Source organism: Schistocerca cancellata, chromosome 2 (assembly GCF_023864275.1).
Source record: "Schistocerca cancellata isolate TAMUIC-IGC-003103 chromosome 2, iqSchCanc2.1, whole genome shotgun sequence".
NCBI classification, from domain to species: Eukaryota; Metazoa; Arthropoda; class Insecta; order Orthoptera; family Acrididae; genus Schistocerca; species Schistocerca cancellata.
This window is the reverse complement of record NC_064627.1, coordinates 757073471-757145559: the sequence shown is the minus strand read 5'-3', so window position 1 is coordinate 757145559 and position 72089 is coordinate 757073471.

The window sequence follows — 72089 nt, the reverse complement described above, 5'->3', positions numbered from 1 at the left end:
AGTAACACGTAACTTCTCTTGTACCATGTGTAAACACAGCAGAGTTTATAAATACTCAACTCACTACCATTCTAATGGGGTTGAAGTTGTGGCAGAATCCTAAAACAGTGTGTTATTAAACTAACAACTGAGGGCAAGACAGGTCAGTCGGTAAGAGAAAGCCAATTCTCAGCATTAAAATAAACTTGTAATTTCATCACTTATATCGGTGCAAAACCCACAGCAAATCTCGTTTCACCAGCTATTGATAGACCTTAAATGTTACATTATTTCATCAAAAACACTATTTGCTTGAATATCGCGTTAGATATGGAAGTTTCGCATATCACTCAATGGCAAAATACTACCCTCTTTGCGCGGTATCATTTGACAAAAACTTATTTCAGTATATCAGACCGTTTATGAGATATGAGGGATGTATTAATATTTTATTCTGACATTTTTATTACCGCGCGTGTTCGTGACGGAACACTTTACGTACATTCCATTTTCTCAACATTGGAGACAGATAGCGCTATCCTTCCAAGCTTAAAGAATAATGCACTCTGTTATCTAACTTTCATAAGCAACCATATATGATCTAACACGCAGAAAAACCCATATGTTTCATTAGAAACTCTAAGAATTTAGCTCAGTAGTTTCCCTGATATCAAAACGTCACATTAACTATATCCATTAACCATATGATAGGCAGTTCATCATGAAGCTGACGAATGGAGCTATAAGATGTGCGAACATCAGAGTTTATTACCAAATAGATTCTTTAAAATGGTTTGAGAAAGTTTGCAGATAGGCCGGCTAGCACGGCTTGCTGTTCAGGAAGCTAAACGAGTTTGACAGGTTCCGCATTCAGCACACGCTGGCAACTACGCTACCCACCATTCACTGCATACAGAACTGGCAAAAAGTCGCAACTTATTTTAAACGCACTACAGTTGTGGACTGCAAGCGTGGGATGTGCTGCGGCGTCGTCAGAGTGATGGATCAGCCGCCCGGAACAGTAATTCGCCCGTCTGTGAGCGACGCCAGTCGCGTGCAGGTTCATTCTATAAATTGAACTGTTTTCGGTTAGCAAGTCTCGGGAGCATTTATTCCTATTTACTGTGGTGCACATCACATTGGATGTGGCGCCGAAGAGCGAGTTGGGCTTATCATTGGCTGTAGTGTCACGAAATTGTACCCCAACAGTGTTCTGAAAATTTCCATGTATGTGTGCCTAATCGTATGCCTTTCTGATGTAGACTTTCCCGAGGTCGTACATCATGTTAAACTGTTTGCGTGATGTTCTAGAGAAGTGATGTCAGATTCAGGGCTCTTCGTGATTGTGGATACATGTTATCAGGTTCCACTGGCCGATATTTGCATTAAGAGAGTCAGTTAATTTCTGTGATTAAAAAGCTACCAATCAGTTCCATCAAGGTTTAACTGTATTGCTCCAAATGGTCTCATGTTCAACAGGCAGGGAGAACCTAAAGTTGGTTAGGACTGATAGCGATAATTTGGCGTTTGCAGTGTTTGTCCTTAGCCATGTACTGATGTATCTGACGCTACGAAAGGTTGATATAATGTGACCGCATTAGCGCGTGTTAGTCTTTAGTGAATTGTAATTAAATTTTGTTATTGGTTCTTCTGTAATTACCGTAACGTTGGTTTTCTCACAACGGAAGCGGCTGAACTGGCGTTAAGTCATTTATATGTCAGTATTCATATGGCCAGTTACTAACGTGAAAGAGTTTCTGAACTTAAGCTTATTTGGTTTAGAAATAATACCTTGGATGATACTAAAATTTTTAAGGTTATTGGTTTTAATGTTTAAAGAAAAAGGAAACTTGGGCAGTCTACAACTTCATTATTTAAAATACCTTGGACCACTGCAATTTTTTAAAATGCTATTGGTTCTAATGTTAAAGGGAAAGAGAATTTTGTGTAATTTAAAATTTAAGTAATTACCTTCAAAAATTCGGAAAGATTTTTAGGTTCTAATAAATTTGAATCATATTGATGTTTTAAAGACGAGTGGTCTTAATATTTTGAGAAAAAGGAAGTATGAACTTTCTGTAGACCTTTTTATCCTTGTGTAAACTAAGTAAACGAATAAATGTTCAGTTACTGTGCTCGGCCGCTTACCACCCCAGAACCATTGTGTTCTAGCTTGACCAGCTCCAAAGATTACCTTTCCCTTTCCAGTCCCTAAGAAAAGTTATTAGCAACATCAAGTCTCTATACCGTCTTAACACCGAATCTTCCCTCAATCCCACTTCGACAAGAAGTGTTCCCTATATTACATCTTGACACTAAGTGTCTCCAGACTCCACATCTCCCACCTACCTCCCAACAGTCACTCAGCGAATCAGAAGGGCCGAGCACCATGCCACTCGCACTAACCACAAACATTCGCTCCTCCACAAAATAGCACGATTTACTAAAATATATAAAATGGACCAGTATTTTCTTGACAATACATTTGCAGATTAGATATAGGACTTAAATATACAGGATCTTTCAAAAACGATGGCCAATATTCATAGATGTGACAAGAATGATCATTCGAAACAAAAAAGTCAAGTAAACGTGGGTTTTAAAAACGAGTACCTTGCGAAGCAAGACCAATTTTTGATCTATGATTCTGTGAAACAGAGCTCTTCTACTGCAAGCTCTTTGCTTTCCATGTGTTTTGAAGTGGTAGTACGCACCGAAACAAGAAAAAAATATTCAGTAAACATGTACTCTAAAATACATACCTTAAGAGCTACGAGCACTTGTTCATCTTCACTACTTTGAAACACAACTCTTCTATTAAACAAGCTAAAAACTACTCTGCCAGGTCGACGAATTGGCTAACACTAAAGGGCATAGTTTAATCAGCATTCCTCAATATCATGCTCATTTAAATCGACTGAGAATATAGGATCCTAGGTGAAAAGTAATGTGGCTGCGCCCATATATGGGCGGGAGTACACCCCGCCATTTTCAAGGCACAAACTGCAACGGACAGGCGGTGTACAAGCAAATTTAAAACCTCGGTTCTTGGAGTAATTCAGGAAGGGTAACACACACACACACACACAATGAATACTAGTGCCACTAAGGATGACCAAAGTCAGAGGTATCGATAGTGAAAGTCTACGAACTAGCAGGTGAGGTAAAATTGACTCTGTCTCTGTTTTTTGACGAGAGAGAGCAGGATTCCAAGCAGAGTTTAAACATAAATCTCCATCCCTGTTTAAAAGGTTGCTCGCTAGTTTAACCTCAAACCTCATCAGCTTCCTTAATAACACCGTCGCAGTAGCTGGACGTGCATGCCAATATCTCGGTATTGTTATATAACATAGGGTGACCAGTATCCAAACAATGTTCGGCAATAGCAGATGTACTTGGCTGTAGTATTCGTGTGTGCCGTTTATGCTCAGTACATCGGTCCTCTACGGTCCTGATACTCTGACCAAAGGATGCCACACCACAGCTACAAGCAATGCGATATACACCCGCCTTACGCAAATCAAGATCATCCTGAACAGAACCCAAAAGCACTCTAATTTTCGATGGACGTCGGAAAACACATTTCACATCGTATTTCCGTAAAATACGACCGATCTTGTTGGAAGCGCTTCCCGCGTAAAGCAAAAAGGCAGTAGACTTAGGTGTCGACTCAGTATTATCATCAGTCACCAGATCCACAGTTGGTTGATAGGGCAACGCACGTCCAATCAGTCTTCCACTATAAACATTCTGGCGAAATGTAGCTTCAAGATGGGCCTGCTCAGCTGGCGAAGTCTCAGTGTCGGAAATGACATGTGTCCTGTGTGTCAAGTAAGGAAGTACCCCTTCGCACTGAGCCGGATGGTGACAACGATCAGCCTGTAAATAAAAGTCAGTGTGCACCATGTTTTTGGGAATGCAGTTTACCAGAAACGTACTTACGATCTTATATACATACTTGTATCACTCAATCACTACAACGCCATTCTTATACAATTCAATTTTAAACTAACACATGTTGTGTGCGGTTCGCCTAATACAGCCACCGTCCTTATTGGAGCGGTCTTCAAATGACTTGACGACAATGGACGACAATGGATACCGCGGTGTAATAAAAGTACAAAGAGTCTTTGACCTCTTTCACACAGTTTGTCGAAGAAATGAACGCCCCAACATATATTAAAATATAGTGGGATGCGTTGGGACAAATTCACAATGCTCCCAACTCGTGACACAATTTGATACAAATTCTTGAATCCAAAGAGTAATCAAACTGAACAGTTTAACTGACTCAGTTTTCATTACTTGGCTCCTCCAAAAAATGTTTAAAAACTAAAATTAGTAAATATGAGTTTATTCTAATTTAAGGAGGCCCGAGAACCGGGCTTTTGACGTCTGGTCGGGCGTGCTAGCAGACACCACACTTTTTATCTAAAAACTGGACTCTCCGTCTACAGCCTGGCAGTTGGCAACCCTGAAATCACTTGACGAAGCAGCATCGTCATTCTTAAAAAAGGCTACCGCGAACTGTTATAATGTGGAAGATTAATACGTAAAAGCAAAACAACGGCAAACTTCGGTGTGGAAAAGGGACGCATTTAAAACTTACTACGAAAGTGCTTATGTTTAAACATTATTAGGAACCGTGTTACGTGCTGAAGTCAGTAAACGAAGTAAAATTATTTATACTGCTGTTCTTTCTAAGAAACATTTTTCCTCCCATATTTGAGGAACATTAATTTCCATTAACTAGACACCTCATCTCCGTATTCGACGACACGGTCAAATTTATTTTGCAAGGAAACGGGTTCTCCCTATGCATGATTTCATTCCCGTTCCCGACAACCGCAGATATAGAATATAAGAGAAAAGAAGGGAGAGGTTGCAATTAGCCTGCTATGAAAGGACGATTTTCGACGAAAAATGTGAAAACAGTGAACTTTAGAACACAACAATGAGAAATATAGCTACAGTTACATACAACAGAGTGGTGAATCTGAATCCACGTGGGGAGAGAGTAAAAAAGCATGCCATCGCCAATAAAATCATGTGTGAGAGGGTAATTGACAGCAATTTGAATTAAAATTGTTCGAGACGATCAGCACGACAATACGCAGAGAGCGGAGCAGTTTCGGCACAGTACTGCAATCAACAGTCGCAGAAAGAAATGTGCCACAAGAATGCCAATTCCGCATTGTTTGACCTTGCTGCTGTAGGCAAAACTTACGAACCAATTAGTTCGCGAGAAATCTGTGTGGAGGAAAACAGTTAAGCTTGTGTTTCATACTTTTGATTTTCAGGCATAATAACGTCGGCGGTAAAAGAGCAAATATTACTAAATAATGTTGTGGGAGCTGAATTTGGTAACGAGAGAAAATACAATGGTATAAGATTCATAGATTCCGATACTGAGGCCGTGACTATAGTGCTACTCAACACGGTAAAGGATTATAAGGAAGGTAACGAGAAAAGACACACGCGACCATATCTAATAAAACGCAAAACAGGCTTTTCCGTTTTTGTTTCTGTACTAATGGTAGGGTAGCTGAGACCAACAGCAGGCTCCGGTTTCTTAAAATACCTAGTTACAACTTCAGCTTGTCATACAGAATACGTGCTACTGCGATATCAGGTGCCAAGATGAGTAGCATCTGCACAAATAGTGATGGTACCGAAATGGATGCTAACGTTTTGAGTACGGATTCAGATATATTGAAAGGGTCCTGTAGTCCCCTTTCATTATCATTTTATTTGATTTCCAGTGATACAGAGCTCTCTGGCATTCATGAGTGAATGAATGTGGGTGTGTTCCATTTTGCTATACGATGGTTTAGTCTGCTGCAGAGAATCAGCGGTAGTCGTACGGAATGGCCAATCCTTGTAGTATTCAGGAAGGCAAAGAGATTTGCTCCCCTTGTAAGAAAGTTACTGGTGTTAGGTTGGTGGCGGAAGCCTCATCTCTGGGTTTTCCTGGCCACGGGGTGGCGTGGGAGACGCTGGAGTGTGTGAGACGGTCAGTCTGGTTCCAGCTCGCCGACGGTCTGCAGCCGAGGTCTCTTCGAAGAAGGGTGAGTTGATTTAACCGCGTGGCGCGTTGTCTCCTAGCGAGAGGGGAGCTTTTAGCTTTTGGTCTTGCGTTTCGTCTTATAAAGATTGTTTCACTGGGTCGCAGCAAGGAATGCAACGCTTTTACAGACTTTCAGTTTGATTCCTAATACAGACTTTGGTACGTAAGAAGAACGTAGCATAAAGGAATTGCATATGTTGAAGCGATCTCACGTAGGAAGTGGGCCCTCGGTTCAGTGTGAAGGTTTGTGTGCCTGCGACTGCCTGTGTCTACATTCTATTATCTTCCGAACCTTGGTAATTTTTGCCTCTTCGTGAATCTTCCTTGTGTCATAAGTTGGTGTCCGTTGGAAACCATCCACGTCGGTTAATACTAGAGTTTGTTGGCTTTCTGCCGTTACCCTTTCTCTATTCAAATGTGTCGTCCGTAAAACATTACTCGTTCACGGCTGCGTGGTTTAATGTTACTAAAATTTGGCCACGCTACGTAGAAATTGTGTCTCCGCGAAACACCTGGGCACACGAGTCTGTTGTGAATCGTATAGCGTTTCACAAGCAGTTGTACTTAGTTACCAGGCAACAGCAGTTATGTAGATGCCTTACATCAATATTTTAAGGAATAAATAATTTTACCTCCAATCTTACCCAGTGTACCGACGTTACGTCTCCGTTACCTACGCCATTTACCTTGTAGTTTCCCTTGTTAGCCCATCCACGTTGTTTCCATGCGCTCATGTTCAATAATTAGCGTTCCCTTTTGATTTTAAACTAATGATTTAGAATAGATCTTGTTTTCAGGAATGTTGCTGCAAGCTGCTCTTATGCAAATGTCCACGCACTCTTTGCTTTATTTTAATATTTGATTCATGTGAACAATGTCGGGATCATATTAATAATTACATTCCATTATTTAAGAGTGACTTAATAATGAATGTTCTTTAAGGAGTTTATCTCATGAATAAATTAAGTAATTTTCCGACTCAGCCCAACCTCTTATTTGTTGTGTGGCTAGAGTTTGTGGCGACCCAATCTTTTACGTTTACTTCAACGTCAGATAGTATTTTCTTATTCAAAGTGCGCTTCACACTACTTACAATATTATTGTCAGTACGCAAAGAACGTATTTTCAGATCGAAGATTCAAGCAAAGCTTGCGAAGAAACACAGAAAAGCTGAAGCATACTGTTAAAAACTTATAACAAAAGAAGTCTCACAGTTCGTTAGGTAGTAAGAAAAAACTTGAGGATGCGTTACCTTTGAAGGAAGAAAAACGATGCCTGGCGTACGCGGAGTTTAAGACGATATTCCTGGAAAAATAGTGATCTAAAAGCGCTCAAGATGAGAGTTTAAATTCTATTTGCCATCGTTCACACCACCAGAGACGCAAGGGAACGACGTGGAATGACACGACAGAACGCGGCATAGACTAAGCGTGCGCTTTTATGCCGGCGCGGAAGAGAACAGGCGGAGCCGAAGGTGGGCGTTCCAAGGAGGAGGAGGTTAGTGTTTAACGTCCCGTCGACAACGAGGTCATTAGAGACGGAGCATAAGTTCGTATTAGGGAAGGATGGGGAAAGAAATCGGCCGTGCCCTTTCAAGGGAAACATCCCGGCATTTGCCTGAAGTGATCTAGGGAAACCACGGAAAACCTAAATCAGAATGGCCGGAAACGGGACTGAACCTTCGTCCTCCTGAATGCGAGTCCAGTGTGCTAACCACTACGCCACTTTGCTCGGTGTGGGCGTTCCGACTGAACGTTTACTCAGACGTAAACATTATACCGGGTGGTTACAATAAAAGTGCAGCTGTTCACATAAGTCCAGTGTGGGCTGTAATTATGGTATGGCAGCGAAACTTGGTAGATATACTAATGCGCTAATGCGGAGCCAATTTACTCTGGAAAAAATTTTTCGCCACCACATGCAAATATGGCGCTGTGAATGCAAGAAAAACGTGTAGGAATGTCTCCATATGTAATTGATGAGAAACGGGACGTGGACAGAAGAAAGGTCAAACAAGTCAGAAAGGCATTTTGTTCTTAACCACCTCTCACTCAATTTGATTCAGTATGAGCGCCGGAGACGTCGATGAGATGCTGCATCGGTAAAACAACGTGTTCAACAGATGCTCGCAGCAGTTCCGCTGGAATCTGAGCGACGTGTTCCTGTATACTGGCCTTCAGATCAGGTAAAGACTGAATCTGTGCTTGGTAAAGGCATTCTTTTAGATATCCCCAAAACCAAAAGTCACATGGATTAAGACCATGTGATTGCAGGCCATGCATCTGGAAAGCCTCGGGAGATATATGTTCGAGGAAGATTGCATTAAGCAGACCTTTAACTGGGCGTGCGACAAAAGGTGTTCCCTCATCTTGCAAGAGAGCTGGTTGAGTTTGATTCTTTAAAGCTAGCATTGAGTAATGCTCCTGCATTGGATATTCCTGACATTAATTCTCCTTTTATCCTACAGGCTGTTGTGTCTAATTCATGTGGTACAGGAATTCTTCTTCAGGGATGTGATGGAGAGTTGTGACCTTTGGCTTGTTCATCTCAAGCATTGTCTCCTGCTGAAGCGAAATACCCAGTGGAGCTGGAAACACTGGCCGTTCTTTTAGCAATGGAACAGAGCAGATGTCAGTTGGAGAGTAATAACCAGGTGATGAACTGAAAACTGGTCCAGGCCCATAGTACTAGCTGTATTGCACGCTAGGCCATGTGGATATCAGTATTCCAGTTTGACGTGGATCCCATTGGTAGGGGGGGGGGGGGGGGGGACAGTACCAGCTGGCTGGACCACTGTGTCAGATTTTCTGGAGCCTAAGGGTGATGCCATACAGAACAAGCATCACATTTCAGATTTTAACTTCAAGTAGCAAATGTGGATACTACGAAGTTTAATTGATGATCGACACTAGTATTACGTAAAAAGGGGATGTAACAAATGATACTTCTGCATGTGCATTTTCAACTTCTCGCGGCGTAATGAATACTCCATTAAATTTCGGGCATGCGAGTCTTGTGACTCGCTCTGAAGATGGCCGGACGATACGCGGCCGAAATATCAGTAGAAGAAATTTTATTTGCGCGGCTGCATGCCCGAAATTTAATGGAGATACTTCTGCAGTTCTGAGTGAAGCCTTATGCGCTCTTATGTGGCATCACATCCGTTCCTTACCTTGTCTGTGGTTAGGCAGCATCAGGGGCGGCTGGCGGCGCAGCTCCACACACCTCGCCGTCTCTGTAGCAACTCTCTCAAATTTATCCTTACTACTGTTTACCGATGTTGGTTTAAGAAAAAGGTATCTGGCAGTGTTTTCAACTGACCAATCAGCGTCTCAGTGTTAATCTTAAGCTCCGACTACAAAAATTCTGTCTATCCAATGAGAAACGTTATACTTTTCGTGGTGGGGCAATGTTTTTAATGTTTGCTACATAACAGAGACGCGTATAGTCTCACGCTAAAACCTGCAGCTGTTGTGGCCCTTTTAGTGTTATCGTAAGATCTATACTGTTCTTCTGGAGGGCTCTGTCTTTTAATATGGCCAGGGGGATGGACCTCTTGGCGGTCGGCCGGGAGCTGGGTGTCCCATTGTCCCGCTCTTATCGCAGGGCCTCCTAGCCTACACGGCTCTGCTCTCGGCTTCTGTTCTCGTTTCTCCCCTCGGAACTGCATCTTTTTCACGGTGGGAAGGTATGACATGCATTTTTCTTCTGTCAGTCTGTTATATTCCATTTGCTCACTCGTTGATCGTATTACTTTGGTTAATTTAATGCCAGGATTTATTCGGAGCTATGTGACATATTGCCGGATTTACTAACATGTCACGGTTTTCATGGAAGGTGTTGGATTTGCCTGACACCTTACAAAGACTGTGCTGGGACGGATGATGAAATAGCTGAGCAGATGGTTGCGGGAGCGCCGACGGACTGCCTGAAGAAACTGTGGAAAAGCTGGTCGCTGTTCAGTACATGGCAGTGGGTGATAAGAGGTTCATGCAAGGGACGACACATATCGTGGTTCGTCCTCCTTTGCCTACAAGCTGTGCTAATGAGACTGCCTGTGCACCTCTTGTTGCTTGTCAGCTTCCCAGCTACTTTCCTATTGACACAGTTCAAAATGGTGAACCTCTTTGTGCCATTTTGTGTTTGAGATCTTTTGGACACTGTAACCTCAGATTGTGTGTTACTGATGACGCTGACTTCTCATACTAGGTCTTCGTCTCATTTAGTTCTTGTCTGAATTCAATTTTTGTGTTGGCAAGTGTTAAGTAAGCACCATGCCTGAAATGTTTTCCCATGCCATAGGAGTTACGACATCCGTTGATTTCTGCTTGTGGCCATTCAGAAACTTTATAGCACAACCCCTCTCACCTGACCCCGAATAACTTGTCAGAAAATTTTCTTGTAATCAATGGCTCTTGTTTTATTAAGAGATAAATGTTTCAGTAAAGTGTTTTTAGTGGTATCTTGCAGTCTTTTAATAATACCACAGGGTCAAGGCTAGTGATTCTTCTTCTGCTTTAGGAAAGTATATTGGCTGTTGTTATGCACCCTGTGCTGGAGCACGTTTGGATGTGTGTATAGCGAACACCTAGTGGAAGTTTAAATTAGAGGGGGCCCACTGTGTCCAGATTGAGTGTATCCGTTTGTGGCTCAGTACATATAAAGTATTCTCTTTTTGGTTAAGGAAAGGTATTTATTTAGTTAGTCATCCTTTACATGCCTTGATTACTGATTATGTACTGCTTGTTTGACATTATAATGGTGTGGTTTTTCATGAAGGCATTCAAAAGAAAATGTAAAAGGTGGATGATATCTTGTGTTTCTTAAATTATTTAAGGTTTTAAAGATTTTTCTTGGTCTTATTTGGACCATTTTACTTTAAAAAATTTCCGATTATTGGCTGTAGTTAATTTCCTATTTGTTTCTTAAGGTTTCCTAATATATTTTTTTAAATTTTGCATTGTCTTAAAATTCTTTGGAGTTTTCTTCACTGGCCCATTTGAGTAAATTGTGGTTATTGGGTTGGTTAAAGATAATAAAGAAGACTGTTTAGGAAACCGCTAAATATGGATTTATAAAATAATCATTGTAGATCATAAATTTAAAGCGCTTTTTGACTGCCAAGTCTACTTAGCAGAGGTACAGTTGTTTCAAGTGAAAGCAGAAGCAGGATACCCTGGCGCCAGATCCTTACTTCCATAGGGCTCACATGCAATGGATTTTCTTTATGTACAAATCCAAAATGGTTATAGTGAATTTCTACAGCAGGTGTGTGTGGCCTAAGGGGATGATGAGACTAGAACTGCAAGGTAATGGTTTCCTGTTTGATAGAAGAATTTGCGGCATCTCAGGAGGAGCTCTTCGTCACCCATGCACTATCACTGAGACATTTTTGCACTGGTCACATAAAGGAAGTATTTCCAACCAGAACCAAACTTACCTAAACCGTACTTGGACTCCGACCTTCTCCATGCACTGGGTGATCTGGTAACAACCCGAAAAAGACGCACTAGCGTGGAGCACATGCTCCAGTATCTACAGCAATGGCATGACGAAAGACATAGTAAAATCATGACGATAAGGGACTCGGTCCCTACTACCACTGTAACTATGAATGTGAGGAAAACTGACCGACCACCTGAACATCCAGTGTATCAGTTGCCAACAGAATGGGTTAATATTAGAAAACAGTAAATTTAATGAGAAGCCAGTGGATACAATGGTTCACGCACAAGTAAGGAGAACTAAAAAAATATTTCAAATGGCTCTGAGCACTATGGGACTTAACATCTGAGGTCATCAGTCCCTTAGAACATAGAACTACTTAAACCTAACTAACATAAGGACATCACACACACCCATGCCCGAGGCAGGATTCGAACCTGCGACCATAGCAGTCACGCGGTTCCGGACGGAAGCGCTTAGAACCGCTCGGTCACAGCGGCCGGCTTGGAGAATTTCAATACACTCTGCTGTCACGCAGGATACACATTATCGTACTTTAGCTTATACCATCTTGGCAGGTCACTTGCCTGGAACTTGTACTAGGGTTCGTCCCAATATCCTAAAGAACACAGTCCCCCAAATCCGGTGCACGCAGAGTCCACCGCCTCGCTGCACGTTCGTCTGTGTGAAAGAACCAATGATCACAAATTCCCCAAAAAGGGCTTAAATGTAATGTGATGTGGTTGATGTCTGTGAACGTACTTGTTTTGGTAGAGCTGTGCCGCGTTTCGACAATTTCCATCCGCTTGGCTGTTCACAAACACCACCTCGGTTTGTTACCGCATGAATATCGAACCATTCTGCTGCTTACAGTACGTTGCGTCAATTACACTTCCTGCAACACACAACGAACACAGGGCATGTGGTCAGAGAAACTTTTATTCGTCAGCGCCACCTACCGTGGCAACGATGCATTTCTGGACACCTTTTCATAGGACCTTTTTTTTCTCAATTTCCTGTCAGGAATCCATACCTGCAGTTTAATTTTTATCCTGTAAATGTATGTCAAACCAAGAAACGTGTTATGAGATTTTTTAAGAAATGTAAGTGATCGACAAGCCGAAGGAACAGATTTCTCAAAGAGGGAGAAGAGTATTGGATTCCATGGTTGCGCCTTGCGAAGCAAACTGCTCTTTCGACGATTTAGCAAAACGGTATCATTATGGGGGCATTGCAGGTCACTTCAGTAGTTAGGCAACCTGCCGGAAGAAAACGCTTTCAGTATGCAACAGTCAATATTCAGCAAGATGACGCTGAGGAAGTCGCCGGTCAGGGCTTCTGAAAGGAGAACTAGTGACGTCTTTACAGTATCGCCCGTTATTTACCACTTTGCGCACAATGGTAAAGAGAGGTGGGCTACGGAGTGGAGCAGAAACTGTCGTCATAGAAAAGCTGGACGGGAGTATAAATGATTAGCGAACAAGGTAACACAGTATACAGAAGGTTTACTTGTGTTTCTCCAAACGTATAAAGACTTATTACAAATTTTGCAGCAAGAAACAGAGTCCATCTATCACAGTGTCAACAAAGATGAGGCTCTCTGAACTAAGCACGATCGACAGAGTTACAGCAGTGACTAGGCAGCATCTACGTAATGAAGAGACTCCAAACACGAGTGGGCTAAGTGGTTGCTGCCGGCTGTCCTATATCGCGGTGGCAGAGCATGCCCGTGCTACAGAGCAGCTGGAGGCATGGCTAACAGGTGGGAACCATTGAGTCCGCTAGATCCCACGCAATGGCTATTGGCGTCTGGCGGTGACTTGCAATTCTGTTGCCAACTTAAAGAAGCCACTGGAGTGATATCGGTACGTGATACCACACTGTCAGGGCTGTAAAATTGGTAATACACCGAAAGACCTGGAGCAAGATGTCATTGAAATCTGGTAGTCAAGGAAGACAGGATTCGGTTACGATTGTGGACGGGGCCGTAACCAGTTATTGTTGGTTCCCTTTTGCAATTAAACACATTTATTTTAAAACGGTAATTCCAGACTCAGTATTAAATGAAGATATCACACGTTATTAATGAAGGAATAAATAACTTTATAATTAATAGTGCTTTGAGTGCGTTTGAATTTACCAAATGAGCATAAAATACAGACGCTGCGAATAATGTTTTAAAAACAAGCCAATGTGATCAGAATTAGAATTTTAAGGCAAGTAACCACAGCCACGGCTGAAGGCCTTTAACGACAAGAACGGAAAGTAGTAAAAATTTAACAAACATACTGTAAAACAGCACTGCAATAGCAAAGTTAATTTGAAAAGACAGGCAACTTATCAACAAACGGATGAGACGAAATGATGGTAAACTTGGTAGCACAACCATTTAAACCTGCTGTAACGCCAAAAATGGCAATTATATAAAAAAATTAAAAAACATACAGTACAACAGCAAATACAACAGCAAAGTTTAATTTAAAAGGACAAGCAACTGATCACCAAACTGGTGAGACAAAATGATGGTGAACTTGGTAGCACAATCATTTAAGCTTGCTGCAACGCCAAGAATGGAAATTATATTAAAAAATTAGAAACATGCAATAAAGCAGCAAATACAATAATAAAACACAAGGGCCAGTCACAGACGGTGCTCTAGGAATCGACCTCTGAGTAGGTCCGGCCAAAAAAACTCTTTCGTGAGCGATGAGACAGGCAGCCAACAGTTGCATTCACTCCACAAGATGGTAACTCAGACTAGTGGCAGTCTAACGAATGACTAATGATCGTCTTGCGGAGGCTACCTGACGCCCAATAAATCAAATGGAAAAATGTAAAAATACGCCAAAGCCGGAACCGGCGGTCTGGACTCTGCCCGCAGAATATTGTGCTTAGAGCGAATGGAACAAGAAAGTAATCACTACCATCAGAGCAGAAAAATCGCCAAGCAACCTACAATCAAGAAAGCTGTCAAACTACACATCTCACTGGACAGCAGCGGCAAGGTGAGGAAACGTACACTGCCCTTACCTACAATAACCCCCCCCCCCCCACAGGGCAGGTAACTGGGGCATTAGCGGCCACGAGGCAGGAAAAATACCGTTGGTTGAACTTAACAAATAATAACAAACTGAACGCAATAAATAGTAATTAGAAGTCCAGGATAGCTAATCAGACCCGCCTTCCCCAAGCACTCCGCTCGCTGCTCTTCACCTTGGCAACACTACGAGCAGCAACACGAAACCAAGTCACTGGAGAATCGCAAGATCTCACAATGGTGGAGGTTCCTCTACTTGAATCCAAATGCAATCAACTTAAAAATTGCAGAATCCAGTTTACGAAGAGGTTGTGCACCCTTGTGACCACAGGCCTTCGATCAGGCAGTCCATGCGCGCCGCCTGCGGTCCCGGCTTGTTTTCGCACTGCGCGGACCTGGCTCCTCCTGAGACCCAAACTAAAGTGCCCACTGACACGACCTGGAAGAACCACGACGTCGCCCCAAAGGTAGGGCCACAGTTACTACATATCGATAACCGGCGCTGCTGCCACTAGCAGACAGGCAACGCTTGCGAAACCAAGTGGCGCCAGTCAACACGAGAAGAAGACAAACATCTGCAACCGTGTCAACGGTCTGGCCTCCAACAGAGGACAGAAACCTATAAACAGCACCAACGCGAGCCGCAACACGGCCCAGTCATCGCTTCTCGATGGCACACTCTCGCACTAAGGCTTATAAAACGAAACCGCTACTGTTGCAAAAACAACAGCGGACCTGGCTAGCACAAATAATCCCAGATTAAAGCACTCACTCTGTCATCAATAGCCACTAGTCATATAGATCTGCGCATCAAGATGAACCAACCATCTACCGTTGCTAGACTCCACCATCAATAGCTGCAGGTCACCGCCTGTGCTGAGCCTAAATGCTGTCAACATGCTGTCTACTGGGTGACAGTCTCCTGGCACGGTCACCTTCCTGCCAACCTGGACCATCCAGCTGCCGAGTCATCGTTGACTTGTGCGGACGAACACAGTGATCTCCATCACCCAGTAGAGGCACACGCCATCATCATCAGCAATGCCGGAGGCTGAGATCTAATGCTGTCTGTCTTTGTGTACTATCTGCCGAGCTGCAAAAGCAGGGCAGCAACCATGGCCCCTCTCTACTGCCCACCACTACCCGCCACAACGGCATTCCCACAGAAGAACCCCTGCTGCTGTGCTGAATACAGGACCTCGCCATCTGCCGCCATTGTCCAGGGAACACGCAAAAGCCACTTTTGTCAAACTCCTGTTGACTCCGCACGCTGTGCCAGTCGTAGCCACCTACATCACGTAGGCCACTGACTACCTCTCTAACAGCTCCTTCTCTACTATTGTAGTTGTTATGGATGCAAGACTACTTCAGCTAGTACTGTTTCCTATAAGGGTCCTTGATGGGACGTATCAAGCAGCACCTTCTTTTAGTCAGCTTGTCACAAATTACCCTATTTATAATTAATTCAGTAACTCCTCATTAGTTATTCGATCCAGCTATGATCTAGCTATCTAATCTTCAACATTCAGCTGTCAGCAGGTATTGGATGTCACGCTATAAAAGTTATATGGGCATAGAGCTGCCACGTTCGGCTAACAATAGCAATGCAAACAGTTTTGTATCCAGTGGCCAAAATGCATCTAACTGGATCCGAATCACGTATGGTTTACCTTTCAGTAACATTATAGAGCAGCGGTCGGCAACTGGCGGACCGCGGAAGGTCAAAAACTGGTCCACAAAAAATATTTTGAAAGTATAAATTGTGTAATCAAATTGATTAAAAAATGTTTCTCTACAGATAACAACTCGTTTGAATGCCACCTTTACAATATTTGGTCTATTTTTTAGTACAAATAAGCCTATCTACAGTATTTCATCGGTCTCGTAAACTGTCATACGGCTAGGAGAGCGGTGTGCTGACCACATGTCCCTCCATATCAGCGTGCAGTGACGCCTGTGAATTGAGAATGACACGGCGGTCGGTCGGTACCGTTGGGCCTTCAAAGCCTGTTCGGGTGGAGTTCAGTTTTTATTGTATTTCACATTAATATGTGAGTGAAAATTAAAATAAAAAATTGTAAGACATATGAAATTTTTCTTCTGAAAATTTACAAAAATATCCAGACCTCATCTAAAATTATTTGCCGACACGTAGTGTAGAGCAAAAAATAATAAGAAATATGCTAAAATTAATTGCATGTAGCGATTAGTTCTTATTCATATTGCTACTTCATTTATGAGGGAACGCATTTCAATTTCAGATATCTACAATCAGTTAATTATATGTTGGTGCATGTACAAGTGACTTTCGGAACATTTATTCACATAATACTATAATGTTACTCTTTTCATTTAAAGCTACACTCTTTTACCAGCTGGCAACAGTGTTCTTCGAAACAAAAGCGATCAATAGGCTTATAATAAATGCAGTTTTGCTGCAGTGATATTAATAAAAATATACATAACACTGTCTGTTTTATGATAATCAAATTAAAAAGGCACTACGTCACTTAGAATGTTTACAAAAAATAATGATAGTTTCAGTATGAAATTGGAATAATATTTTGGTTACCTTCAAGAATTAACAATATCGAAAACTCTTAAAATTTCGCTGTCCACTTGACCATCTACGTATTATAATTCAAAAACTAAATAAATGAAATTCTACTGTACAATATACAAGTACGTGCATATTTGCTCAAAACTCCTAAAAAACTACATATTTAATCAAATAACTGTACCAAAACAAATCCGTTTAAGTAGAGAAAGTACAATACTCCAAATGGTTCAAGTTGCTCTGCGCACTATGAGACTTAATATCTGAGGTCATCAGTCCCCTAGAACTTAGAACTAGTTAAACCTAACTAACCTAGGAGTATCACACACATCCATGCCCGAGGCAGGATTCGAACCTGCAACCGTAGCGATCGCGCGGTTCCAGACTGTAGCTCCTAGAACCGCTCGGCCACATCGGCCGCCCTTGCGGGACTCCAACTGAAAAGTATACACACTTACGCTGGTCTACTGTTCAGAATAAATTGTGTGAAGCACTGCATGCATACTTGATGTTCTTAACAATAAATGGCCTTTTTACTTCTATGTGGTCCAGTTATATGAAAATCGCTTTTGTTTTAAAGAGGTAAACAGTCGAGCAGTTCGTGTTCTACAGAGACGGTATTCCCATCAACTCCCAAACAGCTGGGAAACATGTAACTAGTTGAACAAAACATTTCGTAAAGAGTAAGCTTTCAACAAGCACTCAGTTATGGTCAGCCACACACTTTACAACCCTTCTCAGAAAAATGAGAACTGATTTCAAACACTGAAAGGTGGCTACACTGAGCCACAGCGCCAGAAATCGCGACAGAGAGTATTGTTCCGCCGCCTCCACTGGCAGTGATTATTGAGACGTAGCGGCAAGCAGTGCTTGCCGAGAAGTTGTGGTGGACACTGCTTGTCGTGAAGTCAGTGTGAGATGTGGTAGTGGAGAGTGTTGTTCCATGTTTTGTGCATTGGTTTGATGGGAGAGATAGCAGATGTTGTTCTAATGGAGATATTGTAATGGTCAGAGTGCATTTCGTCAATATATATGGAGGTATTTTCTTTTATTCTTTTATTATTTGTGTGTCCTGAATAATGTGCCATTACAGGTTCAGTCAACAAAGCATCTGGCTTGTGTTCTTGTATTAGAGTGTAATTCTGATTTCCTTACGCAATTATAGTATTTCTAATTTTCTTTTATCACGTCAGTATAATTGGTATTTAAAAATTCTTGTTTTGTTGAAGAAGAACCGTGCCAGATGTGCGTTGAGTCACACTACCACACACAGAACAGCTACACTTGTGTTTGTTGTTTCGTAGGTTTTATAGTTGCTGGGGACTTAATTAATTAATTGTATTAACTGAAATTTTATTTCATTCTTTGTGGTTGTTACATGCAGTCAGATTGCGTACAAAAACTAGTCAGGGCCAGCCGTTTACGAAACAGCGTAATCGGACATACAGCAACTAAAAATATTTGCATTTTTTTTATTTAACTAAGCCCCCATGCACGTGGCGACCGCTGCCTCGGATCGTCCCTTGGAATCTTCTGATTGTAAAAATAGTAGACAGTAGTATTGTTGTAGTAATTTGTAGTTTAGTAATTGTAGTCTATTTTGCATGTGTAGATTTGGTAATTGGCATTCTTCTAATGGTATTTTTCAAAATTTAATTTTTATTGCCTTGTATACGCGTTTGACACTTTAGCGCAATTATTTCAATTGTTCGATTAAACGTGTTTGAGGGAAATATTTCGTGTGAATGGTATTGTTGGAGATAAAGTGTCATTGTGTGCAATTTTCATATAGTGACGAGTTTTGTATATTTTGTAAATGATTACGCGATCAATGAAAAAGGCAAAAATGATGAATAGTGAGAATGACGAAATTGTTAACATGGTGAACTCGCCAACACAGGAGAACAGTGTGACGGATAATGAAGTGGAAAACAATATAATAAGTCGGGAAAATAGTCCGGAACCATTTCAAAATTTTTCTCAATCAGAAAATTCGCAGAATACGAGATTAACGATAGAAGATTCTGAAATAGTATCGAACACAGATAGCTTTATGGCTATGCAGAAGGAAGTTAGTTTTGTGGGAAATGTTAGGGGCGAAAAGAATTTCGAACAACTTAACACGGAGCAGTTGATGAGTGCAATATTAAATTTGGGATCTGAATTAAAAACAGTGGCAACACGGTTAGACTCACAAATAGGAACAATTAAAACTGAGATGGGAACAATGGGATCACAGTTACGATCTGAATTAAAAACAGATAGGGGAACAATGGAGCAGTTTCGATCTGAATTAAAAACAGAGATAGGAACAATTAAAACTGAGATGGGAACTTTGGGATCTGAATTAAAAAATGATATGGGAACAATGGAAACACAGTTTAGATCTGAATTAAAAACACAGATGGGAACAATGGAAACACGGTTAGACTCACGAATAGGGACATGTTTCAAAAATATGAAAGATGAATTAAAGAAAGAAATCAGAGAAGAAGTACAACCGATTTTGAATTCTCACAATAATAGATTAAGTGCAGTAGAGATTAGACAAAGGGAACAGGATAGAGAACAGGAAGAAAGAGATCGCGTGATAGTACAGAAATTTTCAGAGTTAAATTTACAACGTGCAAAAGATAAGGAAGAAATATTTGAGAGAATCGAGGAATCCGTACCAAATGACAGATTAAATAACCTAACACAACAGTATGAACAGTTAACTACTAAATGCGTTAATACTGAAACGCGAGTCGCGACACTTACGGAAGACGTAAATAAACAGAAAGAACAAATTGGTGACTTATCGGAAAGAGTGGAGGAGATTTCAGATAAATTGACAAATCTTAGTTTAAATGGGGACAGAGATTCAGATGACACAGCTCCATTGCCATTTTCAGAAACCGAAGAGTACCAGAGCATAAGTAAACATGTTGAAAATCAGGGAAAATTTAATGAATGCGTGAAAAGGGAATTTGAGGCATTAAAAAAGCAAGTCAAACAAATTGAAGGCGAAATCGTAGGAAAAGACGGCAAAAGAAATTTAGAATCACAGATACCAGAGGGGTTTGAAGGAAATAATTTGTTTCATTTACGGGATGCAACAAGAGAGCGCCAGGCGCGCGAACTTGACAATAATCGGCATTGGGACTGGGACAGACGCGGTAGGTCTTTGTCGCCACGAGGCGAAAACTTTGACTATAAACACTTTTTGACTGTTCGGAAATTTAAGATCTTCCGCAATTCTAAGAATGACATACATCCATGTTCATGGTTAGATCAACTTATGTACGCACTTCCACCAAATTGGCCACTAAGTCACAAACTGCAATTTATGTGTGGATATTTAGAAAACGAACCGGCGACGCGGATGCGCGCACTCATTAGAGATTGTAATAATCTGAATGATTTTTATCATGCATTTCTATCGGCATATTGGTCCGAAAACACGCAAGACAGAGTCAAACATAGTCTTATCATGCAGCGTAATTTCAAACAGTCTGAATTCCGCACGCCAGCGGAATATTTTGAAGACATGATTCGAAAGAATCAGTTCCTTTCCAACCCTTATAGCCCGACTGAATTAATTCGCATTTGTTTTACTAAGCTGCCACAATCCATAAGACAAATTGCTTTAGCTGGAAGATGTAAAGACGACATCGAGACTTTTAAGACTTTGTTGCAAGAACTTGAGTACGACAACGACGACGGGACTTCTTGTAACTTTTTCAGTAACAGTAATTACAATAGATTTTCAGAGAAAAGGGATAGTGATCGGAACGGGCGTTATATGGGTAACTTTGAGAATGACAGACGTAACAGACAGGACAATAGATACCAGCCTTATGACAATAACAGACGTTATAACAGAAATTACACAGACAATTATAATTACGGTAATTCGTACCGGAATGATCAATCATACGGAAACAGTAATCGGTATTATCAAGACAGAAATTATTCAAACAGTAATAGAAATTCTTACTACAGAAATAATCCGGGTAGTAGATACAACAATAATTTCAGAAGTGACAGTCGAAATTACACAAGAAGTAGCTATGCAGACAGACAGGAAAACAGAAATTTTAATAACAGACACAACCAAGAATTTGTATCTAACAGACAGGAGGGACCTAATTGGCATCCTCCACGTGACAGAACTTCAGAGAGACAAGTGCAAATCGTAGAAATTGATCCGCGAAATGACGCGAATAATCAAAGACGTGACGCAAACAATCGACAATGACTAGCAGCTTCGGCTTCTGGCAGCAATATAGACGGTTCAGAAAGTAATGACACTACGGCTTTACACTACGTACGCCTGGAAGACATGAGAGACATTTTGTTAGACGAAAAGGAAAATAATGTAGACGCATTTTTACATCCTGTTATTGAAGTATGTGTGGGTAAGAATAAGTTCACTGCAGTTTTAGATTCTGGGAGCCCATTGAAGTGAATCAGTTTTTCGTATATGTGAAAGGACTATTGCCTGTCCTGTGTTACCTATTTCTAAAACTACAATTCGAGGAGCGATTTCTGGAAAAGGTGTAGAAGTTAAACAACAGACCAACCTAAATTTCAATTGTCAAGGATACGAATTTTCTGCTAATTTTATTATTGTTCCATTACTCAGTACACAAATTATATTAGGTATGGAGTTTCTTAACGCACATAAGGCAATTTTGAACTTTAAAGAAGGAAGTGTGAATTTGACTATTGCCGGAATGCCGAAATGTTTGAAATTTTTCGAGTGTTTAACAAGATCTGAGTCAGATACAAAATGTTTAAGGTTTCTTACTTCTGATGTTTTCGTTGAGCATTATGACGACAATGTGTTTATTCATGACAATGACAATAGATACAGAGACGCGATGGATGATATAATTAATAGCGAAGAATTAATTAATGAAAAGGTTAAGAAAGCTGAAGTGCCAGATGACGTTGCAAGAGAAGAGCTGCACCACATTTTGACTTCACATGCTACAGTATTTAGTCATCACACGGGAACTATACAAGGCTTACAATATTTATTTAAAGTAAAAGAACACACACCATTTCGCGGGAAAACGTACGCTATTCCTTTGGCTTACAGAGACAAGGTTAAGAATGAACTTCAGTACATGATAGATCAGGGCATTATTGAGCTTGCAGTCAGTCCTTATACTAGCCCATTACACGTTGTTCTTAAAAAGGATGGGTCAATTCGTTTGGTTCTGGATTCCAGACAGATAAATAATATCATCATTCCTGAAACTGACCGTCCACAAAATTTAGATGAACTTCTTCAACATTTTCATGGAATTAAAGTTTTATCCACGATTGATATGCGCGCAAGTTTTTGGCAAATAGAACTCCACCCTGATTGTAGAAAATACACTGCCTTTTTAGCCTTTGGTAACTGTTACCAGTTTCGGAAATTACCGTTTGGACTTACTGTATCTTCAGCAGCATTTATTCGTAGCCTAAATGAAATTTTACCTGTTTATCTTCGTGACAATATTACTTCATATGTTGACGACATTCTTATTGCTAAACGTTCTTGGAGTGAGCACAACAAAATTTTGGATTCATTGTTATGTATCTTTGCAAGAGTTGGCATTACTGTGAACTTGGAGAAATCTGAATTTGGTCGTTCACAGGTGAAATTTCTCGGTCACATTATTTCTACAGAAGGTATTCTTCCTGATCCAGAAAAACTTGACGCTATTCGTAATTATGCTGTTCCTACCACAAAATGTGATGTTCGTAGTTTCCTTGGTGTCTGTAATTTTCTTAGACGCTTTGTTAGATTGGACAATTTGGCCACACCTCGTTTATGTGAACTATCCGGAAAGAAATCTAATTGGTGTTGGGATGAGGAAGCTCAGTCAGAATTTGAACAACTTCGTGATGCTTTAGTTGCTGCCCCACTTCTTCACACCCGGATTTATCTAAAGATTTTTGTTTGGCGACGGACTCATCATACAAAGGCCTAAGTGCACATTTATTTCAAGAGATAGAAGAAAACGGCGTTGTAGTCCAGAAAACTATTGCATTTGGAAGTCGTGTTCTCTCTAAATCAGAAAAGAATTATTCGATTACGGAACTTGAAGCTTTGGCGGTTGTTTGGGCTTTTACAAAATTTCGGACATTCTTGTTTGGCAGACATACTAAGGTTTACACCGATCATCGAGCTCTGGAATTTCTTATGTCAACAAAATTAACTCACGGCAGATTGTCACGATGGGCGTTGTACCTACAGGAGTTTGATTTTAGTATTGTTTACATACAGGGTTCTTCAAATATTGTTGCTGATGCTTTATCACGTGCACCTATGGGTTTGAAACAAAGTGCTGAAGAGGACTGCAAGGAAAACAATTATTGTTTGATGTATATTCAAGGTGTTGCGTTTGAGAACTTTATTTCGTCTTCGCTCCAGGACATTGCTAAGGAGCAAAATAAGGATCCAATCTGGAAGGACATTAAGGAGAAGTGGAAGAGAAAGGAAAGCGTAGCGATTAGACAGCATTATTTAGTTCGGAATGACATTCTTTTTAAACGAAAATCGGTCGACAACTCTGTTTGGTTAGTTTGTATTCCTGATGAGTGGGTTAATAAGCTGATTTGGTATACGCATTTCAGTTATGCACACTTTGGTCCCAGAAAATGCTTTCATAAATTACGAGAAAATTGCTACTTCAATAATATGGAAAAACGTATTCGATTTGTTCTTGCCAAATGCAAATTATGTCAAAAGGCTAAGCCACCGACAGTTTCTCACAGAGCACCGTTGTTTCCTATCATTCCAGCAAAATTAAAGGACATGGCTGCAGTTGATTTGTTCGGTCCAGTGGTTCGATCTACTAATGGTTTTGCGTACATTTTCGTAGCAGTGGAGTTGACATCAAAATATGTGTGTTTTACACCGTTACGCAAAGCAACAGCTCGTTCAGTATCTAATGCTTTCATTAACCATTTTCTTAAAGAAGTGGGTCATGTTGATAAGGTTATATCAGATAATGGATCACAGTTTCGTTCTAAAATTTGGCTTCGTACTCTACGGCGTCGTAAAATTAAACCAATTTTCATTTCACTTTTTCACCCTCAATCTAACGCTTCAGAGAGATGGATGAAGGAAATCAATAAATTGTGTCATCTCTATTGTCATCAGAATCACAGAACTTGGGATCAGTATCTTCATATTTTTCAAAACATTCTGAATGAACTTCCTAACGACTCAACTTCCTTACCACCTATACTGATATTAAAAAACAAAGCACCGACAAATCGCATTTCTGAAATCGTTCCTTTTCCGCCTACACGGAAACTGCGGCATTCTGAAGTTGTGAATCTGGCTCTACAAAATATTGCATCTGCGGCTGCTAGAAGAGAGAAATCAGCTAAGCGTCCTGGTCGTTTAAAAATCTTGTCAGTTGGTCAGAAGGTGTTAATTAAGGCTCATCGTTTGTCTCACAAAGGAAAAGGCTTGCGTCGGAAATTTTTTCTGCTTTCTGACGGTCCATATAGAATTCGCAAAATTATTCATGATAACACTGTCGAAGTAGAAACTCTTAAATCACGACGCTCTAAGGGAATACATCATATATCTAACGTTAAAATTTTTGTGGAATGATATACTTTTGAAAAATTTTTGTAGAATGACATACTTTTGAGAAACTAACAGTTGTATGTAAACACACGGAGAGTACAAGGATACCGCGCTGTGTTTTGGCGGCGGCATATACTCAAAGCAACAGTCAAGTCTGCGCGCCGCACAAGGCAGTCGTTGACCGCAAACAATCACTTCCTACGTCACGCGCCTACAGCTGATCGAGCGCTCAGTGCGAATGCACTGACAGCCGTAAATAAATACACAGTCTAATTTCTCCGACTAAATTCAGTATAAAGCTATAGTGACTTGATGAATTCTGTTATTAACATTCAGTATTTTTCAGGATACGGTTCTATAAAATATTTAAGAACTTCAGGTAAATTCTGTGCGTGTCCGACGTTAAGACGACTTGCTATCGAGAAAATTTCAGGAAAAATGACATTTCGAAGAAGAAAGTAATAAACTAAAAAGGTAATTATTAATTGAGTTTATTTTTCAGGTAACATATTTCCACTTAGGTACGTACTTTAGACGTAATTTGCTGCTCGCGATTACGTGATTCATACTTTGTGCTAATTACATGTTCAATGAAATTACTTGTGAAGCGACGTGCTTGCATACGTTAACTGATTTTGACAATGATTATTAATGAACTGGATTGTTACTTGTGTATATTATGCATCGCTTGGCTGCACTGCTTTTTCACTGATGTCATATTTTTAATTATGTGCCTGCTGTGCCTATTTATTTAAATTATAATTGTCACCTGATTAATTGTGCTGATGTGGTTAGGTATGTAAGTTATACTTTGTGATTTATCTGCTTGCGCCTTCAGGTTTACTTATTTGCTTGCGCCTTCATGTTTATTTATTAAGATTACATATGAACATTTATTTGCTTACGATGCTAATTACCTGTTTGCTGCTATGCGTATGGATTGTATACTTATACATCTCTGTTTGTTGTCATAACTACTCTTTAATTTGGTATATAGCAATGCTGATGTACAGTGTACGAACATAGAGTTTAGGTTACACTATGGTATTAGTTACAGATTGTTTGCTTGGCAGAGCCTCGTTGTAAGAATTGTGCTGCATCCACTTGTTGACATTCTGTTCACTACTGGTATATTTACTCGCTATTGCTTGCTTTGCTTACGCTCAGTGCCTTATATTTTTAAGATAAGAAAATGAACTGCTATAATTCGACGAACGACATTAGTACAAGAAACATCATAGAAGTCACATGAGCTGGAGGTTTTATGAAAGCTGTATAAATGTATGCCAATAGGAAGGAAGCTAACGACATGACATACCAACACAGTTATTACACTGCATTTTTCGTGAGCAATTGAAATAGAAAGTGACACTTGACACAAGAAATACTCCACATGTTTGCTTCTGTTTGCCATAATTCTTGAAGTGGTGTACACACTGTGAAATATTAGGATCGTTCACACTCCGTAATCGTACTTAATTACTGAGAGTTATTCGAACTAAGTCTGTTAGAGGTCATGTATGCATTCTTTGTTTATGATTCATAATGAGTAGAATATTTTGGTCAGATGGATTACACAGAGGTTGTGTGTTGACAGTGTGTCTTCGGATTGTATGGGATGTGGAGGTTTGCATTAGGATTTTATCTGTACTCGATCGAGGAGACTGACTAGAGGAAAGAGTTGTTATGGAAGTGAAATGATACTGGCAATAAGGTTTATATGTATCGACGTATTGAAGAGGTATTGTGGAGGTATTGAGATTATATGAAGTTGATTGGAGTTATGGTGTATAAGAGGTAAAATAAGTGAGGTGCATATTTTTTTTTGTTGTTGTTGGTCTATATGGAACAAGGAGGATGAAGATAGCAGACTAGAACACTAAAATGGAAGGAAGATTGTCTACACACACTTTGTTAAATCACTAAGCAGTATGTACTTTTTTTTTTTTTTGGAGAGAGGAAGTTGCATATCTTGGCACACTGACAGTTGTTCAGCAACCGTACATTTTGATTTGGCTTGGCAAACATTGGTCTTGACATGATGACTATGACGTTGACTTAACTATTATTGACTGTTATACATTGCTGTCACTACTACTTGATACACATGATGAACATGAAATTTTGACAGAAGTGGATTCACACAGTTAACACTATTCAATTACACAGTAGTACTTAATGTGGAAGAAAGATGAGTGAGTGTGTTTTGTGTGTTTTCCTTTCCTAATCCTACCCACCTATCTCCTAAATATTATTTTATTTGTTTGTAGTGGCTTGCACTGACACCCATAAATATTATAGGTTTACTGATGTTTGTGTATTTGTAATAGTTAATATGACAATTATCTGACATCATTTGTGTGTTTGTTATGATTTGTATGTTTAGTGTAAAAGCATTTGTATGTGTATTCAAACTATTGTTCACGCTTGAACTGTCTGATCAGTGATAGTAAAAATTATGGACTGTTACTTGTACTTTTTCTACGTGATTGGTGCCACTAGGACATGTTTAATTTCTGCTGAGGAACAGTCTGATCAGTGATAGTAAATATTATGGACTGTTACTTGTACTTTTTCTACATGATTGGTGCCACTAGGACATGTTTAATTTCTGCTGAGGAACAGTCTGATCAGTGATAGTAAATATTATGGACTGTTACTTGTACTTTTTCTACATGATTGGTGCCACTAGGACATGTTTAATTTCTGCTTATAAACTCGGATGAACAGTGTGATCAGTGATAGTGAATATGATGGACTGCTCTCTGCACCTGCTCATCATTGCTGGGTGCAACTGATGGAACTGCCTTTATTGAAATGATGTCACTTGTTGCTCTCTGCACCTACTCAACATTGCTAGGTGCCACTGATAGACTGCTTCTACTGAAATGATGTTACTTCTTGCTGTCTGCACCTACTCAACAATGCTGGGTGCCATTGATGAACTGCTTCTACTGAGAAATGATGTTACTTCTTGCTGTCTGTACCTCTTCAACATTGCTGGGTACCACAAATGGAACTGCTTCTACTGAAATGATGTCACCTGATGGTGTCTGCACCTACTCAACATTGCTGGGTGCCACTGATGGACTGCTTCTACTGAAATGATGCCACCTGTTGGAGTCTGCACCTACTCCACATTGCTGGGTGCCACTGATGAACTGCTTCTACTGAAATGATGTCACCTGTTGGAGTCTGAACCTACTCCACATTGCTGGGTGCCACTGATGGACTGCTTCTACTGAAATGATGTCACCTGATGGTGTCTGCACCTACTCGACATTGCTGGGTGCCACTGATGGACTGCTTCTACTGAAATGATGTCACCTGATGGTGTCTGCACCTACTCGACATTGCTGGGTGCCACTGATGGACTGCTTCTACTGAAATGATGTCACCTGTTGGAGTCTGCACCTGTTCCACAATGCTGGGTGCCACTGATGGACTGCTTCTACTGAAATGATGTCACCTGTTGGAGTCTGCACCTGTTCCACAATGCTGGTTGTCACTGATGGACTGCTTCTACTGGAATGATGTCACCTGTTGGAGTCTGCACCTACTCGACATTGCTGGGTGCCACTGATGAACTGCTTCCACTGAGATGATGTCACTTGTTGCTGCAGCACCTATTCAACAGTGCTGGGTGCTACTGCTGGAACTGTCAACTACTTGTTGTGAATATTTGTATAAACTGATTTTTTGTGTATTACTGTTGGTGAAAAGTTATGAGACTCTTACCTGTACATATTCGTCATTGCTGACGCTATTGATTGAACTGTTTAACCACATGATATTTCTGTAAACTATTATGTAAAGTCATATGTATGAAAGAATTTGTATTCCTTACTGTATTTTATATATTAGGCTATTGTAAGGTCAGTGCAAAGCCAAAATTTTATCTAGTTATATGATACTTACGTATTAATATTATCTTTTATTTTTGTCTGTAATTTTTTTGACGAATTTGGTGGTATTTTCACCACCAATGCTGGCAAAAATACCATCAAATTCTAGCCCGTGGAGGAAGGGCATATGAAAGGTGGCTACACTGAGCCACAGCGCCAGAAATCGCGCCAGAGAGTATTGTTCCGCCGCCTCCACTGGCAGTGATTATTGAGACGTAGCGGCAAGCAGTGCTTGCCGAGAAGTTGTGGTGGACACTGCTTGTCGTGAAGTCAGTGTGAGATGTGGTAGTGGAGAGTGTTGTTCCATGTTTTGTGCATTGGTTTGATGGGAGAGATAGCAGTTGTTGTTCTAATGGAGATATTGTAATGGTCAGAGTGCATTTCGTCAATATACACTCCTGGAAATGGAAAAAAGAACACATTGACACCGGTGTGTCAGACCCACCATACTTGCTCCGGACACTGCGAGAGGGCTGTACAAGCAATGATCACACGCACGGCACAGCGGACACACCAGGAACCGCGGTGTTGGCCGTCGAATGGCGCTAGCTGCGCAGCATTTGTGCACCGCCGCCGTCAGTGTCAGCCAGTTTGCCGTGGCATACGGAGCTCCATCGCAGTCTTTAACACTGGTAGCATGCCGCGACAGCATGGACGTGAACCGTATGTGCAGTTGACGGACTTTGATCGAGGGCGTATAGTGGGCATGCGGGAGGCCAAATGGACGTACCGCCGAATTGCTCAACACGTGGGGCGTGAGGTCTCCACAGTACGTCGATGTTGTCGCCAGTGGTCGGCGGAAGGTGCACGTGCCCGTCGACCTGGGACCGGACCGCAGCGACGCACGGATGCACGCCAAGACCGTAGGATCCTACGCAGTGCCGTAGGGGACCGCACCGCCACTTCCCAGCAAATTAGGGACACTGTTGCTCCTGGGGTATCGGCGAGGACCATTCGCAACCGTCTCCATGAAGCTGGGCTACGGTCCCGCACACCGTTAGGCCGTCTTCCGCTCACGCCCCAACATCGTGCAGCCCACCTCCAGTGGTGTCGCGACAGGCGTGAATGGAGGGACGAATGGAGACGTGTCGTCTTCAGCGATGAGAGTCGCTTCTGCCTTGGTGCCAATGATGGTCGTATGCGTGTTTGGCGCCGTGCAGGTGAGCGCCACAATCAAGACTGCATACGACCGAGGCACACAGGGCCAACACCCGGCATCATGGTGTGGGGAGCGATCTCCTACACTGGCGGTACACCACTGGTGATCGTCGAGGGGACACTGAATAGTGCACGGTACATCCAAACCGTCATCGAACCCATCGTTCTACCATTCCTAGACCGGCAAGGGAACTTGCTGTTCCAACAGGACAATGCACGTCCGCATGTATCCCGTGCCACCCAACGTGCTCTAGAAGGTGTAAGTCAACTACCCTGGCCAGCAAGATCTCCGGATCTGTCTCCCATTGAGCATGTTTGGGACTGGATGAAGCATCGTCTCACGCGGTCTGCACGTCCAGCACGAACGCTGGTCCAACTGAGGCGCCAGGTGGAAATGGCATGGCAAGCCGTTCCACAGGACTACATCCAGCATCTCTACGATCGTCTCCATGGGAGAATAGCAGCCTGCATTGCTGCGAAAGGTGGATATACACTGTACTAGTGCCGACATTGTGCATGCTGTGTTGCCTGTGTCTATGTGCCTGTGGTTCTGTAAGTGTGATCATGTGATGTATCTGACCCCAGGAATGTGTCAATAAAGTTTCCCCTTCCTGGGACAATGAATTCACGGTGTTCTTATTTCAATTTCCAGGAGTGTATATGGAGGTATTTTCTTTTATTCTTTTATTATTTGTGTGTCCTGAATAATGTGCCATTACAGGTTCAGTCAACAAAGCATCTGGCTTGTGTTCTTGTATTAGAGTGTAATTCTGATTTCCTTACGCAATTATAGTATTTCTAATTTTCTTTTATCACGTCAGTATAATTGGTATTTAAAAATTCTTGTTTTGTTGAAGAAGAACCGTGCCAGATGTGCGTTGAGTCACACTACCACACACAGAACAGCTACACTTGTGTTTGTTGTTTCGTAGGTTTTATAGTTGCTGGGGACTTAATTAATTGTATTAACTGAAATTTTATTTCATTCTTTGTGGTTGTTACATGCAGTCAGATTGCGTACAAAAACTAGTCAGGGCCAGCCGTTTACGAAACAGCGTAATCGGACATACAGCAACTAAAAATATTTGCATTTTTTTTATTTAACTAAGCCCCCATGCAACACTTCTCATATTTTCAGCAGCAGTTCCACTATTACATTGCCTTTAACAGTTACAGTAAACTTAATTTCCGTAATCAATCAAAATCCTATTTCCATTACTGTCACCAATAATGAAATAAGATAATAGTTCCAAATATAGTTATCATCTACTGTGAACCGTCACACATTAACCACAGTGACAGAGAATTGATTTTACAGGTCAAATGACGTAAAAGACTCCATTGTGGAGACAAGCTATGAATTATCTGAGCACTGTCGTCGTGTTGTTTAAAATAATTCACAATATAGGTTTACAGAAATAACTGCAAACAGTGGCGTTTTGTGGTGCTTCAGTTTTTGTCTACGGTTACTGGTTTCGAATCGCTTACCGATTCATCATCAGATGGCACATATTTTTAATGAATGTTTGGAACATTGCTCAGACGCTAGGTGACTCGAAACCGGTCATGGTAAACAAAAGTTGAAGCATGACAAAAAGAGACCGAATGCAGTTACTTTCTGAAACTTTTATTCATCACAGGCCCAGTTTTCCATGTCCATAATGTATCAAAGTTTTAATTAGCAATATTTTATATGCGATCTGTTGCACACTGGGCGTATATCTGACTTGTAGCGTTGTTAGGTGATCGCTCGGGCCACATCGTAAGTTTTCCACGATATTTCGGTAAACAGACTAGCTGCCGTCTTCAGGTGGTTCCTGATGATCGATTCTCCGCTACCGTCAGCGTTCGTATGTACGTTGGCCGTTACTCCCTCCACCACTTCGCTCCTGTCGCTTTTCGTGCCGCCGCTACCGTCGTCATTGTACCTTTATGTTGCTTTTAAAATAATTAATCCAGTGTCTCACTGCTCATTGTTCGACTGGTTTTGTCTATAGCGGATTACGATAGAACTGCTGGCTCTTTCTTTCTATCAGCCTTCTCTGAGCTTAATAGTGGAATTCCATTTGCACTCTGAATGTTGATACCTATGATCTTAAATTATTCGAAAGTTGTTTTGACTTTTCTATGTGCTGATTTCTGTTCCTCTGACAACCAATTACTTTTCTGTTGCTTCCCTTGTTTTCTTACAATTATTTCGCTTTAGTTCCCTCACATTTCGTATCGATTTTATTTCTAAGAGACAATACTGCTATAATCCTTGCTTTATCTGACCAGTATTGTATTTCCTCCTATCTCCATGAAATGTAGTATTTGGTAGTTTGCCAATAGTTTGTACGCACTTACGTTTCTTATACAAGTATGTGTCTGTAAAACATATGTTGTGACTCTTCTTAGTGATGTCCATTCTTCCTCAACCGAGATAACTACTGCACTATTCATCACTACGATATCTACAGGGTCAGAGAAGTTCAAACGTTCATCATAATACTTCAGTACTTCGTATTCCAGTTAATTGTACGTTGATGCTTTTGATGACCTGATGTTCACCATTACTAAACTGTGATCTGGGAGAATGTTTGCTCCTGGTTATTATAAGAAATCGTTATGACTCAACGTCAAAGACTTAAATATACAGTATAAAGCTTATCTCTTGTGCATATTCAATTATCTGTGGTATTTTTGTCTTTGTGTTGTTTTAAAATGCGAAAAGCGTTGCTGATCTAACTCTTATGTTTCTCCCTTACAGCTTCCAGATAAGAAGATTCTGTACATATTTTCTGATCATAATTACCAATAATATAATCACTTAATGCTTAAAAATGCATTATGTGTTTTTTATAACTGTATAATCGACGTACTGCTACACTCATCAAAAACTTTTATGCGTTTTCAGTCTGTTAATTTGTTTGAAGTGATTGGTTTGGTGACGCAACGATCACTCATATAAGCGCCAACGTTTCCAAATTTCAACGTAAATCATTCAAGCATGCAGTTTATAATGTCCGATCGTTATTACTGTTATCATGCAAATAATTTTTTTCCATTGGAACCTAACATAAAACGCTGTTTTGTCTCACCAAATTTTTCCCCCCTCCAACGATGACCTTTTTCCCTGGTGATTTCGTTTAATAAAGAAACAAGCATTAATCAGTACAAGATATTAGATGATGCACGAGAATTTTAGTTTAACTCATTAATTCTAAAGCCTACATTTTCATGTTTTCATTATTTTCTAGCTGTTGTCAGCGTGATGCAACCTTATTTTATGACCATTACATTATTATAAATTTTCTGTGTTTGTTTCGTGTACCATCCAAATTAACAAGTAGTTGGTGAACAGATGAAGAGCAGTTTAATTATAAAAAAGGAAATTAAAACCAGCAATTGTTATTCAAAAGAAATTATCAACACAAACAAATTTTTCAAAAAATTGTGGGCAGCAGCTAGTTAGGACGTGCAACATAGTTATGCTCATTTGCCTACGCATAGAGTAGATTCTGCTGGGCAGGTATAATAACTCAATGACCAGTTTCATTTGATATTTGAATATTTTAAAAGTTAGTTTTAGCAGCAGTAAAAATTCGGTTTGTAGACGTTGGCTAACTTCGCGTCTCGCGAACCCGAAATAGCACAGCGCTTCTTTAGTGTGTCAAAAAATTAACGTCGTCTTTCCAGATTGTTCGTGTTTAGCAGTATTATTATTTGTGTGCTGATATTAAATTGGGAAACATCATTTTACACACTATTTATGTTATAATAAAGTAGGTAAACCCACTAAAAATGGAAACTGAGACACGAGACCAGATAGAATCGAATACCGGTGACAGCGATTTAGCTGATGCGTCCTTGTTTCATGAACATTTTGCTTCTGATTCTAAAACATTTAAAAATACTCACACCAGTTGGAGCAGGGTAGCAGTACAGTAGTCTACGCCTTACAATGGAACGTCTGATTTCGAAATCTGTCACATCCTGATGGCCCCAATGAGGTGGCTTCCATCGTGTCCCAGCTTTGTATTTCTTGAACAGTATATTTGCTATTACTAACTTACGTTTATTGTCGGCCTCCTATTGCGGATCCACTATTCCCCCATAATTCTTTCACCTGTTTTTCCCATACAATGGCGTACCAGTCCCCCATAATTATTAGATTTATATCTCTCTTTACTTACTGATATTTCGGTTTAATCCTTTCGTTATCATCTCGTCATGCTCTGCTTGTGAAGTTCGCAGGTATACCTGATCTATGGTTTACGGCTTTGGCAATCGTATATTTTAGATAAAAGCGGAAGCCTTACATCTGTTACGACTAGAACTTATTGACTACAACTACCTGGTACAGCACACTGACTGAATAATGTGGGGGTCCTTCCCACCAGATGGAGGTAGCTTGTTTTTACGGCGCATGTAAACTAGTGTGTGACTGAACTGAAAACGTCTTGTAAAGTAGAAGTAGGACTTCACTATTGGAGAGTCATCCAATGACACAGAAATGATATCAGTTGATACCCTGGGAACTGTAACCCAGACAGTATTTTTTTTAAATATATGAACGGTTTATAGGATAATATATATCACAACCTCAAATTTTTGCACTTATTTCGGTCATCTAAGTGGAATCTACCTAAAATCTGAAGAATCGGATTATTGTTCAACCCCCCCACCCCCCACATATAAGCACACACAGGGATATGTCAGCAACCATCTTGTCACTATCCGTCCAAATCGGAAGAAACGCTGTTGTATGGTACACTAAAAAGTATCGCCTACATGAAATTTGAAGCAGTCCACTGAGTGCAGATTCAGATGGAGATGTACAGTACTGGGCGTTAATATTGCTACACCCTGAAGATGACGTGCTACAGATGCGAAATTTAACCGACAGGAAGAAGATGCTGTGATATGCAAATGATTAGCTTTACAGAGCATTCACACAAGGTTGGCGCCGGTGGTGACACCTACAACGTGCTGACATGAGGAAACATTCCAACCGATTTCTCATAGACAAACAGCAATTGACCGGCGTCGTCTGGTAAAACGTTGTTGTGATGCCTCGCGTAAGGAGGAGAAATGCGTACCATCACATTTCCGACTTTGATAAAGGTCGGATTGTAGCCTATCGCGATTGCGGTTTATCGTATCGCGACATTGCTGCTTGCGTTGGTCGAGATCCAATGACTGTTAGTAGAATATGGAATCGGTGGGTTCAGGAGGGTAATACGGAACGCCGTGCTGGATCCCAACGGCCTCGTATCACTAGCAGTCGAGATGACTGGCATCTTATCCACATGGCTGTAACGGATCATGCAGCCACGTCTCGATCGCTGAGTCAACAGATCGGGACGTTTACAAGACAAGAAACATCTGCACGAACAGTTCGACGTCGTTTGCAGCAGCATGGACTATCAGCTCGGAGACCATGGCTGCGGTTACCCTTGACGCTGCACCACAGCCAGGAGCGCCCGCGATGGTGTACTCAACGACGAACCTGGGTGCACGAATGACAAAACGTCATTTTCTCGGATGAATCCAGGTTCTGTGTACAGCATCATAATGGTCGCATCAGTGTTTGGCGACATCGCGGTGAACGCACATTGGACGCGTGTATTCGTCATCGCCATACTGGCGTATCACCCGGCATGATGGTATGGGGTGCCATTGATTACACGTCTCTGTCACCTCTGGTTCGCATTGACGGCACTTTGAACAGTGGACGTTACAGTTCACATGTGTTACGACCCGTGGTTCTACCCTTCATTCGATCCCTGCGAAACCCTACATTTCAGCAGGATAATGCACGACCGCATGTTGCAGGTCTTGTAGGAGCCTTTCTAGATACAGAAAATGTTCGACTGCTGCCCTGGAAAGCACATTCTCCAGATCTCTCACCAATTGAAAACGTCTGGTCAATGGTGGCCGAACAGCTGGCTCGTCACAATACGCCAGTCACTTCTCTTGACTGTGGTATCGTGTTGAAGCTGCATGGGCATCTGTACCTGTACACGCCATCCAAGCTCTGTTTCCCTCAATACCCAGGCGTATCAAGGACGTTATTACGGCCAGAGGTTGCTGTTCTGGGTCCTGATTTCTCAGGATCTATGCACCCAGATTTCGTGAAAATGTAATCACATGTCAGTTCTAGTATATCTGTCCAATGAATATCCGTTTATCTTCTGCATTTCTTCTTGGTGTAGCAATTTTAACGGCTAGTAGTTTAGTAATTGGGGCAGTTTACTCGCATTCGGCAGGTGGTTGGTTTAAAACGGTGGTTTGCTATTCTCATTACTACTACAACCAAATTAATGCACCATCTGTTCGACTTTAAACTCTCCCTCATAGTCTTCGTAGTCCCATTTGATTAAATTTGTAGCATACCAATTAATGTAAGACATCCGTCAAAGCAGTAACCTGGCTACTGTGAGAATGTGTTTATCCGAAGGGCTGCTACTGCAGGCAGAGCAAAAATGGTTCAAATGGCTCTGAGCACTATGGGACTTAACATCTGTGGTCATCAGTCCCCTAGAACTTAGAACTACTTAAACCTATCTAACCTAAGGACATCACACACATCCATGCCCGAGGCAGGATTCGAACCTGCGACCGTAGCAGTCGCGCGATTCCGGACTGAGCGCCTTAACCGCGAGACCACCGCGGCCGGCCGCAGGCAGAGCAGTATCTCTGTTTCTGGGAGGGGGAAACATCCCGCAACGAAAGGCAGCGTTCTCAGTAATCCACTGATTGCCATGCACATGCGCGCAGCAGTTCGTACTCGCGTGTCATCCTGAATCGTGTCTTCTCTACAAGGGGAGAGTGTGAGGTGAGGTAGGTGACATCTGTTTACCTCTCCTATCCATTAGCAAATGAACTACCGGCACTCACAGTAAATGCTAAAGGCTGTCTACGTCTGCAGCGGGGGCTGAGAAACATGTAACCGTTGAGTACAGACCTGCAGGAAATGTTGAGACATGTTTAAAACACACAAGACCACAATGTCACTTTTTATTGACTTAGAAACAGAATGGAAGGAAAAATTATAGCTAATCCATTTTAATAGACATTGTATTTATCTGACTGCTTTAGCTGCTGTACCTGAATCAAAACGGACTCGTGCGATTAGGACTCGAGGTCTGGGTGTATCGTACAATTTTAATTATGTATGTAAACGGTTCATTTATAAGTTTTGATGAGTCAGTTTGAGAGTATCAAAATATGTGAAATAAATTTCCGTATTTTTTGATTGCGTTGACTCAAAAGCCTAAATTTTTTGTTATTCTTTGACGTTGTCAATGTGGAGGTACGTGATCTGTTGCTATAAAACATATGTATATAAAAATCCTACATCAGGACTGAAAATTTTCTTTATTGATTAACGGCTTCGTCTCACTGAGGAGTTATCTTCGTATCTAAAATACAGAAAATTACGTAGCTACATCGCTCTGGTCGTATAGCCATTCAGTTGGCTGACAACCGTAACATACATATTTCCTTGTCCTATTACGAACATAGAAGTGACATCTTTTTTACATTCACTTATGGGTAATGCAGCTATCAGTGCTGTCGATAGTTCGAACACATCTGTGACAAAATGGGCGCTGTAACAATAATCTATTAGTGATTAATGTTGTTAATTTACGAAACCAACATAGTTTTCATTTTAGATAAGGTATTTCATATCATTCAGCATATAATTTTGCATATTTTTATTGTGTCACGTTTTAATATTTCTCCCGTAATGCCTATATGATTTTTTTATCTAACCAGGGTGGCTTAGCTCTGTTGTTCACTTTTTATATACAGTTGCCTGTATTTTGGATCTGTGGAAGGCTCGTCCATGAGCCGAAACCGGTAATCAGTAAGGAAAACTTGCGGTTTTGAAGTAGAATTTTTACCGACACATGTTTTAAATTGTTCACGCCACCAAGGGATCTTAGACCTTAGTGTTTTACGTAAGTTTTAACTCGATACCTCTACCCGTTTCTAAGGAAGGGGTTCTTAACAGATGGACGGATAGACAAAATATGAATGGCAAAAAAATGTTTTTAGGTGATATAATTACTGATTAACAGTTTTCGGATTTTTTCTTTGTACTGCGACATTTTGCTTCTTGCGAAACATTATGATTATATGTCAACGGAAAGTTCTCTATGGATTTTGATGAGCAATTTCACAAGTTTCACAATAAATGGAATCTTTTGGTATCAATCACTAAGAAGCTTCAGTGGTTCACACCGCCAAGAGAACTTAGACCTTAGTATCTGACATAACTTTCAACTTGATAGCTCTACCCGATCTTGAGAAAATTGGTTCTTAACGAACGGACAAACAGTTGGACAACAAAGTTTTCCTATAACAGTTGCGTGTTTACCGTTTCATTCATAAGAAAGAAAATAAATGAAAATGTTTTTGGAAGTGTTGTGTTTTGGTACTATTTCAACGTGCATGTGGAACATATCTTCAACCACTTTTTCTCCAGAACAGATATCCATGCAATTTTCGAATCTCGGTAAAAGTTTTTCTCGCCCATTATTGTAGAAGCGGTTAACATATATCTCTAAACCACGTTATTATCATGGTCGCCAGAAACTCTTTACACCCAAAAAATTATTCAATAGGGAAACGAATGCAAGTCACGGTACTCTATCACGGATGTTGCAAACGCTTCCACTCCAATGACGCCAACATTTCCAGTCCGCGAAGCGTATTCATGTGCAGTCTTGCATAACTCTTCTTCCAGTAATGTCACGTACACTCTACAGACGATGTGTACCAGGGAAAATAATAAAATTTAGAGCCAAGAACTCCTTGGAGACTACAAGCTTAGCTGTGATTGTGGACTAGCGTGTACTGGAGACCCATGATGCCGCATCAACGCACGTATTGCAGAGCATGGGCAGAGTGTACGGTTTGGTTGCCATAGGAAATCGGTCTTGGCGCCACATATAACTGAGGTGACAAGTCATGGGATAGCGGGATATGCACGTATACAGATTGCGGTAGTACCGTGAACACAGGACATAAAAGGGCAGTGTTTTGCCGGAGTAGTCATTCGTACTCACGTAATTCTCGTGAAAAGGTTTCCGACGTGATATTGGCCACACGACGAGAATCAACAGGCTTTGAATGCGGAGTGGCAGTTGGAGCTAGAAACATGGGATACTCCATTCAGAAATCGTTAAGGAATTCAATATTTGGAGATTCACAATGTGAAGAGTGCGCCGAGAATACCAAATTTCAGGCAATACCTTTCACCACGGACAACGCACTGACCGACAGGCTTCACTTTACGACCGAGAGCAGCCTCGTTTGCATAGAGTTGTCAGCGCTAACAGAAAAGCAACACTGCGTGAAATAACCGGAAAACTAATGTAGGACGTACCACGAATGTAACCGATAGGACAGTTTGCGAAATGCGGCGTTAATTGGCTGTGGCAGCAGACGATCGACGCTAGTATATTTACTATCAGCATGGCACCGCCTGCAGCGCCACTCCTCGGCTGGTGAACATACCGGTTGGACTCTAGACGACTGGAAAACCGCAGCGTGGTCAGATGAACCCCGATTTCAGTTGGTATGAGGTGATAGCAGGGTTCTAGCGTACCGCAGATCCCACGAAGCCGTGGACCCAAGTTGTCAACGAGGCACTGCTCAAGCTGGTGGTGGTTCCTTAATGGTGTGGGCTGTGTTTACGTGGAAAGGACAGGGGTCCTCTGGTCCAACCGAATCGATCACTGACTGGAAATGGCTATGTCCGGCTACATTTTGCTGCCATTCATAGACTTTATGTTACCAAACAACTATACTGTTTAAGCGGCCCACAATTGTTCGCGATTGGTTTGAAGAACGTTCTGGACAATTCAAGCGAACGGTATGGCCGTCGAGATCGCCGGACATGAATCTCATTATGGAACATAATCGGGAGGTCACTTAGTGCACAACATCATGCTTTGGCAACGCTTTCGTAATTATGGACGGCTGTAGAGGCAGTATGGCTCAATATTTCTGCAGGGGACTTCCAGTGAATTGTTGAGTCTATGCCACGTCAAGCTGGTGCACTACGCCGGGAGAAAGGAGGTTTGACAAATTATCAAGAGGTATTCCATGACCTGTCACTTCAGTGTGTACAATGTGGTAGTTCCATATCAGTTAAAACAAACACGCATATTAGACAAGCAGCTACTACAGTAAAAATCAGAGTGAACATCGAGATAGCAACGTGGGCGACCAACAACAACCACCAGATGGGATACAGGCTGTCTCCATATTGGCTCCCAGTTGGGCAGGCTATCGCGCATATCATATTTGTGGAACTGCTGCACCGCACGCCGAAAGTACTACTCTGTAGTCAACAGGAAGCACTGACGGGCCTCAGGAGGCACCGGCTAACACATTCACAGCACGGATTAACTGAAGCCTTCGATGCAGTTTCGCCAACTCACAGTAAACTGTAACCTTTCAACCCAACCTAGACCTCGGGTTATGCTACAAGTCTGTATGTCACCTTATCTAAGATTTCATATTCACATTCGTTGGCTTCGTCAACTCGTAACCAAACTGATACCTTTTTGATCACTGTGTCACCACAACCTACATTCCATAAAATAACGTAGATGCAAAGAAACAAAAATATTGCCAGTGTGCAGTGGTTAATAAAAAAGAAAAAGAGAAGAAAAGAAAAGAAAATGATGAAAATGTGGGAAGAAATGGTGAATAAAAAGTTGGTTTTAAAAATCGTTCATGACCGTGAAAAAGGGAAGAATGAAATGCAAGACGGACTTCGTATTACAGAAAAGTTATCGGACTTCGTGAATCGGAAAAGCTATTGTTGGGGTGGTCCTTGCGGCGTTTCTGAGCAAAAGTCAAACCAATTTCCACTACAAAAATTATTTGAAAAAGAACAGAGGATAACAAAATGTAACTGACAGGGGGAAACGTCGTAGATAAGAGTTCATCCTTTACCATGTTAACATGTCTTCTTTCGTGCGGCGTCCAGGTCTTCAAAAATCTCCTACTTCATTTCTGCGTGAAAAGTCTGCTCTGAAATCTTGCAATCGTCCAGGAATCACTAATTTATACAAATCAAAATCATCTTGACACTGAATGCAGTTTATTTTACGTTGCTACTTCCATCCTCCGAATTTCATAACAACTTCCACAATATGTCTACACATTAATAAGTTTTATCGTCTTAATCAGATCAAGACTAGCTAATAAGTTTTTACGTCTGAATTAAGCTTCGGCTCTCAAGAGACAATAGACGGATAGAAAACAAAAAAAAGAGTTACAATTTTTTGTATCTTGATTTTCTGCCGTCGAGCGCTCATACAGATCCGACGGTATACTTTATATCTGAGGGTACGAGTGTAGCGCGGCGAAATTCAAAGTCCCGCTACAAGTGTCTTGTTGTATTCCTGTTCGCGCATATATGACGTCGCACGCCACTGCATCGTGGCGGTACGGGCAGGTCAGCTAACAACGTAACGATGGCAGTTTCCACCAGATCCGCCAATGACAACCAACAGAAATTAACCTCAAACACTCTCAGCTATAGCACTTGAAATCCCTCACTTTTGATCCTACCATATAGTGTACCAGGGACGCCAACTCACCTTCATCTGGAAGGAGATGTACAATATACTACACATAAAGCAACAACCATAAAGCACCCAGTAGTGACCCAGATGATTTCTACTGCAATGGAAGCTAAAAATTCGGTAGTTTTATCGTATCATGATATTTCTGAGGAAAAAGCTATTGTCATTATTTACATAGTTGTACTAAAATTACTTGAAAGGTTAAGAAGTAGATGTTTGGAGGCTCCCTCAGCAGTAGGCTGAAAAATTAGTATTTTAGATTTATATCCAGGTACGATTACGCAAGAAAGAGAAACGCATGCTGTAAGTAGAACAGAAAGAACATATCTAGTGCTTAGAACTATAGATTTACTCATGATATTTAAATCTTTGTGGCAACAAAATGAGTCACCTGAAGAAGTTAACTATTGTAGATGACTAACGCTAGAAATTTTTTCTATCAAGGAGCAACTGAAACTTTTTATACCATTTAACAGTGTAAACTGCCCTCCCGTCTATTCAGGCCCTGAAATATACCTCAGATAGTGAGTGATGATGATGATGATGAGCGTTTGGCGTCAGTGGCCGGGAGGCCCCTCGCGGGGCAGGTCCGGCCGCCTTGGCGCAGGTCTTATTGCATTCGGCGCCACATTGGGCGACCTGCACGCCGGATGGGGATGAAATGATGATGAACACAACACAACACCCAGTCCCTGAGCGGAGAAAATCTCCGACCCAGCCGGGAATCGAACCCGGGCCCGGAGGACGGCAATCCGTCACGCTGACCACTCAGCTACTGGGGCGGACAGATAGTGAGTGTGAGCCAACGATAACGCGATCTGCTGACGTTTTGGCTAATGTCCTAGGGTACCTTATTTAAACAAGAATCAAAACATTCTGGGTCCAGGGTTCGAACCTCGCCTCTGCTTAAATATTGAGCAACAATCATCAGCAATGGCGGCAGAAGACTTCCGGCGTACGAATTCACCCTTTTTCTGCCAACGGCGTTGTCAAAGAGGGCGCGGGAAAGACCAGAGGTTCAGGGTACACTCTAGCTCTTGGGATGGGAAACTGCCCCTAAAAAGCAGTAGAATCAGCAATAATCTAAGGTATGAGGAGGCAGAAGGCAATGGAAACCACTGCATTAAAGACACATAATGCATATCCACAGTGCACGTGGCCTGTAACTGGAAAATTGTCATGGTGATCTCTCCATTGGCAAGAGATTCCGGACTAGCCGCCATTTCGGTCCTCCAGAAGAGGAGTGTCAAGGGCGAAAATTGGGGCGTGGAATGTCAGGCTTTTGAACGTGGTAGGGAAGCCATAAAATCTAAAAATGGAAATGCTAAGGCTCAGTCTAGATATAGTGGGGATCAGTGAAGTGAAATGGAAGGAAGATAAGGATTTTTGCTCAGACGAGTGTATGTAATGTCAAAAGCAGCAGAAAATGGTATACCGAGAGTAGGAATAGTTGTGAATAAGAAAGTAGGACAGAGAGTGAGTTACTGTTGAACAGTCCCGTGATAGGGTTGTTCTCATCATAATATTTAGCAAACCAACACCAACAAAAATAGTTCAGGTTTACATGCCGATGGCTCAGACAGAAGATGAACAGACAGAGAAAGCATGTGAGGATACTGAATGGGGAATTCGGTACGTAAAGCGAGATGAAAATCTAATGGCATTGGAGATTGGAATGCCGTTGTAGTGGAAGAAAGGGGGTCAGGAGACTATTGTCTCGGTGGTGGAATGAGAGAGGAGAAAGACTGAGTTCTGCAATAAATTTCAACTAGTAATAGCGAATACTTTGTTTGAGAACCACACGTGGATACTTGGAAAAGACCGGGAGGTACAAGAGTATTTCAATTAAATTACGTCATATCAGGCAGGGGTTCCGAAAGTGGATTATAAGGCGTACCCAGGAGCAGATATGGATTCAGATCATAATTTAGTAATGATGAAGAGTAGGCTGAAATTCAGGAAGAATCAACGCGCAAGAAAGAGGGATACGGAAGTAATAAGGAATGAAGGCATACGCTTAAAGTTCTCTGAGGTTACAGATGCTGTGATAATGAATAGCTCGTTGGGTAGTTCAGCTGAAGAGGAATTGCTACCTCTAAAAAGGGTAATCACAGACTTTGGAAAGAGAAACGTAGGTACAAGGAAGGTAACTGCGGAGAAACCATACGTAACAGGAGAAATAATTCAGTTGATTGATAAAAGAAAGGAGTACAAAAATGTTCCGGGAAATTCAAGAATACAGAAATACAAGTCGTTTAGGAATTAAATGAAGGGGAAATGTAGGGATGCTAAGTCGAAAAGGTTGAAAGACAAATGTGCAGAAATCGAAAGAGAAATTACTGTCGGCAGGATTGACTCCGCATACAGAGAAGCCACAACAGGTTTTTGTGAAATAGAAGCTAGGGCGGTAACATTAAGAGATCAACGCGAATTCCACTGTTAAATGCAGAGGAGAGAGCGGATAAGAGTACACTGAAGGTCTCTATGACCGAGAGCACTTGTCTGATGACGTCATCGACGAGGAAACAAGAGTCTACGGGGAAGAGATGAGGACCCATTGTCAGAATTAGAATTTAAAAGAGCTTTGAAAGACTTAACATGAAACAAAGCAGAAGGATTATATAACATTCCATCAGAATTCCTAAAATCATTGGGGTAAGTGGTTGCAAATTGACTATTCACGTTGGTGCGTAGATTGTGTGGGACGGGCGATATATCATCAGACTTTCGGAAGAACATCACCCACATAATTCCGAAGATTACAAGAGCTAACAAGCGCGAGAATTATGGTACAATCTGCATAACAGCTCATGCATTCAAGTTGCTGACAGGAATATACACATAGGAATGGAAAAGAAAATTGAAGATCTGTTAGATAGAGGCAGCTCTGACTTTGCCTTTGATATAGAAGCAAGATTGTGAAAAATCAACAAACGTTCAGAAGATTTGTTGACCTGGAAAAAACGTTCGACAAAAACGGTGCAAGATGTTCGAAATTCTGAGGAAATTAAGAGTAAGACTTACGTAAGGACGGGTAATGTGCAGTACCTACATGATCCAAGAAGAACAGTAAGACTGGAAGACCAAGAACGAAGCTCACGGCTTAAAAAGGAATTAAGGCATGATGTAGTGTTTCGCCACTACTGTTCAATCTGTACATTGAAGAAGCAATGTCGGAAATAAAAGATAGGTTCAAGAGTAGGTTTAAAACCCAAGGTAGAAGGATAGCAATGATAAGATTCATGATAGCATTGCTATCCTCAGTGAAAGTGTAGAGCAATTACAGCACCTCCGAACTGAATGAAGAGCCTAATAAGCACAAAATATTGAATGAGGGTAAACTGAAGAAAGACAAAAGGGAATGAGAGGTAACATAAATGAGAACAGCGAGAAATTTAACATGAAGATTGGTGATCGTAATATTGACTAAGTAAGGGAGTTCTGGTACTTTGAAAGCAAAATAATCGACGACTGACGAACAACAAGGACATAAAAAGCAGACTAGCAAAAACAAAGAGGGCAGTCCTGACCACTGATATCAAATCGTAGGCCTTAATTTGAGGGAGAAATTTCTGAGAATGTAATTTTGGAGAGCAGCATTGTATGGTAGTGAAACATGGATTGTGGGGAAACCCGAACAGGAGAAAATCGAAGCATTTGAAATGTGGTTCAGAAGGCGATTGTTGAAAATCATGTGGAATGATAAGGTTCTCCGTAGAATCGGCGAGGAAAGGAATGTATGGAAAACACTGCCAAGAAAAAGGGACAGGATGATAGGACCTTTGTTTGGACATCAGGGAATGACTTGCATGGTGCTAGAGAGAACTGTAGAGGGTAAAAAACTGTAGAGAAAGGCAGAGATTGGTATATATCCAGCAAATAATTGAAGACGTGGGTTGCAATTGCTACTGTGAGATGGAAAGGTTGGCAGGGGAAAGAAATTCGCTGCAGGCCGCATCAAACGAGTCGGAAGACCGACGGCTAAAAAACAGAAGATGGCAAGGTCACATACAGTTCATCAAGAAAGAAAAGTTACTCAGTACTGAAAATTCAACAAGTGCGTGAAACTGTTTACCATATACTACACCGTTTCCAAGTCTTAACACACTACATAAACTAACTTATGCTAAGAACAACACACACAACCCTGCCCGAGGGAGGACTCGAACCTCCGGCAGGAGGGGCCGCGAAATCTGTGACGTGGCGCCTCAGACAGCGCGGCCACTCCGAGGGGCCCCAAGTCTAATAAGTCGCACCTTTTAGATCCGATTTGTGCAAGGACAAATATATCAGTGTTCTGTTAGCAACTTTGCCAGATAACGTTTCAACATTTAGCAAGTGTGGTGACAGAAGTGATTTGCGTTTATGTAGTCTCAGAAACATCAAATTTTAGAGGATCTGCATCAGCGCCAACTTGCATATTTTACTGAAAATATTTGACAAAACAAATTCTAATACGGAACGCTTTTGGAATGTAACCCTGAATTGAGTGCAATAAAGATGCAAGATGCAAACCACTTCCTGAGAGTACCTGAGAATTCTGACGGGGGATGGGCGCATCAGATGCAGTTAGAAAGCCAATTTGTATTAGTGCACATAGTAACATATGACACAAAGTACAGATACGTTGTCGCAGCTTTCACAAAGCTCTGGCCACGGAGGTGCAAGAGATTCTGCAGTCGCCACCGAACGGTGATCGCTACACAACTGTCAAGAACGCCCTGATTACTCACCTCTTGCAATCCGAGGTGAAGGGATTAGAGAAGGTACTCCGCACCGATGAGCTAGGGAAGTGGTTCCCAATATCTCTTAGACCGTTACCCCAGAGTGCAATTGGACATTAGGTAGTAGTCTCCCCCCCCCCACTTTTATCTCCAACTTTAGCACCTGACTAAACTGCAGAATGGTAGACATTTCTTGCAACATTTTTATTTTTTAAATGATGAAAGATGTGAAAGATGAATGATATTTTGTGCCTGTGTGTGTGTGTGTGTGTGTGTGTGTGTGTGTATGTTAGAATCAATGATGAAGCAATATGTGGCGCATCGCAAGTGCTACCCACAACTCGTTCTCAGATAAGAAGGCTAAATGTCCACAGTGAGGGAAGACGTTTGCTACAAAAGATACTCCTCTCCATTGCGGCACTTGCTGAAGCTGCACACTGCAACCCCATTTAAAATAAAACAAGTTCACATGTGTCCACTGTACTTACTGTTTGTGAATCACTTCAATGCTGGATGTCTTACTTCTGAATGGCACAAACTGGATGACTTCAGGCTGTTAATGTTTTGTAACTAACCAGTGCAATAATAATACGAGGGCTGTCCAGAAAGTAAGTTCCGATCGGTCGCTAAATGGAAACCACAGTGAAAATCAGGAACATTTTATTTGCAAGGGTTAGCTACACTTTCCAGATACTTCTCTACATAGTCGCCACTCCGAATTAGACATTTGTCGGAGCGTTATACCAAGTTTCCAACACTAGCGTCATAGAAAGCAGCGGCCTGTAATGTCCGATAATTGTCTACACTGATCTATAGCGCGTAGCCTGCGCCCAAGTGTTGTCTTCGTATCCAGCATTTCATGTGAACAGAGATGATACTCAGGACAAGCCTATTAGGGCTGTGTTGTGGGTGATCGAACACTTCCGGTCGAAAAGGCTTCAGGAGCGTCTTCACTGCCCCTACAGAGTGCGGCTGAGAATTGCCATGAAGAATGAAGTGCGTGGCAGTTGTGTTAGGTGGGCTGCATTCATTAAGGCGAAGCCTCTCAGCAGGATCTTCTAATTGGCGGGAGACATTGTTGTTTTAGGCACCTTTACTCGCTCACAGTGCGCTCACAACTAAAAAGAGCGTCTTGATGCGATCGACAGTCGTATTAGAGACACTACCCAACACATCTGTGCAGAGCTTCATCGGGTTTTCACTGTGGTGTCCATTTCGCGACTGATCGGAACTTACTTTCTGGAAAACCCTCGTTGTAATAAGAATAATAATAATAATTACTGTGTACAGCCTTACATATTTACTGCTGTATTGTGCTTTCAATTAATTCATTTATCTATTTCAAAGCTAGTAATGAAGTAATTTTTTGGACGCCTGCAGATACTATCTACAACTTGGTGAAGACATTTACTTGAGATATTTAGCATTTGTTACGTGTATGTCTCACTTTTGTCATCAGCAACGACGGGACAAAGCACAAAAGTATGTAGTTGGCGGATCATGTGAGGAACCTGTATCCTCCACTGGATTAATGCCATCAATTAAGAAAAAGTAATTATTGATAGCTTATATAATCAATATTACAGTCTTGCAAAATTATGACAATAGAAATCATATTTTGAAAATAATTTAGTTTCGTGACTGAAACACTATCGAATTGCTTGGTTTTAAACCCCCAGAAAATTTCATTATATCCCTCAGGATGTAATTACAACCTGGTTGTGAACCACTGAGAAAGGGAATCGCACTCCGTAGCAGCTATTACGCCGCCTGCTTACTTTGGCAAACAAAACTTTTAATGTAACGAAGACGTCCTACGGAATATTTGGTTACCGCATCTTCCCCCTGGTGCGCAGGAGATATTAACAGTGCTGATGACCTTGATGCACTCGCGTAAACCGCGGATGACACAACGGCGATGTATCCTCCCGCATGAGAAGCCACAGTTTGCCCACAGCCTCAGGCGGAGAACCCCTCGCCGCATTACAAGCGCAGATTGCTGAACCCACCGCGCAGTTTGCTTCCTTGTGAACTCAAGAGTACCAGTCGGCAAGCCCGTCGCCACTCTCCACGAGGAAAGCGCAGCCGCTCACCCTCGTTAGCAACAGTCTGCTGGTACCACCGTTAATTTGGCTCAATCCAGTCCACCTTGCGAGAAGGGAAATTCGAGAGAAAGTCAATGATGACGGGCACTGCTTCTCCACACGGCAGCCAGCGACAATGCGTGACATAAGGCTACTGTTCCTATTAGAAACAGGAGCTAACGTGTCAATTTATCTACGTGCCTGTCTGCTGTAATGACTACAACCTTTTGGCTCTCAATGGCTCAAATGGTTCAAATGGCTCTGAGCACTATGGGACTAAACTGCTGTGGTCATAAGTCCCCTAGAACTTAGAACTACTTAAACCTAACTAACCTAAGGACAGCACACAACACCCAGCCATCACGAGGCAGAGAAAATCCCTGACCCCGCCGGGAATCGAACCCGGGAACCCGGGCGTGGGAAGCGAGAACGCTACCGCACGACCACGAGATGCGGGCGGCTCTCAATGGTTTCACTATCTCAACATGTGGTCGAGTAATGTTAACGGTAAACTTAGGCCTTTGACGCAAATTCGCGTGGTAATTCGTCGTAACGGACATAACACATCCTATACTTGGAGCGTTCGTTCTATCGTTTCGTGGACTCATGTCTGACATCCATCATCGGCGCCTCCTTGATACCACTACCAACCTGATAAACCAAGGCCGAGTACATTGTGTAGATGACACTGTAGTACAGATGATAACCAGTTACAACTGGCAACTCAAACGTTTCCCGGAAATCACACACTAGACATCCACACTGGCACGAGTTCAGAATTTGACAGTTTAGCATATGTTAACCAAACCAGGACCACCACTTCATGCTCGACCACACCAGCTGACCCCGGAGAAACTGAAGGAAGCAAAGGAGGCATTCTCGTTCATGATCGTACAGGGAATCTGCTGCCCATCGAACAATTGTTGGGCATCTCCTCTGCATGTGGTTCCAAAGAATAACAAAAGATTGTGCCCCTGTGGAGACTGCAGACAGCTAACGCCAGAACCATATCTGACCGGTATCCGATACTACATATTGAAGATTTCACATTCAACGTCCACGGTACGCACAATTTTACTACATTGGATTTAGCGCATGAGTTTTACCAGATACTTGTCACGCTGAACGACATTGTTAAGGCCGCTGTCTGCACACTATTGGGGATGTCTGAATTCATTAGAATGCATTTTGGGCTTCGTAATCTGCACAAAAATTTCAGCGTTTCATGGAAGAGATTGCATGTGAGCTAGATTTTTGTTATGTGTATATCGACGACATTTTGATCATGTCAAACTCTACGACAGAACATCTGTAGCACTTTTAGCATATTTTCATTCGTATTCATGGACACAATCTACTTATCAAGCCATCGAAGTGCATCTACGGAGCACCTGAGATTAAATTCCTCGGCTACACTACCAGGGCTGAAGGTACACAGCCGCCACAGGAGAAATTCAAAGCAATAGTTAATTTTCCCAGGACTACGACAGTTGGAGAATTACGACGATTGTTTGCCATCACCAGTTTTATCGTCGTTTTGTTCACAACCATACCACCCTGGCTACACCACTGAATGCATTGTACAGTGGTGCACCGAAGCCAAAGCACAAATCGCCGTGGAATAGCGAGGCACAGTTGACATCTACCAAAGGGAAGACTGCCTTTGCAGAAGCTACTGTGTTAGCACACACTGTTCCACAGGTGCCTTTCGCCCTAGTAATCGATGCACTTTATTTTTTATTTTTTTATTTTTTGAGACATCAGACTTGTGACTGGTTTGATGCGGCCCGCCACGAATTCGTCTCCTGGTCTCCTGTGCCAAGATCTTTATCTCAGAGAATCACTTGCAACCTAGGTGCTCAATCTCTGTCTTCCTCTACAGTTTTTGCCCTCTACAGCTCCCTGTAGTGCCTTGGAAGTCATTCCCTCATGTCTTAACAGATGCCCTCTCATCCTGTCCCTTCCCCTTATCAGTGTTTTCCACATACTCCTTTCTTCTCCGATTCTGCGCAGAACATCCTCATTCCTTACCGTATCAGTCCACCTAATTTTCAACATTCGTCTGTAGCACCACATCTCAAATATTTCGATTCTCTTCTGTTCCGGTTTTCCCACAGTGCATGTTGCATTACCATACGATGCTATACTACAGACGTACGTTCTCAGAAACTTTTTCCTCAAATTAAGACCTATGTTTGATACTAGTAGACTTCTCTTGGCCAGGAATGCCCCTTTTGCCATTGCTAGTCTGCTTTTGATGTCCTCCTTGCTCCGTCGTGTCTGATTATTTTGCTGCCTAGGTAGCAGAATTGCTTAACTTCATCTACTTCGTAACTATCAGCCCTGGTGTAAAGTTTCTCGCTGTCCTCATTTCTCTTACTTCTCATTACTTTCGTCTTTCTACGATTTACCCTCATTTCACACCCTGTGCTTATTAGACTCTTCATTGCATTCAGCGGGTCACAAAATGGTTCAAATGGCTCTGAGCACTATGGGACTCAACATCTGTGGTCATCAGTCCCCTAGAACTTAGAATTACTTAAACCTAACTAATCTAAGGACATCACACACATCCATGCCCGAGGCAGGATTCGCACCTGCGACCGTAGCATTCACGTGGTTCCGGACTGAAGCGACTAGAACTGCTCGGCCACCGCGGCCGGCTCAGATGGTATGTCGCCAGACTCATATCCAAGTGCACACCAACGTGGATAGCCGTTTTGTTGCCGCTTACCCCATCTGCCACAGCAGTTAGTGCTGCACCGCAACAGCAAGTAGGTGAACACTGGCAGTCCTTGGCCTTTTTCAGTCACAAGTTATCGCCATCACAGAGGCACTGGTGCTTGTACGATGGTGAACTGTACTTTGCATACACATCCATCGAGAAGTTTCGCCACATGCTAGAGGGAAGGCAGTTTACCTAAGTCAAAGACTACAAGCCACAGACATATCCTTTCCTCCAGCATCCAGAGACTGCATTACTCCGTCAGCTGCGCCATCTGCACCAGCCGTCCTCAAAATGGGGGGCACTGTTTCCCTTGGGAGCGCAGACAGTGACAGAGGGGAGCGCTGGCTTTCGTTGAAATATTTACATTTCGTACAATGTAGGAGACTTCCTGTGAACAGATATTGCTAGTATCCAAGTTAGGAAGCTAGCCCATCGCTAATTTGCTGTCTTATTTCGCAAGAACTGGCCAGTACTCCCGCTGAGCAGGAATGATGAGAAAAGTTACGAGTCATATTTCATCACACAGCCTCTGTCATCGATCACTCACTGGGTTAGCTACTTACCAAACAGTTAACAACTACTAACGACATTAACCCCCATGAACCACGGACCTTGCCATTGGTGGGGAGGCTTGCGTGCCACAGCGATACAGATGGCCTTACAGTAGGTGCAACCACAACGGAGGGGTATCTGTTGAGAGGCCAGACAAACGTGTGGTTCCTGAAGAGGGGCAGCAGCCTTTTCAGTAGTTGCAGGGGAAACAGTCTGGATGATTGACTGATCTGGCCTTGTAACACTAACGAAAACGCCCTTACTGTGCTGGTACTGCGAACGGCTGAAAGTAAGGGGAAACTACAGCCGTAATTTTTCCCGAGGGCATGCAGCTTTACTGTATGGTTAAATGATTATGGCGTCCTCTTGGGTAAAATATTCCGGAGGTAAAATAGTCCCCCATTCGGATCTCCGGGCCGGGACTACTCAAGAGGACGTTGTTATCAGGAGAAGGAAAACTGACGTTCTACGGATCGGAGCGTGGAATGTCAGATCCCTTAATCGGGCAGGTAGGTTAGAAAATTTAAAAAGGGAAATGGATAGGTTAAAGTTAGATATAGTGGGAATTAGTGAAGTTCGGTGGCGGGAGGAACAAGACTTTTGGTCAGGTGAATACAGGGCTATAAATACAAAATCAAATAGGGGTAATGCAGGAGTAGGTTTAATAATGAATAAAAAGACAGGACTGCGGGTAAGCTACTACAAACAGCATAGTGAACGCATTATTGTGGCCAAGATAGACACGAAGCCCACACCTACTACAGTAGTACAAGTTTACATGCCAACTAGCTCTGCAGATGATGAAGAAATTAATAAAATGTACGATGAGATAAAAGAAATTATTCAGGTAGTGAAGGGAGACGAAAATTTAATAGTCATGGGTGACTGGAATTCGAGAGTAGGAAAAGGGAGAGAAGGAAACATAGTAGGTGAATTTGGATTGGGAGAAAGAAATGAAACGGGAAGCAGTCTGGTTGAATTTTGCACGGAGCATAACTTACTGATAGGTAACACTTGGTTCAAGAATCATAAAAGATTGTACACATGGAAGAATCCTGGAAATACTAGAAGGTATCAGATAGATTATATAAAGGTAAGACAGAGATTTAGGAACCAGGTATTAAATTGTAAGACATTTCCAGGGGCAGATGTGGACTCTGGCCACAATCTATTAGTTATGAACTGTAGATTAAAACTGAAGAAACTGCAAAAAGGTGGGAATTTAAGGAGATGGGACCTGGACAAACTGACTAAACCAGAGGTTGTACAGAGTTTCAGGGAGAGGCATAAGGGAAAAATTGTCACAAAAGGGGAAAGAAATACAATAGAAGAAGAATGGGTAGCTCTGAGGGATGAAGTAGTGAAGGCAGCAGAGGATCAAGTAGGTAAAACGACGAAGGCTAGTAGAAATCCTTGGGTAACAGAAGAAACATTGAATTTAATTGATGAAAGGAGAAAATATAAAAATGCAGTAAATGAAGCTGGCAAAAAGGAATACAAACGTCTCAAAAATGAGATCGACAGGAAGTGCAAAATGGCTAAGCAGGGATGGCTAGAGGACAAATGTAAGGATGTAGAGGCTTATCTCACTACGGGTAAGATAGATACTGTCTACAGGAAAATTAAAGTGACTTTTGGAGAAAAGAGAACCACAGACTTAAAGAAGAATATAATAATTCCAATCCCAAAGAAAGCAGGTGTTGACAGCTGTGAAAATTGCCGAACAATCAGTTTAATAAGCCACAGCTGCAAAATACTAACGCGAATTCTGTACAGACGAATGGAAAAACTAGTGGAAGCCGACCTTGGAGAAGATCAGTTTGGATTCCGTAGAAATACTGGAACACGTGAGGCAATACTAACCTTACGACTCATCTTAGAAGAAAGATTAAGCAAAGGCAAACCTACGTTTCTAGCTTTGTAGACTTAGAGAAAGCTTTTGACAATGTTGACTGGAATATTCTCTCTCAGATTCTAAAGGTGTCAGGGGTAAAATACAGGAAGCGAAAGGCTATTTACAATTTGTACAGAAACCAGATGGCAGTTATAAGAGTCGATGGACATGAAAGGGAAGCAGTGGTTGCGAAGGGAGTGAGACAGGCTTGTAGCTTCTCGCCGATGTTATTCAATCTGTATATTGAGCAAGCAGTAAAGGAAACAAAAGAAAAATTCGGAGTAGGTATTAAACTCCATGGCGAAGGTATAAAACCTTTGAGGTTAGCCGATGACATTGTAATTCCGTCAGAGACAGCAAAGGACTTGGAAGAGCAGTTGAACGGAATGGACAGTGTCTTGAAAGGAGGATATAAGATGAACATCAACAAAAGCAAAACGAGGATAATGGAATGTAGTCCAACTAAGTCGGGTGATGCTGAGGGAATTAGATTAGGAAATGAGACACTTAAAGTAGTAAAGGAGTTTTGCTATTTGGGGAGCAAAATAACTGATGATGGTCGAAATAGAGACGATATAAAATGTAGACTGGCAATGGCAAGGAAAGCGTATCTGAAGAAAAGAAATTTGTTAACATCGAGTGTAGATTTATGTGTCAGGAAGTCGTTTCTGAAAGTATTTGTGTGGATTGTAGCCATGTATGGAAGTGAAACATGGACGATAAATAGTTTGGACAAGAAGAGAATAGAAGCTTTCGAAATGTGGTGCTACAGAAGAATTCTGAAGATTAAATAGGTAGATCACATAACTAATGCGGAGGTATTGAGTAGAATTGGGGAGAAGAGAATTTTGGGGCACAACTTGACAAGAAGAAGGGATCGGTTGGTAGGACATGTTCTGAGGCATGAAGGGATCACAAATTTAGCATTGGAGGGCAGCGTGGAGGGTAAAAATCGTAGAGGGAGACCAAGAGATGAATACACTAAGCAGATTCAGAAGGATGTAGACTGCAGTAGGTACTGGGAGATGAAGAAGTTTGCACAGGATAGAGTAGCATGGAGAGCTGCATCAAACCAGTCTCAGGACTGAAGACCACAACAACAACAACGAAATTAAGCCGCTGACAATGTGACCGCCACTTTCTTGCAGCACTGGCGGGTGGAGTAGATTCTCATTCACAGTGATGTTGACTGTCCATCAGATTTTAGCAAGCCTTCTCGAATGAGCTCAAAGCTAGTGAGATAGGTAGAAGTTGAATTCTAGTGTTAACCTATAGTTGACTGGATGTAAAATAATTTGATGCAAGTTCTGCCCTTCCCATGGACAAGTGACTGGTTCGCAGTGGTTACAAGAGATCCCATGGAAGTGATTCATCGAGTGTCTGTTCTCCTTTGAAAGTATGTGTTTCTAAAAGGGAAAAGATGCGAGTTTCATCAAAGTACTTTATTCTTTCGCATCTTCCTCTGTCCCTATCAGCAACGTTAGTTCTAAACGCAAAACCAAAGTGGGTAAATATCAAGTAGATTACCAGACATCAGGTTGTACCATCATTCTTTTGAATAATGAGGAACGATCACAATTTGTTCTTTGTTTGGAGATGTTAGCTAACGACTGCTTGAAGCCTATAAAAGTTAAGAGACACCTGTAGACAAATCGTCCAGAACATGTAGGTTAACTCACCCAATTTTTTAAGCGTCGTGAGGAAAAACTAAAAGGAAATGTCTGATTCCTCAAGGAAACAGTTTCTAAGAGGTGATAAGAGTATCCCTAGACGTACACTGCTTTACTGCAAAATCCAAACCACAACACCTTAGTGGTGAGAAATCACTTCATCAAGCAGCCATCAAATTGTGCGAACTAATGTATGGAGAAAAATTTGGCTAGAGTCTGAAGTCGTTATCACTCTCAGATGATTCCGTGGCTCATCGCATTGATGCAATAGCCACTGGCATGAAAAATCAATTGCTACCACGTCTGCATGATAGTTTAAAAATGGTTCAAATGGCTCTAAGCACTATGGGACTTAGCATTTTAGGTCATCAGTCCCCTAGACTTAGAATTACTTAAACCTAACTAACCTAAGGACATCATACACATCCATGCCCGAAGCAGGATTCGAACCTGCGACTGTAGCACCAGCGCGGTTCCGGATTAAAGCGCCTAGAACCGCTCGGCCACAGCGGCCGGCGGGACAGGATGATAGGACATTTGTTTAGACATCAGGGAATGACTTCCATGGTGCTAGAGAGAACTGTTGAGGGTAAAAACTATAGAGGAAGACAGAGATTGAAATATATCGAGAAAATAATTGAAGACGTAGGTGGCAACTGCTACTGTGAGATGGAAAGGTTGGCACGGGAAAGAATTTCGCGGCAGGCCGCATCAAACGAGTCGGTAGACCGACGGCTGTAAAACAGGAGATGGCAAGGTCACATGTAGGGAAAGTTACTCAGTGCTGAAAATTCAACACATGCATGAAAGTGTTTACCTCATACTACGCAATTTCCAAGTCTAATGTGTGTGTGAATTTAGCCACAGCGGCCGGCCATGATAGTCCAAAATACGCCCTACTGCCTGATGAGAGTACTGATATCGGAAAACTTTCCCAGCTTCTTGTTTTTGTACAATACTGTCACGAAGATGAAATGCACGAGGACATTCTGTTTTGTAAAGCTCTGGAAAGGGGGACTACATGCGAAGATATTTTCTTTCTTACGAATTTTTTTTCGTTGATAACAATCTGTCATGGGCAAATTGTGTTGATATCTGTATCGATGGGGTGTCAGCATTTACTAGAATTACGAAGAGGTTCATGGCAAGAGTGTATACTGTTTCTTCTCCTGTAAGATTCACACATTGCAAGATACACTGGGAGGCATTGGCTCCTAAAGTAGTACAACCGAAAGTCAACGAAGTGCTCAGCGGTGCAGTCAGTGGAAATTTGGTGAAACAGTGAGCTTTAACAGTAGGTTATTCTATTTACAATTTTTTGCGAGGAGATGAGTTCCACTCATGATTCTATTCAATTACACATGGAGGTACGTTGATTGTCTCGTGACAACGTTCTTCGTCGCGTTGTGGAGCTGAAGGACGAACTGAACAGCCATCCCACATATACGTCTCAGCTTCTAATACTATACTACTAGGCCGACATTTCCGAAAATCTGAATGATCTTAATATATCACTTCAGGACCGTAATAGTTATCTTTCTAAGCAAGAAAAGGCTTACCTTTAAGAAAAATAAATAAGTGAATGCGAGATGTTTTCTTGTCTGAATGATTTCGTGGAAGAAGATGAGTTGGATGGAGGTAAACATAACAGAACTGTCGTGGTACGTTTCGAAAACCTTCGTCAACAACTCGAGAACAAATTTCCAGAACTCCCGTCTGAATATGACTGGATCCAAAATCCGTTTCATACGATCATAATAGACCACTTGTCAACAGCAGAACAGGAGGAGCTAACAGAACTATCAAGTGATAGAACACTTCGAGATGAATCTAGATCGAAGTCGCTTGAATATTTTTGGGCGCGAACTCGGAGTGTATATCTCAAATTAGCAAGAAGGGCAGCTGAGGTGTTTTACCCTTCGAATCATCTTACTGATGTTAATCACGAAAAAACATTGGTCTCGATTGGAGCTGGAGGGGGTGTGCGAGTTGCTGTTTCAAAGATCCAACCAAGCCTGACTTACTTTCTTCTTATCAACAAACACACACAGTAGACATGTGCAAATATCAAAACATTTCCGTATTATGAACCGTGTGCATTTTTACAGTTGTTAATTTCATTATTTGGATAACCCGTTTGAATACAACGGGTTTCAAATTGGCTTTCAATTGCTGCTTACTGCTCTATCGTTATTTATACGTTGTAACCTTCCAAACACTAAAATTTTTGGAATGAATAAAAAGCACTGACAGTGAAAATATTTAAATTTTTAACTAACTAACGAATTATTTATGAATTAATTTGTAAAAGAATGCGTAGTGAAGTACACGTATTTGCTCAGTCCAATAACTTCACCTACAACTGTGGTTATTTGTAATTAATTGTATTTGTCATCTTGCTTCACAAATAAACTGAATCGCCAAAGAAATTGAAATAAGTATGCGTATTCAAATACAGACACGTGAACACGTAGAATACGGCGCCGCGGTCGGCAACGCCTATATAAAACAACAAGTGTCTGGCGCAGTTGTTAAATCGGTTACTGCTGCTACAATGGCTGGTTATCAAGATTTAAGTGAGTTTGAACGTGGTGTTATAGTGGGTGCACGAGCGATGGGACACAGCATCTCCGAGGTAGCGATTTTCCCGTACGACCATTTCATGAGAGTAACGTGAATATCGCTGCGACTGGAAAAAGATCTTGCAAGAACGGGACTGAAGAGAATCATTCAACGTGACACATGTACAACCCTTTCGCAAATTTCTGCAGATTTCAGTGCTGGACCATGAACAAGTGTCAACGTGCGAACCATTCAACGAAATTTGTAAATAATAGATTTCGTCTTTCAGTCGTCGTTTGGAATTTTTATTGGCAGATCTAGATTTCAGCTAGAAACTAGCCACTCTCAATGCACTATCATTTTTGGTCAATGCTTGTAATGCCTGTTGGTTCATTGAACTGTGGACAAAGCCCGACCAACAGGAATTACATGCATTGACCAAAAATGATAGTGCATTGAGAATGGCTAGTTTCTAGCTGAAGTCTAGATCTGCCAATAAAAATTCCAGAGGACGACTGATAGGTGACATCTATTATTCACAAATCAAAGTAACGGTCGCTGCGTGCAACAGTCTCTGAATGGAGGGTAACCTGACCTGATTCAACGAAATATCATCGATAGAAGCTTTTGGGACCGAAGACCCAATCGTGTGCTCTTGATGACCCCCAACACAAAGCTTTACGCCTCGCCTGGGCCCTTCAACATCGGCATTGGACTGTTGATAACTGGGAACATGTTGCCTGGTCGGACGTGTCTCGTCTCAAATTGTATCGAGCGGATGGACGTGTATGAGTATGGAGACAACCTCATGAATCCATGGATCCAGCATGCAAACAGGGGACTGTTCAAGCTAGTGGAAGCTCTGTAATGTGTAAGACGTGTGCAGCTGGAGTGATATGGGACTCCTGATACGCCTAGATACGACTCTGACAGGTGACATGTACGTAAGCATCCTGTCTGATCACCTGCATCCATTCATGTACATTGTGAATTTCGACGAACTTGTGCAACTACCGCAGAACAATGCGACACTCCATACGTCGAGAATTGCTACAGAATGGCTCCACGAACACTCTTCTGAGTTTAACACTTCTGCTGGCCACCGAACTCCACAGATATGAACAGTATTGAGCATATCTGGGACGCCTTGCAACGTGCTGTTCGGAAGAGATCTCCAGCCCCTCGTACTGTTATGGATTTATGGACAGCCCTGCGGGATTCATGGTGTCATTTCCCTCCAGCACTACTTCAGCCATTATTCGAGTCAATGCAACGTCGTGGTGCGTCACTTCCGCGTGCTCGCGGTGGCCGTACACGATATTAGGCAGATGTACCAGTCTCTTTGGTTCTTCAATGTATACGTTAATTTAAAAAAAAAAAAATATTTGGCCTCTGATGTACTGGAATGACACCCTCTAATTATTGTTGACATTGTTACTATTATTGTGACTGATAGTTGCTATAAGTCAGAAGTAAATAGATATCGTGGGACGTTTTTGCGGCAAATATGAGAAGTGCTGAGGGAGGAAAGCAAAACAGGGTATGGGTTAAAATAATACACTCCTGGAAATGGAAAAAAGAACACATTGACACCGGTGTGTCAGACCCACCATACTTGCTCCGGACACTGCGAGAGGGCTGTACAAGCAATGATCACACGCACGGCACAGCGGACACACCAGGAACCGCAGTGTTGGCCGTCGAATGGCGCTAGCTGCGCAGCATTTGTGCACCGCCGCCGTCAGTGTCAGCCAGTTTCCCGTGGCATACGGAGCTCCATCGCAATCTTTAACACTGGTAGCATGCCGCGACAGCGTGGACGTGAACCGTATGTGCAGTTGACGGACTTTGAGCGAGGGCGTATAGTGGGCATGCGGGAGGCCGGGTGGACGTACCGCCGAATTGCTCAACACGTGGGGCGTGAGGTCTCCACAGTACATCGATGTTGTCGCCAGTGGTCGGCGGAAGTTGCACGTGCCCGTCGACCTGGGACCGGACCGCAGCGACGCACGGATGCACGCCAAGACCGTAGGATCCTACGCAGTGCCGTAGGGGACCGCACCGCCACTTCCCAGCAAATTAGGGACACTGTTGCTCCTGGGGTATCGGCGAGGACCATTCGCAACCGTCTCCATGAAGCTGGGCTACGGTCCCGCACACCGTTAGGCCGTCTTCCGCTCACGCCCCAACATCGTGCAGCCCGCCTCCAGTGGTGTCGCGACAGGCGTGAATGGAGGGACGAATGGAGACGTGTCGTCTTCAGCGATGAGAGTCGCTTCTGCCTTGGTGCCAATGATGGTCGTATGCGTGTTTGGCGCCGTGCAGGTGAGCGCCACAATCAGGACTGCATACGACCGAGGCACACAGGGCCAACACCCGGCATCATGGTGTGGGGAGCGATCTCCTACACTGGCCGTACACCACTGGTGATCGTCGAGGGGACACTGAATAGTGCACGGTACATCCAAACCGTCATCGAACCCATCGTTCTACCATTCCTAGACCGGCAAGGGAACTTGCTGTTCCAACAGGACAATGCACGTCCGCATGTATCCCGTGCCACCCAACGTGCTCTAGAAGGTGTAAGTCAACTACCGTGGCCAGCAAGATCTCCGGATCTGTCCCCCATTGAGCATGTTTGGGACTGGATGAAGCGTCGTCTCACGCGGTCTGCACGTCCAGCACGAACGCTGGTCCAACTGAAACGTCCCCTTTAAACAATTGTACATGTGAAACGTCCACTTAGAACAATTATACAAGCCTGTGCTTAACCTGACACACAATATTATTTAGCGCAACGCAATCTGACTTTCAATAACCCCTACAAAACAATGGCCCTGACTAACTTTAACCTATACCTTTTACAAATCACTTACCTCACAAAAATCTTCGCTACTCAAGCTACTGCAAAACAGCGAGCGCCACTACTGCCAGCTAAATAAAAGATTCAAACCACTGAAGGTACTAACTACTGATAGGGATAGTTAGCAAATGAAAGATATTAATAGAGAACAAACAATGTATTTACCTTAATATTCATAATTGACATTCAGTCTTACAGATTATCAAAACTCCGCCATCTCTCTCCCCACGTCCACCACTGCTGGCGGCTCACCTCCAACTGCCCAGCGCTACGCGCTGTTCGCATCCAGCTATAGCAGTTCATGACAACAATGGCAGACAACAATGCAAACTAGCCACATACTGCACACAGCACAGCCAGTGATTTTCATACAGAGTGCTATGTAACGTTGCCAATAAAAAACATAAACAGCCTACTTACATAGCCCCCATGCTCCCCACAAAAAATTTTACAAATTTTTTTGGGCAGTGGCCAATACAGATTTGAAAAAATTTTTCATAATTACAATAACAAAGATATCAAATGCACACACTTATTGATACAATGTTGGTCAACAGCTAAATTTTTTTTTTTTTTACAGTCAATAAAGACAGTCCAGATTGTTCATCATAATAGTAATTACAGTTTTTGTTTTTCACAAAGTCTCATTAGTAAAAGAAATTGCACATAGAAGTAGTGGATTTCCATGCAGTCTTGAAGAAGTAGTGTTGTCCTTCCAACAGAAAGACAGTGCTGACTCTTGACATGCTGACAGGTAATGGGCCACAACAGAGTAAACCCACAGCAGAGTCATTTGACGTTTTGAAGAAGATTGGTAGATAGGTCATCAAAGAGTAGACCCACTGTAGTCCTGGTAGAGATTGTGGTATTTGTGGGCCACCAGAGGTGTAGACCCACTGTAGTCCTTGTAGAGATGGCCAGCAGCCATCTGTTGCGACTGTGCAGGTGCACAATCACCATTGAAGAGTCTTGCGGATAATAGAGCAAGTCCATAACCACCACTTGTGCACTCACAAAGTTTTTGGAACTGTCCTTAGAACCAGCAATGCTGTTATCCAGTCCCTTGCTGAATTAGTAACACACGTGCAAACACTAACAGTCCCAACTTCTCACATAGTGTCCATATACTATGACCAACAGAAATGTGTGCAGTGAAATGTAACATACAAGTTACTTAATGTGATAAACTGGTGTCAATTACAATTATATAACATAAGAATACAATTACAAAGATACAAAATACATCATTAAAAAGATAACAATACAGATAATATTTGTAGTACAGGCTTTACAAAAGAATAGAAATAAACATATACATCAGTGTTACAGGAATGATGACATGAGTAGATACATAAAAGATCAGAATCACTCTTAAAAATTCAACTTCACACATGAGCATTAAAACAACACAGAATAAATAATGTCTAAGCATCTTTACAAAGAAAATAACAGAGTATTAGAAAAATTCTACAACATAGCTCTCATCAGCTAAACACATAAAGACAGGAAAAACACAAATACACAAGGGTACACAAACACATAGCGGAATAACACCAAAAAGAAAGGACAACACACAATTACATATTGGGAAAAAGCAGCAAAGAGGAAAGGACAGGGTTTGTTTTACTGCAGTATTTTGCTTGGAGATCTCCCTTCATTCCATAGATCGTTAGTCTTATTTCAACCTTTGCTTCCACCAAAAAAATCCTATCTAAGCATGCTTTCTGTATTTATATGTTCACACATTGCTTACCTCATCATTTATTTCCAAGAAAATCCTACCTATACCTCGTTCCTGTATTCTATTCATATTTCTTTCAAAATAATTATTTCTGATTGTACAATACTCATTGGGGCCCAAATCTTTCTTCGCAATGCATTCTTTACCTATTCTCCATAGTCAGTTTCTTATAGTCTACCCCCTCTTAAGCTAACTTAAATCTACTGAGCTCAGATATATATACCAAGGGACGAGGCAATGCAGCAAAAAAAAATAATTAACACAGACATCAATGACAAAATATAGAAATGGCAAAGCAAGCAGCATAAATTAGCAAAGCAAGTGCAATATTACAACTAATATAAGGCAATGCAGGAAACAAGAAAAACTAGCTTAGAAGAGTAACACAAAGTCAAATTCAGTAACACTATGCCTGACAAACAGCAGCAACTTATACCTAAACATGACATAGCTCAAGCAGAAAAAATATTACAGGAAACAACAATGCAGACAAGGGAAATGCATATTCACATCTTAATGTCTATGTAATTAAAGTGGTGCACCATAACAACTGATTGTAAAAAAATATTACCATGTACCTGAAAAGAAAATTAAGTGTTACTGTTACGAGTTACTTCTTATTGTTCTTTCCTTTCCAAGTGCTCCTTTTTTTAAAGAATGTGGATTACAAAATTATCATTTAATAGATCTGTTGACAGAAAGAGTTCACATTAGCAAATGCATCTCATTTTATAAAAGCAATGCTGCAACACAGCTGGAAACCAGACATCAAATGAAATAAGCAATTACACAAACCAAAGCATAAAAATGTCATTCAGTAGTCATGTGACATTTCATTTCATAAGTTAATTGCTCTCAACTCTCGTACAAAGACTCTTGTCATAATCAGGTGTGCAGATGTAAAAATATTTCTTGTCATTTTATTAGGCATTTCAGTAAATATCATAAATTTTTAAGTAACGAGGGTGTCGCATTAGTGATGAAAGGCACATCCTAATGGCTTATTCTCCAGGTGTTTGACACAGCTGTGTGCCCACAACGCATTACAAAAATCATATGTTTTCAAGTAACGAGCGTGTCGCATTAGCGATGAAAGGCACATCCTAATGGCTTTCTTTTCTACCTGAGCGTCTGAAAAGGCTTGTTCTCCAGGTGTCTGACACACCTGGGTGCCCACGTCGCATTATGTGCAGGTGGTCACTTAACTTTCTTACGGAAATATTTACGACAGCAGTTTCCGCTACAGTGACAGTCTCATATAAAAACATTTCATAGGTCAAGAATTTTATTGACATAAACATACCTCAACAGCATAATACACATCGTCGTCGTAAAAATAACATCATAACACCTCAGTCAAATGTCAAAAACGTCGTAGCTTCCTCCAATAATTTCAAAACCTAACAAAATTCTCTGCTCATGTCAAAGGTGTCATCTGCCTCCAACGTACTTTAAAATCATACTCCTTTACCAAATACATCATTCAAAGCTCTCATAGTATCACAATGGTTCCGAAAAAATATGAAGAGTTCACACAGTACAGACAAAATACAATTTCTTAAGTGTGAAATAATCCAACTCTGTAATTGCGTAAACATCTGTCACTGACGTAGTAAAAAGATGTTTGTTTCTCTGTTAAATTATCAGATAGCTGTGTAATTTATGTGTTAGAGAAATATGGTAACGATGTGTTAAATTGTATAAGCAAATACCATATTAGCTAGGGCTCCTTGTGCTTGCCAGACACATGTTACACAAAGCAGGCGTGTACCCCCCTGAGGTTTATTGTAATTATACCCTCAGGTGTTACAGATTACAGCAATGGAATGAAATGTATCACGAAAAACTTTCTTTGTAATTCAAAAATCTTTAAAAATAAATGTTTTAAGTACAAAATTAATCACTTAAATACGTGTCCTGTAGCGCTAAATGTGCGTCTTGCTGTAAGATAATCTCTGGGAAGTGTCGTAGTCATTGTCCTCCGAAAGCTAAGTTCTGCAGAAGTCAATGTACTTACCTCATGATAAACAAAGTGAAATGCTTTGCGTATAGATAACTTAGTTATTACGCTTATTGCCGTGATGAGGAAAGTACTGTGCTGTAACGTATTGTTGTCCTACGGAAAAGGCTGTCTCCTTGTAGCAATAGCACAAAAGTCACCACTAAAACATGTCTCACTTTATAGAAGAATTCAGAAAAAACTGTGCAGATATAAAACAGATACACCGCAAAAGCAACATTGTAAATTGTCACTCATTAGTAACATCGTGATATAATCGTGTAGCTGTCAAAGAAACCAAATACTAAGTCATCTTGAATCTCACAGAAAGTACTTCAAATCCTGAATCCACTCTCAAGCAAACCAAAATGTTGCATGAAAATTTCATTAGCAGTGCTGGTAAATGTTCTAATCGTGCAACTAACAAGCAAGAATGTACACACACAATTACACTGTGTCGTCTGTTTGCAATAACAATGCATTCGTAATTTCTGTTTAAATAATTTCTCTTGGTTCTTGACTGGATGGTTAGTTAGCTTTAAAACATAGTTGCATGTTAACAGTTTCTCAGTGTGACAAATTGTACAAGTAGCGTGAAGTGAAAATTGCAAAGACTAAGTTAAAAAGCAGATTATCTGTCAATAAATGGTTTTACATGAGAAATGTGGTGTAAACCTTTACTCTTCCTAGTACGCAGAGTTTCAACTTGAATGCAAGTATCATGCGGTATTCGTCCGTAAAGAATACGGGAATTTTGCTCAAGGTTAGCGTCAATGTTATTTTTCTCGGAGCCAGCCGGCGCACGCAGCTGCCTGCGGTGTGAGTCATTGTCTGTTTCTTTGTTGGCGCGCGCCGTTACTGGGATTAGGAGGCCGAACTTCCACAAATTCGCCTTGCCGAGAGGGCCCAGCTCTGTTAGAAACCCGCCAGTTCTGATGAAATTCACGTCTGTCGTTTTGTCGGTAGTTTACATAGTTTCTTTCTTGTCTGTCACGTGGTGGAGAATTTCTGCCTGAGTCGTAACTGCGTGCTGGACCATTGCGTCTAAAGTTATTCTGTCTCCCTTGATAATAATTGTTTTGGTTCCCATATTGTCTGTTTCTCTGATTGTCTCTGTGATAGTCATTACCGTGGAAAGGTGATCTTTCCCTGTAACTATTACTCTGCCAGTGGTTATCATATGGGTGGTGTCTGTTTTGGTCACGATTTACGTTATAAGAATAGGCTTGTCGTGGCCATTTATTGTTTCTGTCGTCACGGAATTGTGACGGATGTGACCTGTAGTGATTGATTTCCTGTTTTCGCATCCCGCGACTGTCTGTGTCAATTTCCAGTTCTTGTAAGAGTCCCTGAAAAGCTTCAATGTCGTCTTTGCAACGTCCTGCTAAAATAATATGTCTCAAATGTTCGGGCAGTTTGATTAAGCAAATGCGGATGAGTTCTGAGGGGCTGTATGGGTTTGACAGGTATTGATTCTTGTGCAACATGTCTTCAAAATATTTCACAAGACTGGAAAATTCAGATTGCTCGAAGTGTTTCATCATTATGATGCTATGTTTTACGCGGTCTTGTGTGGCTTGAGACCAATATGCTGAGAGGAAGGCATGGTAAAATTCTCCTTCATTGTGGCAATCGTGAATGACCGATCGCATTCTTACACCTGGTTCATTCTCTAAGTAGCCACACATAAATTCTAATCTGTGCTCCAATGACCAGTTGGGAGGAAAACAATGAGAGAATTGATGGAGCCATGCTTGTGGATGAATGTCGTTGCCAGAATTCCTAAATGTTTTGAATTTACGTGTAGTAATGAACAGCTTATAGTCAAAATCATCATGTCGGCGAGTAGCATGTCGGTCATTGTCACGTCGTTTCGGCGGTTCCATCTCAAAATTCGGTGTACCTTGCCAATTTCTTTCATAATTACCGAAATGCCCTGTGCTATTTTTTTGTGGCTTTTCCGTATTTCTAAGTTCCTCTTCCCGTGTTGGAGCGCGAGTATCCTCTGAAATATGTAATTCTTGTATTACCTGTGTCAGCTGATCTTGTACTTCCCGCATTTCTCTTTTGTATTGCGTATTAATTTGATTCTGATTTTGTTTGAATTTTCTTATTTGTTCATACTCTTCTGTGTCAGTGAAGGCTACGGGTCTTGTGTCATTCAGATCATCATCTACCTTTGTAGATAAATTAGTGACCTGATCCGAAAGTTTGGCTACTTTCTCTGATAATGAACTAATTTCCCCCATGTGTCTTTCTACTGTGTCCTTTAAGTTTTCCTGAGTTTTTGCAAGTTGCGTAACCGAATCGGTAGATGCAACTGAGTCCATTTTAGCTTGCAAGGTCTCATGATTTTCATGAACAATAGTTTGCAGTTCTTTTATGGCTGCTTCGTGATTCTGTAATGCATTTTCATGCCGCGAAAAAATAGGCTGAAAATGCTCACAAATTTGTGTTTTTACGTCATTACAGACTTTTTGACATTTCGATTCAATGTTATGTAACTCAGTAGTTAAATCTTCACGTGTTTGTTCAAGTGTGGTATCTAACTTTTGAAGCTTTTGCTGTGTTTGTCTCTGATTTTGTTCCATTGTGTCTAACTTTTTAAGAATTTGTTCCACTGTGTCTAACTTTTTAAGATTTTGTTCCATTGTGTCTAACTTTAGGAGATTTTGTCCCATTTGTTGCATTAATTGTAATAACAATGCATTAGTGTCTGGAATCTGTTCCTCTACGCTTTTCGGCAGTGCATTTGCACCAGCAACATTCACATTTTGACAAGCAGAAAATGTGTCTTGACTCATTTGAGAAGACGGTGAGGACGCAAAACCTGAATCTACAGTATTTGCAAAATTGTATCCTATCATTTCGGATTCCTGAGGCGAGCTGTTGCCGACCGATCGATCGATAATGCTTCCCTGTTCACTACCTGTTTGACTGTCTACGCCATTGTTTGACGCCCGCTCCATTTCCCTATGCACAATTACCAAATTACTACTTTGAACATTAGTTAACTCATTACACAGTGGCGCTAACACATTGCTTTCGTCTTCACTGTCGTTTCTCATTTTACTTTGGAGCCGAGTGTTACGTTTTTCACACGCCATTATTGTGACAATATTTCACACGATAACACACAAAAACACAATTTGAAGAGCAAAAAATAAGAGAACACATTAACATAGCACTGAAAATAATATGTAGTTAATTACAAGCGCAGCTGCGAAATACTTGTTGCAAATCTACATGCATGCCACAACTGTTTTACATTACAACAATGAAAGACTGCAACTACAAAGGAGATTCTCTCTACAATTACGCGCTAGCAATAAACAAAAGCTACACTAAATACACAAACTACAAGAAAAAATCAGAAGATTCCAGTGAGGTATCCTAGGCTAAGGGTCGACATATGAAACGTCCCCTTAGAACAATTATACATGTGAAACGTCCACTTAGAACAATTATACAAGCCTGTGCTTAACCTGACACACAATATTATTTAGCGCAACGCAATCTGACTTTCAATAACCCCTACAAAACAATGGCCCTGACTAACTTTAACCTATACCTTTTACAAATCACTTACCTCACAAAAATCTTCGCTACTCAAGCTACTGCAAAACAGCGAGCGCCACTACTGCCAGCTAAATAAAAGATTCAAACCACTGAAGGTACTAACTACTGATAGGGATAGTTAGCAAATGAAAGATATTAATAGAGAACAAACAATGTATTTACCTTAATATTCATAATTGACATTCAGTCTTACAGATTATCAAAACTCCGCCATCTCTCTCCCCACGTCCACCACTGCTGGCGGCTCACCTCCAACTGCCCAGCGCTACGCGCTGTTCGCATCCAGCTATAGCAGTTCATGACAACAATGGCAGACAACAATGCAAACTAGCCACATACTGCACACAGCACAGCCAGTGATTTTCATACAGAGTGCTATGTAACGTTGCCAATAAAAAACATAAACAGCCTACTTACACAACTGAGGCGCCAGGTGGAAATGGCATGGCAAGCCGTTCCACAGGACTACATCCAGCATCTCTACGATCGTCTCCATGGGAGAATAGCAGCCTGCATTGCTGCGAAAGGTGGATATATACTGTTCTAGTGCCGACATTGTGCATGCTCTGTTGCCTGTGTCTATGTGCCTGTGGTTCTGTCAGTGTGATCATGTGATGTGATGTGATGTATTCTTGAGTATTGCTCATCAGTATGGGACCCTTACCAGGTTGGATTAATAGAAGAGATAGACATGATCCAGCGAAAAGCAGCGCGATTCGTCATGGGGACATTTAGTCAGCTCGAGAGCGTTACGGAGATACTGAACAAGCTCCAGTGGCGGACACTTCAAGAAAGGCGTTACGCAATACGGAGAGGTTTATTATCGAAATTACGAGAGAGCACATTCCGGGAAGAGATGGGCAACATATTACTACCGCCCACATATATCTCGCGTAATGATCACAACGTAAAGATCCGAGAAATTAGAGCAAATACGGAGACTTACAAGCAGTCGTTCTTCCCACGCACAATTCGTGAATGGAACAGGGAAGGGGGGATCAGATAGTGGTACAATAAGTACCCTCCGCCACACACCGTAAGGTGGCTCGCGGAGTATAGATGTAGATGTAGATGTATCTGACCCCAGGAATGTGTCAGTAAAGTTTCCCCTTCCTGGGACAATGAATTCACGGTGTTCTTATTTCAATTTCCAGGAGTGTATGTTTCAGATAGGGGCGCTACGGGAAAAGGTTGAGAACCCTGATGTAGACTTTATCGGACAGTTCGCAACCTGCGTTGTCCATATCGAGAAAGAACTGCATGTACCAGCGGACACACTGTCTCGGATCGAAGCGATCACTGACGAGTACGAGTCGGTTTCGAAGCTCTTACTGCAGCACAACAAACAGACGCCGAGCTGCGAGACATTTTGATTCAATCATGAGTTCTACAGCTGCGATGAGTTACAGTACCACCGTCATACGCGACGATGTGTAGTGATGTTGCAACCACCAAATCGCAGCCGCTTGTGACCCTTGATTTTCGTCAGCAGACAATCGACTCCTTACAAGACCTGTCGTAAAGTGGAGTCTGGGGCACTAAGAACGTGATAAAGCGATCTTCTGTGTGACCAAACATGGTCAAAGATTGTAAGGAATATGTGCGTCAATGTGTTGACTTGCCAACGGAACAAATTTATTTAACATGTCGGGGCATCTCATGGTACGTTCGTTCCACCAAACCAAAACTTTGAGCATGTGCATCTGGACATCATCGGGAATATCGTACCGTCGGAAGGGTATACCTAATGTCTTACAGCCACTGATCGGTTTACAGATCGACCGGAAGCATTCCTTATGGTCGACATCACCGCCGGAACCGTCGCTACCACATTCTTCCTGGAAAGGATTGCCCGAGCTGCAACAGACCAAGAAAGGCAATTCGAGTCACACCCGTGCAAAGCAGCCGCTGTCCTACTGGTTATGAAGCGTTTTAGAACCACAGCTCACCACCTTGCAGTGAATGATCTTCCTGTGTCTCCGCGCGTCAGTGAACGTAGATCTGGAAGCGACAACCGCGGAACTTGTACATGGCCAGCCAATACGACTGCCCAGCGAGTTCTCAACAACATGTCAGACGACCACATATTACTGTCAGACTTCATACGCAACTTACGTGCACAAACCCAGCAGCTACGTCTCATTGTTGCGAGAGACTAGCGGACCCACCGCCTCCTTATTTTCGACAAGCTACGGACATGCGACGGACCTTATTGCTTTATGAGTATAGAGGTAAAGACGATGACGGTCGATGTGATGGGTACACAAATCACCATCATCACCAACAGGGGCAAACCTGGTTCAGACACATCCACGAACACATTCACCACGGACTCGATAAACGCATTAGCCGCTTTGCCGCCCGTCACAGATATGCCGCAACTGACGTTGGAGGCTACCTCTGATTGCCCAGCAGCAGCCTACGCAAGACTCGTGACCCAATCCGGACGACGCGTCAAATTCAACAGGAAATATCGTTGACACTAAAGGTGGGAGTGGTCAAGTGTAGCTTTAAATGAAGTGTAGTGCTACGCAGGCAAGTGATTACTCTGTGTAGGTGTAGTGATTATCTTTGACACACTCTCTCTTTGATTTGTGTTTGATCTCTGTTTTGTAATTATTATGTTGTTTGACTCTCTGTCTTAGAAAAACGTCGAATGATTTATGGGATGGTTTGAAAGGTTACAATAAAGTGAATTTAATAAGCTCGCAACAGATAACATCGAGTCGGAGTACCTCACATTTCTTCTGGACAATGTCTTAGAACTACAAATCTACTGAAAACTTTGTCGTGAATGGAAATAGGTGCTTGCACTCCGCCTGAATTTACAGATGTCTAGCAAAGGGACGGATCCAGATCACCACATGTTTTGAATCAACAGAAAATGTGAACAAAGACCCGATACTCTGCACGTAATCTGCACTTACAAGACACACGAAAACAATGCGACTTTCTTTAACTTAAATTCCATCATATTTGCCACTCACATGAAAGCTGCTGCTATACGTGCATCTTGCTGCGTTCTCAGCTATATACGAACGTAAGCTGGTCGAATGCGTTCGTATGTGTGCTAGAGAAATGTCTGCAGAACTGTTTGCTTCAGCGTGCTGCTTCGGGCGACGAACAACGGACATGTGCCTTTGTCTGGCAGAACGTAGTGGAAATGAACCGAATTCTGTCTCTTAGCATTCTTATTGGCCGAAGTTGGGCAAAGATCTTCAGTTATGGCAAGAGAAGCTCATACTTTCACAGTTTTGGCAAAGGTACCTCGTGCTAGCAGAAATAAGTGACGTGTGACTGAATATCTGTGCTCAAACAAGTGTCTTACACCGTGCGTAGCGCAATACTGTGATGTATAGAACGCACCCGTTTCAGAGCACCTGTCTTTCAGCAGAAAGTAGTTGAACGCAGAGAAACGTGGCCGCCTGAATGTGTCTAAAATTGCAGTGAAGCTAGTATTGACATATCTGGACAATGTTACGTCTACAGTAATAATATTTGCATATCTTACATTTTCCAAGGAGTAAGGAAGTTTTACCCGATGAAAATAATAATATATTAATTTCCTGTAATATCTTGTAAAGAGACGGTCCTTGTAAAAAGACTGGTTGTTAGCTCCCAGTCTAGAGAAACCTAGAGTGTGCACTTGACAAAACGTAGAAAATGTAATAGCCTTTGACTGCATGTTTAAGAGTCACACGTTAAAGCCAATCATATCATCAAAATACACTCCTGGAAATTGAAATAAGAACACCGTGAATTCATTGTCCCAGGAAGGGGAAACTTTATTGACACATTCCTGGGGTCAGATACATCACATGATCACACTGACAGAACCACAGGCACATAGACACAGGCAACAGAGCATGCACAATGTCGGCACTAGTACAGTGTATATCCACCTTTCGCAGCAATGCAGGCTGCTATTCTCCCATGGAGACGATCGTAGAGATGCTGGATGTAGTCCTGTGGAACGGCTTGCCATGCCATTTCCACCTGGCGCCTCAGTTGGACCAGCGCTCGTGCTGGACGTGCAGACCGCGTGAGACGACGCTTCATCCAGTCCCAAACATGCTCAATGGGGGACAGATCCGGAGATCTTGCTGGCCAGGGTAGTTGACTTACACCTTCTAGAGCACGTTGGGTGGCATGGGATACATGCGGACGTGCATTGTCCTGTTGGAACAGCACGTTCCCTTGCCGGTCTAGGAATGGTAGAACGATGGGTTCGATGACGGTTTGGATGTACCGTGCACTATTCAGTGTCCCCTCGACGATCACCAGTGGTGTACGGCCGGTGTAGGAGATCGCTCCCCACACCATGATGCCGGGTGTTGGCCCTGTGTGCCTCGGTCGTATGCAGTCCTGA